Genomic DNA, 62,958 nt, shown 5'->3' with positions numbered 1-62,958 from the left:
TGCCATACATTGTCACCACTGTGCCATGCCATTAAACGCAGCCACTGTGCCATACATTGTCACCACTGTGCCATGCCATTAAACGCAGTCACTGTGCCATCCATTGTCACCACTGTGCCATGCCATTAAACGCAGCCACTGTGCCATACATTGTCACCACTGTGCCATGCCATTAAACGCAGCCCCTGTGCCATACATTGTCACCACTGTGCCATGCCATTAAACGCAGTCACTGTGCCATCCATTGTCACCACTGTGCCATGCCATTAAACGCAGCCACTGTGCCATACATTGTCACCACTGTGCCATGCCATTAAACGCAGCCCCTGTGCCATACATTGTCACCACTGTGCCATGCCATTAAACGCAGCCACTGTGCCATCCATTGTCACCACTGTGCCATCCATTGTCACCACTGTGCCATGCCATTAAATGCAGCCACTGTGCCATCCATTGTCACCACTGTGCCATGCCATTAAACGCAGCCACTGTGCCCTTTAATGGTCGCCGCTGTGCCAATTGTCCCCACTGTGCCGTGTGCCCTGAAAATTGCGTTCTTCCTCCCCCCCCCGCCCGGCACTTACCTTTACTGGAGTCAGGCATCCACGTCCCACGATGTCTTCTCCCGCCCTCGATGACTGACAGGCGTCTCAGCCAATCAGGTTACAGGTAGCCAGAACCGGCCAACCTGATTGGCTGAGGCGCCTGTCATCTTATTCAAGGGGCGTACAGTCTGTGCGCTCCGAGAATAAGATTCCGGGACCCGGGGGCTGTATTGGGAAAGCCTATCAGAGCCGCTGGCTTTGATAGACATTTCCCTACAGCCAACCAGCTGGCGTTATTCAGATGGCCGGACATTGAGCGCCGACCATCTGAATAACAGCGGCAGCGGCGAAAATAACATAGATTCGTGCAATGCATGAATCTATGTTATTTCACTCAGTGGCGGTGAGAGCCAGAGGGGGCGGCGCTCCAGCGCCCTCTATGGACGAACCGCCACTGTTTCTATAACTATTGTTACGTACAGTCCATCAAATCCAACCTGTTTGTGTGATTATATGTCAGTATTACATTGTATATCCCTATGTTGTGGTTGTTCATGTACTTATTTAATAGTGTTTTGAAACTATAGCTGCTCCCTGCTGAAACCACCGCCTGTGGAAGGGAATTTCACATCCTTGCCGCTCTTACAGTAAAGAACCCTCTATGAAGTTTAAGGTTAAACTCTTTTCTTCTAATTTTAGTGAGTGGCCATGTGTCGTATTAAACTCCATTCTGCTGAAAAGTTTTATCCCAATTGTGGGGTCACCAATATGATATTTGTACATTAAAATCGTATCCCCTCTCAAGCATCTCCTCTCCAGAGAGATTAAGTTCAGTGCTTGCAACCTTTCTTCATAATTAATATCCTCCATTCCTGTTATTAGCTTTGTTGCCCTTCTATGTACTCGACCCATTTCCAGTACATCCTTCCTGAGAACTGGTGCCCAGAACTGGACAGCATACTCCAGGTCAGGCCGGACCAGAGTCTTGTGGGAGAACTATTACTTTATCTCTTGAATTAATGCACTTTTTAATGCATGCCAATATTCAGTTTGCTTGGTTAGCAGCAGCTTGGCATTGCATGCCATTACTGAGCCTATCATCTACTAGGACCCCCAGATCCTTTTCCATCCTTGATTCCCCCCAGTGAGTAGATTCATATTTTTCATATTTTTGCCACCCAAATGCAATTTTTTTCCACATTAAACCTCATTTGCCATGTAGTTGCCCACCCCATTAATTTGTTCAGATCTTCTTGCAAGGTTTCCACATCCTGCGGAGAAGTTATTGCCCTGCTTAGCTTAGTATTAGCTTAGCTTAGTGTCAAGGTATAGGCCCACGGAGGGAATGTGGCTGATAACCACTGATGTCACGTCACTTTATACAGTTATAAAGGCTTGGGCCTTTTTGCTGTGGAGTATTACCTTAGACGTGACTCAGGCCTACTTGATGAACAGATCCTTTTCATCTCGGAGCTGTTGGAGTTCGCGGCCTCACATATTTCTGGTTTGAGAGATGATTTTTCCATCAGGACAGAAGGGATGCGATGGGGGCTAAATATGCCCTCAGTTTGGCCAGCCTTTTCATGGCTCTGTGGGAGGATGATGTTGTCTATGCTTGTGAGAGACACCAGCTTGCGCTGTAGGCGAGGTACATAGACGCCATCCTCCTCTTTTGGATGGTGGGCGTGAGGATATTGAGACATTTATGAATTATCTCAATGATAACACTACAGGCATTCACCTGAACTTTAAGGCCAGTCAGTCTAATATAATTTTTTTAGACCTTAACATCTCAATAACTCACAATCAATTTACCACCTTGACTTTTTTCAAAAGTATGGACAGGAACTCCAACATTCCTGTGGTCCCGTTTGTCCCCGTTTATGGCGAACTATGGTTTCCAACCTTCCATGTTGCTTGACTCGTTTGTTCCTCAGAGTATTCCTGCGTTAGAGGAACATCTTCGTGGTCTTCGTTCCACTTGGGTACTAGTCCAGGAGGCTTTGAGACAGACTAACGAGAGATACAGACTCCATGATGACCGCAGACGCCTGCCTGCGCCTCCCTACCAGGTCAGGGACAGGGTCTGGCTGTCATCTCGCAACCTCCGACTTTGTGTTCCTTCTCTAAAGTTTGCACCTTGGTTTATTGGGCCTTTCCATATCCTTTGCAGGATAAACCCGGTGGCTTACGTATTGGACCTTCCTTCCAGTATGCGTATCTCTAATGTGTTTCATGTCTCCTTATTGAAACCTTTGGTCTGCAACCGTTTTATGAGGTACAGTCCATTGTTGACTCCCGCAGGTTCCGTGGGCGCATACAGTAGCTGGTGCATTAGAAAGGGGGACGGTCTGGAGGAACACTCTTGGGTCCCATCCTCGAACGTACCCTGTCATCCGTGATTTCCATAGACATTTTCCCCTCAAGCCCGGTGGTCCTCCGAGGGGGAGGGGTTGTTGAAGAGGGGGTACTGTCAGGTCTGGGCTCGGCCCTTCCTTCTCTGTGCTGGCAGCTCAGCTGTCAGCTAATTGCCAGCTCCCATCTCTCCACAGTGATCCACACATTAATGATCCCGTTCTTCACCAGCTCTGCCTACTTAAAGCCTTCCAGTTCATTTGCTCTTTGCCTTCGCCTATGTTAACATCACTACAGACTTTCTGTTGAAGACCTGCTTGACTACGTTTCCTCTGGCTACAGATCCTGCTTGCTGTACTGCTACCTTTATCGCTGACTCTTGGACATTGGCTTGGCCGACTACCCGATCCGGTTACTGTACTCTGGCTATGTTTTGACTACGCTTACTCTGTTTACCTTTTTATTTTTATTATTAAACTAGTGTGATTTAACTGTACTTCTGTCTCAGTCTGATTTATGGTTCCTGACACATATACACCTACCCTTCACTTATGGACTTGTTTTTTTTTTAATATATTCACTTTCTTATGATTTTCACATATTTGTCTTATGCAGCTTTATTACTTTTAAGTTCTATACACAGCACAGATGCCCACTTTACAGACAGCCCCCCCAGGTACTATATTTAAAGGATTTTAAATTTTTATTGTTTAATTTTAAGCATTATTAAAATCACTGCTCCTTTAAAAACAATCTTTCAAAAAATTGCATTGATACATGTCCCCCAGGGCAGTACCCGGGCCCCCATACCCTTTTTATGGCCAGTAACTTGAATATAAGCCTTCAAGATGGGCACTTTTGATTTTCTGTGTTCTGGCACAAATCAAATCGGGTGGTCTTCGGCCAACCAATCCAGACATCGATTCAGAACCAACTATCCCCAAAGGGAAGGTGTTTGTTCCCATGGACTCAAACAGGGAGGGGCTGTTAAACAGATTTTGGGCTAAAATATCAAGCAACATGGTCAAATGGCGATATTTATCGACCCAGAATACAGATATAGGCAGTCTTAATCTCTAGGGACACCTGATGTAGAAAAGAAGTCAGTCTTCCTTTAAACAGCTGATCACAAAATTCCACTGTTGGGCGTGTTTTTTGAGTGGAAAAGATTGGGTGAGTCTGCAACCTGGCTGCTCTGGGAAGCTTCACAGGAAGACCCTGTCTTATGGATTTTGAAACTTTGTGGATAGGTGAACTGACAGGCTGTTTGAGAGATTGCGTGGTGGCTTTACCTATCAGACTGTGAGCTGTTTAGGCTGGGCAAAAGCCTGCTGTAGAGATGCTGATGTATTTGATAAAGTAAGCAGGACTTTTCCTCTTTATGTTAAAAGGGAAGCATATTTAATTTAATTTGGTACATAAAAATAAATGAATGACCAGCATACCTTAAAAAAAAATGTGTTGTATGGTGCCTTCCTGTCATAGAGCTACCATCTGCACACAGCCCTTGTCACAATTTGCATTAAAAGCCTGCATGAATAACTTTGATCTCGGATCACACACCGTTTATGCTGAAGATAAGGTTCAATGAGACAGACCATAGGAAGGGTATATGGAGGTTAAATGAAGATCTCATATAAGACACAGAAGTTAAAAAAAAATTTTTTTTACTATCAATGAGACATCAGAACTAATAAAGGCAACAATTTGGGAAGCCCACAAGGTATGCATCAGGGGAAAATTAATATGTCTATTGGGGCAGGAAGAAAGAAGGAAAGAGCAAACAATATAAAAAACATAATACAAGAATTATATGAATTAGAACAAAGGCATAAAATACAATTAGACTTGAAACTCATCAGGCATTAATAATAAAAAGAGACAAATTAAAGGACTTAATGGAACAGAAAACAAGACAAGTATTTAATAATGTGGCAAAGGAAAGTTTGGGCAAATAAGCCTGGTTAATATCTTGCAGAAATCTCAAGAAAAAAAAACTTTAAATTATATAGAAAAGATAAAAAATTAGAAAGGTGATATGATACATAAAACAAAAGAAATCGCAAAGGTTTTTCAAACATATTACAATACATTATATGCAGTTAGAAATAAAGAGACATGAAAGGAGTAAGAAATTAGAAAAGTATAAATCCAGGAATATTCGGCAGATGTCAATCTGCCAAAGAACATAGTAATTAACTCAGAGACCCTATAATGAACCTATCACACAGGAGGAAATCAGAAAAGCTCTAAAGGAAATACCATCTGGGAAAAGTCTAGGCCCAGATGGATTTACGATCAAATACTATAAAAAATTCAAAGAACAATTAGTGCCAAAAATCTGTTACTTTTTGGGTTGGCGCAATATATTATTTCCTTTTTTTTTAATCTGTGACTACCTGAACAAAATAGGGGAAAATGAAGAAATAAGAAGGGAATCTCTCCTGGCTCACATTACAATAATACCGAAGGAGGGAAAGGATAGAACTATCTGCTCCAACTATAGGCCCATAGCTCTGTTAAATGCAGACACAAAGCTATATGCAAAAATTCTAGCAACGAAAATAAAAACTCTGATGCCAGAATTGATAAATGTAGATCAAACAGGATTTATACTGGGAAGGGAACCAGAGATAATAGCATAATAACAATGTTAATATTACGAAAAGGAAAAGACAGGAGGCCTCCAGCGCTTTTCCTGTCAATTGATGCGGAAAAAGCTTTTGACAGGTTAGATTGGGGATTCATGATAGATACACTTCAATACCTGGGTATGGGTCCAACAATCATGCAGTGTATTAAAAACGTATATATAACCACCCCATGGCTATGGTAAAGGTAAATGGAAGCCTTTTGAAATGTTCAATGGAACAAGCCAGAGCTGTCCGCTCTTGCCACTCCTATATGTATTATTACTGAAACCACTACTGGCGATGTTACGGAATGGTGTGAATGTAGAAGGGGCAAGAGTGTGCGAAGAAGAACATAAGGTGGCGGCATATGCAAATGACATCTTATTATATATAACCAAACCTAACATTGCCCAACATAATGAGAGAATTAAAAAAAGATGGGGAACTCACGAATTTCAAAATGAATCCAATAAAAACAGAAATATTAAACATAGGAATAGATAAAAAAGAAGAACAAGCACTTACAAAGGGAATTCCCATTTACGTGGGCAAGAAAAGAACTAACATACCTAGTAATTAAATTGACACCTACACTAGAGAAGTTATATCAGGCGAACTACATCCCATTACTTAATGAAATCAAAACAGAGATCAAGAATATCTCGATAAGGCCCCTGTCCTGGTTAGGTGGGATAAATATGTTAAAAATGGTGATCCTACCAAAAATAATATACACGTTCCAAATGTTGCCGATAGCAATTCCACAAAGTTTTTGTTAGAGTAATAAAAACAATGATGGTAAAATATATATGGCAAAACAAAAATGTTGCACTTCTCAGTAGAAAAAAAACATTGAGGTTTAGCAGCACCAGGTGTAAAAAGATACTATAAAGCGGTTATAATAGCACGGTTGGTGGAATGGGCAACTGTACACAGTAAAAAGAGCTGGATGAAGATGGAAGATTCTTTAAGCGTGACACTGTTATACAAAATATTTGGCTACCATGGAAATTTAGAACACTGGGAACAGATACACATGATCTAACTAAGATTGTATTTAAAATATGGGATATAATACATTGTCAGGGAAATTGGAAATATAATTCACCCTTAATGTCAATAACAGGTACTATTTTTTTTATCCCTGGGAAAGGGACACTTTTAGTAAGTCAAATGGGAAACGCACAATTAAAAGACACCATTGCCCAGAGCAGGATAAGGACAAGACAGGAACTAAAATGTGTAAAGGGGTGGCAGAAGATCAGTGAGTGGGAATACAGTTAAAACACTTAGTGAGTATAATACCCCACCCAATCAGGGGCAGTAAGGAATTAAACCCATTAGAAAAACTTTTCAATATAAAAATACAGTTAAAACATGGGATATCCCAAGTATATGATATCCTAACAGAGGTAGAGGGACAAGGGCCATTACCCTGCATAGAAAAATGAGAACAAGAAATTGGTATAAAACTGGAGTAAACACAAATGATTGGAGCAGTACATCATTTTGCAACAGATATAAATACTATCGAAGCAAATTATAAGTGTTTGGTATGGTGGTACCTGACACCAGAAAAGATCCACAAATTAGATAAGATAAATCCCCACAGTGTTGGCGGTAGTGCAAACAAATCGGCACAATAATGCATATCTGGTGGGTCTGCCCAAAAATAAAAGAATATTGGCAGGAGATTTTAGAACACATAGAAGAGATAACAAGGGAGCGAATATTAAATAACCCTTGGACCTGTCTGTTCCATGGTACAAACGACACAAAAAAAACCAATATAAGAAATCATTAATTCCACCCTTACTGAAAGCCGCAAAGGGACTAATACCAAACAAATGGCTACATAAAGAAAAACTAAGTATAAAAGAGTCAGAGGCGCCTCTCTAATTAGGCAAATTAGGTGGCTGCCTTAGACCTTGCAAAGTCAGGGGCCCCGCAAAGTCAGGGGCCCCGTGCAACTGCCTAATTTGCCCATGCCTCACCATTTCCCAGCAAATCGGACAGATTGTGCGAGCTATTTTCGTTCCTGCTCGCGGCCGCGAGCTCCACTTTTTATGGCAGAGAGAGAGCCGAGTCAGCCGACATCTCTCCCTGCAGTCCCCGGCTGCCTGGCCCTGATACAAACATTGCAGAGTGCTGTGAACTGAGCCCGCCCCCTCCTCCTGCTGTGTGATTTTTCCTGTGTACACAGAGGAGGAGGGGGAGGAGAAGGAGGCTCACCACGCTGCTCGTCTGACAAAGCTGCTAGTCTGACAAAATATGACACCGGAACTAATGCAAAGTAAGTGAGCCTTCCAGAGGGGGAGGGGGCAAGCCAAGCTTACAGTTTTTACTTTGAATGATTTTGGGGGAGAGGATATGTTCTAGGGGGCACTTTATGACTTATGCTGCAAGGGGGCTTGGATATGAAATCCACCCCCTTAGAACATATCCCCCCCCAAATTAAAGATGCTGTCTACCACAGAGGGGGTGGACCTTGGCACCCCAAAAAGATGTGCAAAATTGCTCCAGGTGCCCATACTAATGCCCCCTTTCCAGGCAAGTTAGCAAAGTGTGGGTTCCAGGTCACAGGTCCAGGATCACACTGAAGAACACGCTGGGCAATTTCACCCCAATTATGTCTGCACACTCTCTGACCACCTCCTGTAGTATGTCTGCAGTCTCTGACTGTCTCCTGTAGTATGTCTGCAGTCTCTGACCGTCTCCTGTACCATGTCTGCAGTCTCTGACCGTCTCCTGTAGTATGTCTGCGGTCTCTGACCATCTCCTGTACTATGTCTGCAGTCTCTGACTAAGGATGAGCTCCAGCGTTTTCGCACAGCCCACATGCAGAGCCCGCCAGGAACTCAGCACTGCACTAATCACAGGCAGTGAGACATTGACCCGTTGCGCGACTGCAATGATCAGGAAATGTCTCACTACCTGTGATTAGCGCAGCACAGTGTCAACTTCCTGGCAGGCTCTGCATGTGGGCTGTGCGAACACGCCGGAGCTCATCCTTCTCTCTGACCATCTCCAGTAGTATGTCTGCAGTCTCTGACCATCTCCTGTATCATGTATGCAGTCTCTGACAATCTCTTGTATTATGTATGCAGTCTCTGACAATCTCTTGTATCATGTATGCAGTCTCTGACCATCTCCTGTATCATGTCTAAAGTCTCTGACAATCTCTTGTATCATGTATGCAGTCTGTGACTATCTTCTGTATCATGTCCGCACACTCTCTGACCATCTACTGTAGTATTTCTGCAGGCCCAGACCATCTATTGTATTATGGCCGCACAGTCTCTGACCATCTCTTATATCATGTCCTCACAGTCTCTGACCATCTCTTATATCATGTCCTCACAGTCTCTGACCATCTCTTATATCATGTCCTCACAGTCTCGTAGTGTAATATAGGATGAAACGAGAGCCATCAAGCTGGAGCCCAGAGGACCATTTGACTGAGCCCTGCACTGTGCACCTGATTGATGGTCAGTAACAGCGTAGCGAGGACAGTCTGAGGGGGATCACTGATGTAGGGGGCAGTGAATACAGTAAGGTAAGAAGGCACTGATATTAAGGTTCCCTGTTTATATCAGTAATCCCCCCTCCTCCCTTACTTTAGTGTGTTCACTCTGCGGAAGGTGCTCTATGGTGACCAGAGTCCTCCTCACATTAGAGTTTCCATTTTAAATGCGAGTTGGAACTCTGTGGACAATGACATAAAGGGAAACGCTGATGTAAAGGGGAATGCAGTGGACTCTGATATAAGGTGATCTCATCACCAGAGCCCCCCTTACATTAGAGTTCCCCCTTACATCAAATTTCCCCTTGCAGTGTAATGTAATGGGGAACTCTGTTGGGTTATATTAACCACTTAAGCCCCGGACCAATATGCTGGCTAAAGACCCAAGGTGTTTTTACAGTTCGGGTCTGCGTCGCTTTAACAGACAATTGCGCGGTCGTGCGACATGGCTCCCAAACAAAATTGGCGTCCTTTTTTCCCCACAAATAGAGCTTTCTTTTGGTGGTATTTGATCACATCTGCGGTTTTTAGTTTTTTTGCGCTATAAACAAAAATAGAGCGACAATTTTGAAAAAAATGCAATATTTTTTACTTTTTGCTATAATAAATATCCCCCAAAAACATATATAATTTTTTTTCCCTCAGTTTAGGCTGATACGTATTCTTCTACCTATTTTTGGTAAAAAAAAAATCGCAATAATCGTTTATCGGTTGGTTTGCGCAAAATTTATAGCGTTTACAAAATAGGGGATAGTTTTATTGCATTTTTATTTTTTTTATTTTTTTTACTACTAATGGCGGCGATCAGCGATTTTTTTCGTGACTGCGACATTATTGCGGACACTTCGGACAATTTTGACACATTTTTGGGACCATTGTCATTTTCACAGCAAAAAATGCATTTAAATTGCATTCTTTATTGTGAAAATGACAGTTGCAGTTTGGGAGTTAACCACAGGGGGCGCTGTAGTAGTTAGGGTTCACTGTGTGAGTGTTTACAACTGTAGGGGGGTGTGGCTGTAGGTGTGACATCATCGATCGTGTCTCCCCTATAAAGGGGATGACGCGATCGATACGCCGCCACAGTGAAGCACGGGGAAGCCATGTTTACACACGGCTCTCCCCGTTCTTCAGCTCCGGGGACCGATCGCTGCACTCGAGCGGCGATCGGGTCCGCGGGTCCCGCGGTCCCGGAGCTTCGGACCGGGTCGCGGGAGCGTGCCGCGGGCGCGCGCCCGCGACCCACGGCTGGGTATAAGTACAGGACGTATATATACGTGCTTGTGCCCAGCTATGCCATTCTGCCGACGTATATGTGCAGGAGGCGGTCCTTAAGTGGATAACCTGACCTTCATGTAAATGGAGAAATATGGTTTTGACTCTTGTTATACCTTAAACATATTGCTAGTAGCAGCTGCACAAATGTTATCTATTTTTGTGTGCGTGTAATATATATATATATATATATTTGATTAAAGAAGAATTGGTTAGAGAGAGTTCTAGAAACTGTAAATTCATAGTTCATAGGATTTAAGGCTCTTTATATATGCAATTTTTACCGTTAATTTTTATCGCTTGAATTATTTTTCCCATTATGGGAGTTAGTGGGGCCTCATATCTAAGGTTGACCAGGCAGGGGTGTCAAACTCAATTTCATCATGGGCCGTATCAGCATTATAATTGTTTTCAAAAGGGCCGGTTGTATCTGTAAGATTAGATGTCCAGCACATCCCCTTCCCTTACATTACATGTCAAGAGCCACCCCACCATCAGAAATTGAGTCCCTTCTCCATTACATCACAGTGCACCCCCCTTTTCTTATGCTGCCGCTGGGAAGAAGCTGGATGCATTGCTTGAAAGGGGGAGGAGGACCAGAAGAGGGCTGGAGCTCTCCTGCAGGAGAGGTGCGAGGGCCACATGAAATGGCCTGGAGGGCCAGATTCGGCCCGCGGGCCTTGTGTTTGACACCTATGGCCTAAGGCCTCACCAAGCCTAGAGCCGCCTCTGAAAAGAGTGGCAGGAAAGATTAGACTATACTTGTAAGATGGAATTTCTACAGTAAGTAGCAGAGAGGAGGGACAGGCTGAAAGATACAGAGGGGTTTGGGAAAGATGGTTGACCTTTAAATTGTCCGGGAAGTGTGTGGAGGAGATGAAGAAGGATGATAGCAGTGATTGAAATAAGAAAGACAGCAGAGAACAGATCAGGGGTGTGTGTACAATGGGTCGCCCCGGTGGATTTGTAAGATCCTTGTGGATTTTGGGTAAGCAATAAAAGGTTGGAATTTTGGGGTATTTGGTACGAATGAACTCCCACATGTCATGGTTCACTGCGCCCTGAGAGAACGCTCCATCTACCAGAGCATAGAATTCAGTTTCAAACTTTGTGATGGTAGAATTAGGAATGGGAATGTACCAGTCCTTATTGGAAAGGATTTTTACACACATAGCCTTATACTGATCGTTAGTTTGGATCACGATGTTGCCCCCCTTATCGGAGGGCTTGATGGTAAGTGAATGGCAATCTTTAAGTTTGTCTAGTGCCTCGTTTAATTGGTAAGTAACTTGTCTGGTGTTACGTGGTTTGCGTAGTTTCTTGATTTCTGCTGTCGTGAGTGCTACAAAGGCAGCCAAGTTTGGATTAGTTTGTAATGGAGGGAACTTATCGGATTTGTTTTTCAATGTGTTTAATGGTCGTTCGGATGCTGAAGTACAAATTGGTTCAGACATAAGGGCTTCTATGTCCGATATGTCATCAGAGTCAGAGAGGTCTACCTCCTCACAGAGTGATAAAAGTAGATCCATATCTTCCTTGTGCTGTTGAGCACTAGTATGGGAAAGTTCTGTTTTGGGTTTGGAGTAAAGACTCTTGAGTAACAACTTCCTCGCGAACAAGTGAATGTCCTTTATAATTTCAAAGGTATTTAGGGGTGCTACAGGACAGAACGAAAGGCCTTTAGTTAGTAGTGTCATTTCGTCAATGGAGAGTTCATAATTAGAAAGATTTATTATATCAAGACCAGCATTGGATCTAGATTTATCATCGATTACTTTGAGGGGGTCTAAGTATCTTGCCGTGTGTGGACGACTTGAGGAAAAAACCCCATGTCTGTGGTCTCTTTGATTGTAGGTCTTAGCCCTTCATGAGTAAGTTGGGTACTATGTTGTTGTGAAGTCGAAAACACAGAGAACAGCCCAGTTGTTTGGGCTGGGGAGTTGCTCTGTTGATTGGATCTATCAGAGTCAGCGAGGGTATTAGTGGATCCTGGCTGTTGAACTATGCGTTTCTTGATGGTATTGTCATTCTTATCCGACAGGGCTCGTTTGGGTTTTGCATTCCTGTTTCTAGAGGAGTTTTGTGTAGGGGCATTATTGGGGACATTGGATGAGGCCTTGTAGCCTTTTTTAGGAATAAAGGCAGTACCTCCTTTGGAGGAGTTTTGTTGGGTAGAATAGGCCGTTTGCCATTTGTAGTCTTTGCCTTCTTGAAAGGACCGTTTGTCCCTCCAAAATTTAGTTTCCTTTTTATGCAGGGTTTCTGCAATGAACAGATCAAGTCGTCCCTTGATTTTGGTCTCATGCTCTTTAAAGGCTGGAAGGGCCAAGAAAGGTAAGAGTTTGGTATAAATGTCGTCAATGTCCTTTTCAACTTGCCCTGATCTAATCTTGTATTCTTCTATGAGGAGCTTCATCATATTGGCAGTGCAAAGTTGGAGATTTAGCTCCCATTTTTTACGGAAATCGGAATTCACATTATCTAATAATGGAAAAATCTGAATCCGAAGACCATAGGGATTAATATCTTCTTTTAAATATTTTTCAAAACTGTCAACGTGCCAAAAAAGGGCTGCCTTTTTTTCCACCAGTCTGCCAAGTTGGCTACACAGGGAGGAGAGCTCAGGTTGTATGGCCTCCCCCTTGTGATGACTGGCAGAATAACCCTGCAAAAGTTCATCCCATTCCCTGCCTTGAAACATGATCGTGGCAAAAGTAAAAAACTGTACCGGATATGAGTGCCTACTGGCTCCACCCCTCTTCCGCATAGACCTATCAATTCAACTTGTCAGTAACTGATGCCTCCCATTGTTCTCCTATTTAAAGCCGTTCTGCCACCCCACAATGTCAGACACCTCATTTTGTTCACCTCATTTTGACTGGGAACTTTCCCATGTAAGTACTCTCTCCCTTGGATGCTTCCTACCAAGCCTCCTAGTCCCTTCTATCCTCTCCCCCATGATGTTTTCCCACACTCCTTATGTCCCTACAGTAGGTGTTTGTGATATTGTGTTTTTAGCACGACAGCATCGCGCTGATTATCGGCGACGTGGTGCCGAGATCTCGCACTCACTGGAATAGTGACAGCACATCCCAGCAAGCGCGTCATAGAAGCGACGGGAGATCCGACTTGGATTCCCGCCAATTCTACACGTGTGCGGCGTTTGTTATGAATCCTGAGGGGGAAGTCCCCGCCGGATTTTAAATACAAATCCGGCATGGGTTCCCCCCTCAGGAGCATACCGGGCCCTTAGGTCTGTTATGGGTTGTAAGGAGAGCCCCCCTACGCCGGAAAAAACGGCGTAGGGTGTCCCCCTACAATCCATACCAGACCCGTATCCAAAGCACGCTACCCGGCCGGCCAGGAAGGGAGTGGGGACGAGCGAGCGCCCCCCCCTCCTGAGCCGTACCAGGCTGCATGCCCTCAACATGGGGGGGTTGGGTGCTCTGGGGCAGGGGGGCGCACTGCGGCCCCCCCACCTCAGAGCACCCTGTCCCCATGTTGATGAGGACAGGGCCCCTTCCCGACAACCCTGGCCGTTGGTTGTCGGGGTATGTGGGCGGGAGGCTTATCGGAATCTGGGAGCCCCCTTTAATAAGGGGGCCCCCAGATACCGGCCCCCCACCCTAAGTGAATGGATATGGGGTACATCGTACCCCTACCCATTCACCTGGAGGAAAAATGTCAAAGTTAATAAACACACCACACAAGGGTTTTTAAAATAATTTATTTTTCAGCTCCGGAGGCTCCCCCTGTCTTCTTTATTAGCTCTGTTTACCAGGGGGGCTTCTTCTTTGACGTCTTCGGGTGGGTGGGGGCCGCCGTCTGGTTCTCTTCCACCGCCGGGGGGGGTCGCTTTTAAAAAAGCCCCCACCCCCCAGCGGGTTTCCTCCGTCGTCTTCGGCGGGGGGGGGGGCTTCTTCTTCCGCTATCCCGATGGGTCTTCTCCGCTATCCGGGGGGTCTTCTCAACTACCCACGTGGGTAGGTATCACATGGGTAGGAGCATGATGGGACTGTGAGGCTTATATAGGTCCGATGCAAGGCGCGCATCCGTCATTTCAGTGAGAAGAGCCGGCGTGTCAACATCTGGAGAAGTGAAGACGATGACGTCACAGCCCGGAAGAAGAAGAATACTTCACAGCACGGAAGAAGAAGATAGACGTTCAGCGCTGAAGGAGAAGGCACCGGACAGCTGGAGGAAGAACCGGGGTGCGCCGAGTCAACAGCGGCGAACATAGAAGGAGACCCCCGGAGAGTTGAGAAGACCCCCCGGATAGCGGAGAAGACCCGTCGGGATAGCGGAAGAAGAAGCCCCCCCGCTGGCGGTGGAAGAGAACCAGATGACGGCCCCCACCCACCCGAAGACGTCAAAGAAGAAGCCCCCCCTGGTAAACAGAGCTAATAAAGAAGACAGGGGGGGCCTCCGGAGCTGAAAAATAAATTATTTTAAAAACCCTTGTGTGGTGTGTTTATTAACTTTGACATTTTTCCTCCAGGTGAATGGGTAGGGGTACGATGTACCCCATATCCATTCACTTAGGGTGGGGGGCCCCCTTATTAAAGGGGGCTCCCAGATTCCGATAAGCCTCCCGCCCGCATTCCCCGACATCCAACGGCCAGGGTTGTCGGGAAGGGGCCCTGTCCTCATCAACATGGGGACAGGGTGCTCTGAGGTGGGGGGGCCGCAGTGTGCCCCCCTGCCCCAGAGCACCCAACCCCCCCATGTTGAGGGCATGCAGCCTGGTACGGCTCAGGAGGGGGGGGCGCTCGCTCGTCCCCACTCCCTTCCTGGCCGGCCGGGTAGCGTGCTTTGGATACGGGTCTGGTATGGATTGTAGGGGGACCCCCTACGCCGTTTTTTCTGGCGTAGGGGGGCTCTCCTTACAACCCATAACAGACCTAAGGGCCCGGTATGCTCCTGAGGGGGGAACCCATGCCGGATTTTTATTTAAAATCCGGCGGGGACTTCCCCCTCAGGATTCATAACAAACGCCGCACACGTGTAGAATTGGCGGGAATCCAAGTCGGATCTCCCGTCGCTTCTATGACGGCTCTGTCTCCATCGCGGCAAGCCAGCTCGGCGCTGGCTCCCGCGATGGGGCTCGTAGGTGCTCAATCTCGCCGAGAAAGGGAGCGAGATTGACACAATATCGAGTTCACCTACTGTAATTCCCATTATCATTTTTTCTCATACCTCTAGCTATTGAGCTCTCTACTGACCTCTCTGGCCATTATTCAATACTCACCTTCTATCACAGGTATGTTTTCCCTTTATGTATAGTTTTTTGGTTCAGCTTTTTTTAGCGATTTTTTGCTTTGTACCTATCATACTATCTTGTCCTTTTATTTTTGGGACAGGTAAAAAATAAAATAACAAAAACTTTTTACGCTGTGACACTTCTGGCCAAAGGTCTTGCTACACTGCGATTTAATATAGGATGCCAGTCTCCACTCCTCTCTTCACCATCTGAGGTTTTTGCTGCGTCCTGCCCGCGATGTCCCATCAAGGGGTGTGCAGAGCTGTATAAACGTCCTGGGTGGTATGATGTTTTTTAATCTGTGCCATTTAATATGTATATTGCTATTTCTCCATTGCATGTTACCATTTTCAACATATATGTTATTTTGTTTGTTTTTTTTCTAGAAAAATTGTTAAATAGACTTTTGACTTCACAAATACTTCGACCCCTGAAGAAGGAAACCCGAAACGCGTAGGGCCCTGTATTCATACTGTGGACTCTCTACTCTTTTCAATTGACACCCCCTTATGTGTTGTTTTTAAACTACCATGTCATATATGTATATATTCTTTGTTCATTATTAAACGATTATATTTTTGTATTAATCCTGACTACTCTAACTACTGTTGCCTCAAAAGCCCCACCTTGGGGGATTCTCCACTTTTTCCTGTTTACCAGGGGTGTTGGCAACTACCAGAGACCATACTATCAAAGATGTCCCATTCATACTCATGTGTAATTTGAAGTTCACTTTTTTTGATAAAATAAGAGATTTTATAATTATAACTATCTTTTATGGATTTGATTATTTTTGCTGCTAAAAACCTCCTTGGGGGAATTTTTCCATTTTGCATTCTTTCAGGGTGCGCAGCTATGCTGGCTCTCACATATGTGTTTTTTTCTATTCTCTGTAAGTATATATATATATATATATATATATATATATATATATATACACATTGGGGTAGAATCAGGTAGCTGTGCGCATCCTTATGCCTGCGTGGCGTATTTCATATGCGCTACGCCGGCGTAATCGTGTGAGGTTACCACATGATTCAGGATGCCTTTTCGCATAACTTTGCGCCAGCGTAAGGTAAAATTGAGGGCGCAAGCCTGCGCAAGTGAAAGTGGGTGTGCCCCTATGCAAATGATAGGCTGACCGTTCAGCAGTGGCTTACGCCCGGCGTATCCTCGACGGAGCATGAGCAGATCGGTCGCTTCCATGTGCGCATGCGCGCAACTACGCCCGTCCTACTTCCTGGGATACGCCAGCCCACCTTCTTACGCTGAGCACATAAATAGGGGCAGACATGCGCCCGTCCAGCGCAAAATTACATCCGGATTTTTTCACCCCCCCCCCCCCCCCCCCCGAGCAAGGTAATTTTGTCCTAAAATTGTCATGGCACCTCCTCAGAGGGTGAAAAAGAGGAAACACAATTTTAATGGAGCGGAGATGGAGGTCATGTTGGCGGCATTGACCAAATATGACGCCGCCCTGCATGGTGCCCAGCGAAAGAACACCAGCACGGCACAGAGGAGGGCAATATATGAGACCATCACCCTGGATATCAATGCCATTGGCAATGAAGAGAGAACTTGTGATGATATCCAAAAAAAAAAGTAATGACATGCGGCGTCGGGTCCGTGACAAATTGGTCATTATCCGCAAACATGCCAGGGGCACGGGAGGAGGACCAGCCTGCCCATTGCGCTTAACTCCGGAGGAGGAGATAATTGTGCAGTGTTTGGCGAAGGAGCAGGTGGAGGGAGTCCCAGGATACGACTCCACTGTTGGGGACAGGTAAGTGTGTTTTATCTCCTATTTGGTGTGTATCATGGGAGGGGGTATAAGGGAACATGTGACAAGTGTGTGGCTCCACCAACATGTGTTTTTTTGTGTCATCCACAGATGTTGAGGATGAAGCTGGGCTGTCGTCGGCTGCAGGGCGACCCACGCCATCCCCACAACATCATGTGGTCCAGTCGGCCCCCATGGAAAACCTGGGCATGTTGGTGGAGGAGAGCGCCCATAGGCCATCTATGGAGGTAGTTGTGGAGTAGTCGATTGACCTCCACCAGGAGGACTCCATCTATCTAGAGGAGGATACCACCATCCCTGAACTCCCCACCACCTCCCCGACCATCACGTCATCCCCCTCCAGGGCAAGCCCCTCCAGTGCTGCCCCCTCCAGGCCAGCCCCCTCCCCGTCTTCTCCATCAGTACGGGCCCCAGCCTCTCCTCCCAGGAAGGCTCTTTATAAGACCAGGGGTGTACCCGGAGGCCTCCAAGAAGGGCTGCAGGAGGAGCAGGGCTGGCAGACCCGCCATATCGGGGCTATGGTGGGAGAGTTGCGGTTGGTGGCGGACAGCCTGGCCTCCTCCTCCTCGTCAGTGCAGCAGGCCCTCACCCTGCATGCGGAGCTGGGCCCCAAAAATGCAGAGAGCCTGCAGGAAGAGAGCTGCAATACAGTGGCGATGGTCACCTGTATGGTGGAGCAGCAGGCGGCCACAGCAGTGCTCACAGCAGAGGTGAGCAGGTTGGCAGGGGCGGTAGAGGCCAACACTGCTGCTGTGCGTGAGGAGGGGAGACAAACCCGGTGGCACCAGCAGCATAACACCACCCGGCAGCTTCGGATGCTGGCGCAGACAAACTCTGTGCTCACCCGCCTGGCCAACGCCATGGAGGGCAGGCAGACACCACCTGCCAGGAGTGAGCAAGTAGGGGATGATGCTCCTCTCCCCCCCCACCCCAGGCTCCATCACGCCGACTGAAGAGCCAGAGCCGGGGCACCCGTGGCACCAGCCTGGGCAAAAGAAAAAGATGAATATTTTTTTTGGCTCAGAATATGTTTTCTTTTTTTCTATTTATGCTCTGAATATGAGCTTGTTTTTGGTATATTTATGCTCTGAATATGAGCAGGTTTTTTTTTTAAGTTCATGCTCAAAGTTTGAGCTTTGTGGTTTATTTTGTAGTGCCTACACACGGTGAGGAGTGTATACTACAGTGTGACTGGTGTGTGAATGGGGGGGGGGTGTCACTCCTGCTGGCAAAGGGGTGTCACCCTCTGCCGTGTGAAAGGTGTATGAATGTACAGCGAAATAATTGGAGCCTTGGCGTGGCGTTGCTGCTCCCTAGTACCGTGCGGTATCCTTGGGTCTAATCCAATTTTTGGTGGATGTGGGGTGTGTGTGCTAGGGACCACAGTGGTGTGCATGCGTGCATTCTCCTTGTGACATGATTAATGTGTGTGTTTAACGCGCAAAGAGGCATTCCACGAGACCACTCCTGACTGCTCTTCCCTCAGTAGACCGGGTAGAGTTGGTCAGGGAGGGATTGTGTGGCTCAGGGGTCAGGTCATCACGTATGTCAATCTCCAGGCCCTTTCTCATGGCGAAGTTGTGCAGAATGCAACATGCCCCGATGATCTGGCACACAAAGTTTGGGGAATACATCAGGGTACCCCCAGACTTATCCAGGCATCGGAAACGGGACTTCATGAGGCCAAAGATGCGTTCCACCACTCCACGGGTACGTGCGTGTGCTTTATTGTATCTTTCCTCTCCTGGGGTTTGGGGATTCCGGAATGGAGTCATGAGATGGGGTCCCAGTGCATATGCCGCGTCACCTGGAAGGGAAAAGACAGGAGGATGTCAGTCATGCATGTGCCCCTGGTGATGTCTGCATCATGGGGTCGGACAGTCATGCCAACCAGCCAGCTGTCCCCATACATGTTCTGTTCAAATTCTGTGGAGATGGGGCTTTGACGGTATATGAAGCTGTCGTGGCTGGACCCGGGGTGTTTGGCACGGACGTACAATATGAGGCCTTGGGCATCGACTATCACCTGTACATTGATTGAATGCCAATGCTTCCGATTGCAGTATATGTGCTCCATGTCACGGGGGGTCCGTAGTGCCACATGTGTGCAATCAATGGCCCCCACGGTGCGTGGGAATCTGGCAATTTGATAAAAATCTGTCACTGCCTTCTGCCGCAGGTCCTCCTGGGTGGGTTTGATAAAGTGGTGGGACATGCGTCTGAGGATTGCGGGGACAACCTGGTGCACACATCTGCTCATGGACGATTGTGACATCCCAGCCACTACTCCACTTGTACGCTGAAAAGATCCACTTGCCAGGAAATGCAGTTTTGCCACTACCTTGACCAGTGGCTCCACTGCATGTGCACGATGTGTCTTGCTGGTGATGTCATCATGCAGGATTGTGACTAAATCCAGGATGACTTCAGGACTGAATCTAAACATGCGAAAAACCTCCGAATCCCCCATGGCAAGGACGTTTCTGCACACTCGGTATATCCTCTCCCGTGCCCTCCTACGAGTCGGTTCACTCAGTAGTATTGCTAGAACCATGGCTGCCCCTGGCATGTTGGCACACAGATGTGATGTCCTGCAAGTGTGGGTGCTCTGCTTGCTCAGCTCGTCCGTATTGGTGCTGCTGTAGCTGCTCTCCAGCTGACCTGTGTCCGTCTGTTGCTAAGTTGCCCCTGCTTTTATGAGGAGCAAGTTTGCGCTGGCCGTACAACTTGCGCGCTTTGCGCGCAGACTGCGGCTGACACGCGCAGGTTTGTGAATCAGCGTATCTACCTCATTTGCATATTTGCTGAGGAAAACAGTGGGAGCGCAAGATGCGCACAGCGGAAAAGTGCGCATTTAATACGCCGGCGGAGAACAGGTCGTATCTCTTTTTCTGGGTCATCCGCATAGTTGTGTCGGCGCAAATTTGTACTTACGCGGCGCATATCGAGATACGTCGGCGCAAGTCCTACCTGAATCTACTCCATTGTATTTGTGGTATATCTTTTTTTTCTTCTATTGGTTGAACTAGATGGACTAGATGTGTCTTTTTTCAGCCAGATTAACTATGTAACTATGTAACCTGCTGATCGCTAAATATACTGCGTGTGGGCGGCAAGTACAGGCTCAGTCACGTACATGTACAGGCTCCCCCTGCCAACCAGTGCGGTGATTGGACACATTATGGCAGCAGATTTCAGCCAATGATTTACTTCTAAAAAGCAGGGAGAAAAAACAACCAGATCAGAAAGTAAATATAGCACAAATTATCCACAATACACCTTGTTAGGCACACCGTTAACCCCTTGATTGCCCCTAGATGTTAACCCCTTCTCAGCCAGTATCATTAGTACAGTGTTAGTGTACGGTATTATCACTGATCACTGTATTAACATCACTAGTAACATCAGTTAGTGACCCTCCCAGCCAGTGTCTGTTAGCACCAGATTGTCCGCCAGCCTATCACAGTCCCTGATCACCGCCATTACAGTATAGTGTCTATAGCTGCGTATATTCCAGTATATGTGGAAAAAAACAAAAACTGCGCTAATAGTAACACTAAAAAACACACTATAGGCAGCAGCTGGCGTGCGATACACAAATGGCATAAACAAAAAACAAAAAGCCGCGCCACAAATATTACAACATTTTTGATAAGAATCTCAGAGGATAAGGTATATTAAAGTCCATATACATGTATCTTGCACCATGAATCACTCTAAAATATATACAAGTCCGTGGGAAAGTATGGCATAACACTAGAATTGATTAGCATAGGACTCCTATTGATTGGATCATTGCAGATAATGTCCCAAATTCCACACCACCAAGTGACATGTATGGCAATATAAGTGAACCCTCCACCGGAATAAGAGGCCGCTTACCAGAGGGCAAGCAAATCGAGCATTTGGCTATAGCCCAGCTGCGGCCTTTAACTCCTCAGGAACCCAGGATGGAAAGGGTTAACAGCAGGCACTCGATGGCAAAACAGCTCCAATTCTCAGTAATTCAACCCTCAAGGAGTCACACAGCATGATAAGTAATCAGGAATCCAGATAAATGGCAACCAGCAGCTCATGGACAACTCCGGATGTCACTCATAGACTCAGCATGTGTGGACATAAAAAATAAAGGAGATCTAATGCACTCAGTAGCAACAAGTTTGTATTTATTAAAAGCAATAGAAAAACACTCACATGATTATGCACTCATAACCTGAGTGCAGGTACACAGGCAGATGATACAACAAGTGTGTGCAGCTCAGAAAGAAAGTCATTCCAGTATATGTTCCATAGTTTGTAGGTGCTATAAGACAAACCAAGCATACGCTTTTTGAGCTTTTTTTTACCAAAGACATGTAGTGGAATACATTTTGGCCTAAATTTATCAAGACGTTTTTTTTTGTGGATTTTACAGTAAGTAAAAACTTAGAAAATATATATTTTTTTCAAATCACTGGTGGGCTTTTAGTTTTTCCTAAACAAACAAAAAAGACCAAAAATTCGGGAAAAAAAACCCCACTTATTTTTAGTTTATGTTAGAAAATGTTGCACATAATTTTGCTAATGAGACTGCACTGATAGGCTGCACTGATGGGCACTGATAGGCTGCACTGATGAGGCAGCACTGATGAGGCTGCACTCATATGCAGCACTGATAGACACTGATAGACAACACTAATGGGCATTGATAGGCGGCACTGATGGGTGACATTGATGGGCACTTATATGCAGCACTGATGGGCACTGATAGGGCATAATTGGCACTGATGGGACTGTACTGATGATCAGGACACTCATGATCAGTGCCCTGATTATCTGTGTACACAGGGCCGATCTGCCCTATAGGCTCACTATGCAAGCCGCTTAGGGCCCGCAAAGCTGCGAAGGGCACCCCAAATTACTAGAGGCCCCGCCTGGTGAGAAGTCATTTCCCCCCCCCCTCACCGCGCTTCTTAACTCGCTAGCTGCATAGGAGAAGAGGTAAGAAGTCAGCACCCCCTGCTTCTCAATTTAATGTAAGATGTAATTTCCGACAGCAGAACACCCCCTCCCCCCGCTTCTCAACTTTCTTTAATGTGACATTTTTGATGTGCCATGTCATTTTGCTTAGGGCCCCAGGCAGGTCAGGATCGGCAGTGTGTGTACATGTTCCCTGTCAGGATTGCTGGTTACCGGTTCTCCTCTCCTCACATTGTGAAGGACACAGCGATCATGGAGCGTGCTAGGAGCCCTAGGAGCGTGTGAGAGGCGTGGTTCTAGGAGGACATCCATGAACACCCACCCAGAACGAAAGAGCCATGCAGTTATTATTTTTAGGCTATGGCGCGGTTAGGAAGTGGTTAAAGTAGCACAGTACGAAATAGCAATAAATGCCCAGGACTTGAAGGGGGCAAAACCTTTCTGGAAGTCAAGTGGTTAAAATAAAACTATGTATAAAGCAAACTATGTTATTTACAGTGTACTAACACATGGGACACATTTATGGTAAAATATTAATATTAGGCATGATATGGTACTAAAAAAAGTGTGACCTTATTTTCTGTGTTAATTTCGTGTTATGTTCTGCAGTAGAACAACAGCAGCGAAAGATTCTATTTTCTTTTTGATAGCTTTATTTTCCTTTTGATAGCTATGTTGTAGCTTGAAGCATAGTGTTTCCACTAGCAAAAATGTATCAGTCCATTAAATCACCTTTAATATTATATTAATCTGCTTTTTTATAACATTAGTTGAGATAATACATGCTTAGGACTTCCAAAATAAATACATTTATCCCAAACATTGGTGGAAGGTTAGATTACAGATTATATTCTTGCGTCAATGCAACAGCTCTATAAAATACCACAGCCACTATCTTACAGCACAGTCCCAGAAGACTGGTGTTGCCTAAGTTGAGAACCATGAAGTGGTTGATTCTTGCGCTGGTTTGTCTTCAGCTCTCAGAGGGTTTGGTCAGGTTTGTAAAAGCTAATATTTTTGATTAATAACACAATTATTCATCAATCTAGCTCTAGAGTGCCTTGAAACACTTAATGAAGTAAAGAAGTTCAAATGCTTTTGTACTACATTGCAATATGTTATAATAATATATTTGGCTAGTAGAAACAAGGGGAAGCCCAGATGGCTGCACTCAGATAAAAGAACCCCTTTATTGTAGTATCTAAGCAACATTAAAACATTGACCAAATCACAATGAAGGGTTAGGGGAAAGTCAACGCGTTTCATGCTGCTAGCACCTAATTTTGACCAGGTCTACTGATCAGCCTGTAGAGCTGGACTTTGAACCTAAGATAGGAGTTATGTGGGATCTGTTTTAGCATTGCCTGTGCAATATTTGGCTGGCTTTAAAACAAGAAGCCTTTCCTTTCTGACAAATATGATACTTTTAGTTAAGTAAATTTAACTGTTGAAATTGTAAATATTATTTAGACAAGCAATTTTTTTTATATTTTTTTTACTTTGTACAATCAGTTGTGTTCAATAGAAACTGTCTATATTTCCATGAAATTCTGTGATTGTGTGAGCAGTCCATAGATAACTTTAAATAAATGTAGACTGCCATCTCATAATTTCCTATTACAAACATTTATCTGAACAATATACAGCATGCTTTTCCCAACAACCCTAGAGTCCAGGAAGTTGCATACATAATTTTACAGTACAGTGTGATATTATAACATGACAGTAGAGGGCAGTGGATCCCTAAACTATCTTTTCCAGTAACTAGAGATTTGGGACTCAACCTATATACATATGGATCTGCTTCAATATTTACTTAAAAGTTCTAGTTAGTTCTAGTTACTCTTTATCAGTTAATACCCAATTCAGATGAAATCACTAAAGCATAAGAAGTGAACATCATAGTAGTAAAAATGATTTCATTTGGTTGAATTGATGACATTGTTGTTACAGAGTCCCTCTGAAGAAATTCAAATCCATACGGGAAACAATGAAGGAGAAAGGAGTACTGAAAGAGTTTATGAAAACACACAAGAGGGATCCTGCCATGAAATACAGCTTCAACCACAAGAATGATTTTGCAGTGGTCTATGAGCCTATGAACATGGATGTAAGTACCAAAAAAAAAACACAAGTCTAGTGTCCTTTTTACAATAGATTTGATGGGCAACTTGTCCAACTTGCTAATTTTATGGTCAAAATTCAATTTTGCACATTCACTTTATTAATCACAGTGCTTTACAACAATTTTTTGCTGGGTCAAAATAGAATTAAACAACATTTGAGAATGAGAAAAGTACTTTACCGTACTATGGATCTTATTTATCACTTCATGTAGATTCAGAATCCACCCTATATATGCCAATGTTTGCTTTATTCAATAATAAAAGTGTTCCTTAGTTTGGAGAGGGTGAAGGTGTGATTTAAATTGCTTCTTGCTTTGGAGCTGTGCCTACAAGTTGCCTAGATGTCGGATTAAAGTAGTACAGGAACCTTTTCTGAAGTCGGAGCGACTTCAGTAGTGTGTATTAAGACGGCTCCATTCACTTCCATTGATTTTCTCAACCACGCGACTCAAGTCGGATCCCAGGTCGCCCCAGTGTGAACCGGCTCTTAGGATTGGTACAATGCAATTCATAAAATGTTTGAATTTGGGCTTAGCTTTGCTTCATTATAAGCAGTGCGAGTTACAGAGAGAGATAAGAAGATACAATTTAGTTTTTCTTTTTTAATAACTTGTGTAATGTTTTTGAACTTTTCAGGCCTGCTATTATGGACAAATTAAAGCACCTTGTCCCCATGTTGATGGCCAGGGTTGTCGGGAAGAGGCCCTTGTCCTCATCAACATGGAGACAAGGTGCTTTGGGGTTGGGGAGGGCCTGGTATGCTCCTAGACGGGGAACCCATGCCGTTTTTTATTTTATTTGGTGTCGAGTTCTTCCTAAAGATTCATAATAGATGCAGTGCCCAATATTGTTGAGGATCAAAGTTGGATCCCTGGTCATTGAAGTCAGGCGCATGTCGGACTTCAAGTCGCAGGGGAAAGTCGGATCCAAAGTAGTACAACTGTCGTGTTGTGTGAACATGGCCCCAGTCGAGATGTTACCTAAATACTTGTGCATTAGTATCTGTTTAACTGGCCAGATCATCTAGTGAAAATAAAAGTAAACAAAACCAACAACAAGACATCTTAGAGCCGGTTCACACAGGAGCAACACGACTTCCAGCACGACTTTGGGGGCAACTTGGACACGACTTGAGTATTAATCATCAGGCAACTTACAAGGCAACTTCAAGTTGCCTCCAGGACAGTACAAGGCAACTTCAAGTTGCCTCCAGGACAGGAGGCTTTCCAGTGGCCAATCAAACAACAATCAGCTCTGTGGGAGGGAGGGGGGAGGGAGTGGTTTGCCTGAGAAATGTATGTTATCTTCCTGTATTGTTGCTTCAGTTAAGACAGTGATCAGACTTCTGAGGCAACTTCCATTGAAATCAATGGGTACAAGTTGCCTACAAGTTGCCTAGATGTCGGATTGAAGTAGTACAGGAACCTTTTCTGAAGTCGGAGCGACTTCAGTAGTGTGTATTAAGACGGCTCCATTCACTTCCATTGATTTTCTCAACCACGCGACTCAAGTCGGATCCCAGGTCGCCCCAGTGTGAACCGGCTCTTAGGATTGGTACAATGCAATTCATAAAATGTTTGAATTTGGGCTTAGCTTTGCTTCATTATAAGCAGTGCGAGTTACAGAGAGAGATAAGAAGATACAATTTAGTTTTTCTTTTTTAATAACTTGTGTAATGTTTTTGAACTTTTCAGGCCTGCTATTATGGACAAATTAGTGTTGGAACACCTCCCCAGAACTTCATGGTTCTTTTTGACACTGGATCCTCCAATCTTTGGGTTGCTTCAACTTACTGCCAGAGTCAAGCTTGTCGTACGTATGACAATTGGTTGTAAAATAGAATGTTAAACCCCCCCCAAAAAGAATGCAATCTAATTCTGGCCATAGACTGATTAAAACTGGACCTTACTAATCCTGTTGAATTTTGATCATTACGTGAAAGTCCCCACTTGGCAAGTGTTGATAGTTTTTCCTCATTCAAATGCTACAGTTAATCAGCTGCAGTTGCTGATCGGTGTGTTTTAACAGCTGCGAGTGCCAATATCATTATATGATGTTCCGGTGGGAGGGAATGCTACATCTGCCTCATTTGTGGAGATGGAGAAATCTGTTAGTTTCTAGACATGTGCATTCGTTTTCGTCCGAATTTCGGGTATTTTCGTTATCAGTTTAACAAATGAAAACGAACGCGCAGAATCCGAAATCTGAAAGATCCAACATAAAAAAAATGCTTTATTTTCGTTTTTGTTGCTACAACAGTTCGATATTGATAGGAGATTCGACATGATGCTGACAATAGCAATCTGTGTCTATCAAATCTGCGGTCGAATGTGCCTAACCTTACCTCTATTAGTCCAAGATTTTTCTACATAGAGAGGAAAAATTCAACATTATTGAGACAGTGTTGGGGTAGACCATTCGACATGAACGATGAAGATTCGACAAAGTAGCGAAAAACATACAAACGTTGAATCTGTCATTGAAGGCTTATGGTGTCTGTCTAAAGATCTAAGAAGATTTGACAAGCAGCTAAACTGTACGACGCCGCAATCTTACATTTCTGGTCAAATGCTTGGCCCATAGGCTATAGAAGAATGTGAATGTTGGTTGACTAGTAATATTAGTTTATAAATATAATTATTACTAGTGTCATACAACATTAGAATTCTTCTATAGCTTGCAGGCGGAACATTCGACCGGAAATGTACAATTGCAGCGTCGTACAGTTTAGCTGCTCTGTCGAATCTTCTTAGAACGTTCCGACAGACACCATAAGCCTTCAATGACAGATTCAACATGAATTAATTCGGATTTTCGGACAAATGCATTTTTTAACGAAACTAAATAAATAAAAACGAATTTCAGGAGTAACTAAATTAATTTATTTTCCGGACGAAAACTAAGTTCCGAAACAAAATATTTCAGTGTGCACACGTCTATTAGTTTCTTATGTTTTGTTCAGCCCACTGGCTGAGGAAAAAAAAAAACAACAGTGTATGGCCAGCTTTAATAAAAAAACTTGACGTATCTTATCTATAATCACTAAGAGATATAGAGAGCTGGGACAGACAGCAATAAATGTTCAAGGCCATAAAAACGAATTTCTCTGCCCCACTACAATGGCAAAACCATGCTTACACATATATTCAGCTTCAACAATTGAATTTGTAGTAAAATTAACAGACACATCTTTGTACAGTGTTGCTGAAGAAAACATATCCCCATGAGATATATATATATATATTTATTGTATATATACTGATCAACCATAACATTATGACCACTGACAGGTAAACTGAATAACATTAATTATCTTGTGATAATGGCAGTTAGTGAACTTTTTGTCCCTGAAGCTGATGTGTTGAAAGCAGAAAAAGTGTAATGCCTAGTACACACGATCGTTTTTTTCTGTCGGAAAAATTGCCGTGTTTTCCTTTGGCCTGGAAAACCGGACGTGTGTATGCTCCTTAGCAGTTTTCCTAACAGGAAAACTGCGGTTTAAAAAATGAGAACAAGTTCTCTTTTTTCTCGCCACGAATCACAGCGTTTTTTTCCCCCACAGTTTTCCTATGGGAAACACTGCGAGGGAGTATACACACAGCGGTTTTCCCGACCAAAGTTCTCATGTCAGTTTTCCTGTCGGGAAAACTGGCTGTGTGTACAGGAGAAAAGGGACCGAGGTGGTTCCTGATTTTCCCCTCGGTTTTCCCGGCGTTTTTTTGACCGTCGGGAAAACCGATTGTGTGTACTAGGCATAAGAATTTGAGAGACTTTACAAGTTCCAGATTACAATGGCTAGATAACTTGGACAGAACAACTTCAAAAGTGCAGCTCTTGCAGGATGTTCCTGGTCTGCAGGAGTAAGGAACTACCAAATGTTGTGCAAGGAAGGAAAACTGGGGGTCCGGAGACAGGGTCATAGGAAACCAAGGCTCATTGATGCAGGTGGAGAGCCCAGGCTGGCCCGTGTAGTCTGTGTCAATAGAGGAGTTACTGTAGGTCAAAATGCTGAAAAGTGTTGGTTCTGCTAAAAAAAGGTTTCAGAACACACGGTGCATCACAGTTTGTTGTGTATGGGGCAGCATAGACACAGACTGGTCAAGGTGCCCATGCTGACTTGTGTCCACAGGCAAAAGTGCCTACAATGTTCATATGAGTATCAGAACTGGACCAGGGAGCTATGGTAGTATGCGTCTACAAGGTGACGACTTGGCCTCCTAATTCTCCAGATACCAATCCAATTTAGCATCTGTGGGATGTGCTGGAAAAACAAGTCTGAGCTATGGATGTCCCACTTCGCAAGTTACATGACTTAAAGGATCTGTGTCTGATGGCTTGGTGCCAGACATCATAACATACCTTCAAACGTCTAGTGGAGTCCATGCCTTGATGGATCAGGGTTGTTTTGGTGGGTGGTCATAATGTAATGGCTGATCAATGTATATATCATATAAATACACAAAGCCTGGTAATTTTGTTGAAATGTCATGCATGCATTTGATAACTATTATTTAATTACAAAAAGAGTGACTTTGAGAGATTTTTGAATTGAAAAACATACAGTACTTAAAGTGGAGTTCCACCCAGAAATGTAACTTCCGCTTATCGTATTCTTCCCCCCACATTTGGCACCTTTGGGGGGGGGGGAGCAGATACAGGAATTTGTTCCCACTTCCGGGCATAGATCGCTGTACTTTCTGCAGTGAACTACGTCCGGCCCCTCCTCTCCCCCCTCTGTCTTCTGGGAGACACACAGCTCTCAGAAGACAGTAGGGACCATTCAGAACACGCAGCATGACTCGCACACGTGCAGTGGGGAATCTGGAGTGAACCCGAAAGTCTTCACTTCCTGGTTTCCTTACCAGGAATGGCGGTGGCAGTACATGCGAGTCGATCTAAAGATCAGCTTCGGGTGCTGACATTGTGGGCTCCCTGGACAGGTAAGTGTCCATATATTAAAAGTCAGCAGTTACAGTATTTGTAGCTGCTGACTTTTTTTTCCCCCACACTAAACTCCACTTTAAAACAGGGTAGAAGCAACTAATGTCTTACTTCTGCTGATGTTGTTTGTCTGCTTCACCCCTTAGAGAACCATCCATTGTTTGACCCAAGCCAGTCCTCCACATACACGTCCAACAATCAGCAGTTTTCTATGCAGTATGGCAGTGGAAGTCTCACTGGTGTCTTTGGCTATGACACTGTGACAGTAAGTGTAACTTTAAGGTGGCATAAACAAATCTAAGGTATCAGCTAAATAGCAGATCTATGACACTTAGATAAAAATGCTTTGTTTATTACAGCAATATCCTGAGACAATATTACTAGCCCTGATTCATATCACTGTCCTATTCAGAATAAGTAACAACTAACACAAAGTCAGAGGAGAGACCAATCTTATTTTTTTCAGTAAGTTTCATCAGAGGCTGTCAAAAACCCAGTGTGCTTTGCAAATACTGTACATTTAGTGTCAGGGAAGCACCACACAAACAAAATGTGTGCATAGACATGTTATATGTGCATAGACATGTCCGAAATTCTGACTAATTTTTCATTATTCGAAAATTCGCAATGCATCCGAATTACCGAATTACAATACTAACGAATTTAAATAAATCCGAAAAATTTGAATCGAAAAACCACGGACGAAATTCAAATCAAATTTGAAAACAAAATCTATTTGAATCGAATTCGAAAACAATTTTTTTTTTTAAAATCAGAAAGGTGTTTATTGAAACATTCACAATTTTACACAGATAAAACATCTCTCCACTGCACAGATATATGGTAAGACCTGAACGACATATCATACATGAAAAGAGAAAAAAAAAGAAAAAAGAAAAAAAAAAAAACAACAGCAATGTCTTATGTATACAGGCTTGTCCCTTACTCCACCCACCAGCACCAGTACTCCCCCAAAATCCACTGTACATGTCCTCCCTCCCAGCACCAATAATACAGTCAACATGCCTCAGCAATCCCACATATGTACATGTCTATAGGCACCTCAGAAGTCTGGTCATGACTAGCTCCGCAGGGCTCAGACCTGGCGTATCCAACCACAACCCCCATATCCGAATTCGAAAACAATTTAAATCGAAATCGAAAACAAATTCGAATCGAATTAGAAAAAATAAATAAATAGATTTCTAAAAAAAATACAATAAAATAGAATATAAAAAGTTAAACAATAGAATAAAAATAAAAGAATAGTAAAGAATAGAATAGAATTTAATAGAATGTAATAAAACACAATAGAATATGACCGTCTTCTGAAATTCGAATTTCGAATAGTATAAATTCGAATTTTCGAATAGTATAAATTCGAATTTAAGAATAGATTGGAAAATAACTCAAAACAATGGAAACTAAAATAATATATTTTATATTTTATTCTAGTCTATTGTTTTCTAGTCTATTATTTTCTATTATTTTCTATTCTATTCTAATATTTTCTATTCGAATTTGATACAAATTTTTATACTAAATTCGAATTTCAGAAGATGGTTTTATATATATATATATATATATATATATATATATATATATATATATATATATATATATATATATTTTATTATTATTATTATTATTATTTATTTTCTATTCTATTTTAATCTTTTCTATTTGAATTTGAATTCATTCTATAGAAATTTCGAATTTCAGAAGATGGATATATATATATATATATATATATATATATATATATATATATATATATATATATATATATATATATATATATATATAATTAAATCAAATTTGAATAGAAAATATTAGAATAGAATAGAAAATAATAGAAAAGAATATCATAGAAAAACAATAGAACAGATCAGAAAAAATATATATATAAAAAAACATGTTCTGGCATTCGAATTTCTATATATAATGAATTCGAATAGAAAAGATTAGAATAGAAATATAAAATAGACTAGAAAAACAATAGAACAGAATAGAATAAAATATGATATATTTTTATATATATATATATATATATATATATATATATATATATATATATACATACATATATACACACATTCGAATTTCGTATAGAATGAATTCAAATTTGAATAGAAAAGATTAGAATAAAATACAAAATAATAGAAAAGAATTGCATAGAAAAACAATAGAACAGAAAAATATATTTTTTAAATATATATATATATTTAAAAATATATTTTTCTGTTCTATTGTTTTTCTATGCAATTCTTTTCTATTATTTTGTATTTTATTCTAATCTTTTCTATTCAAATTTTATTTCATTCTTTATGAAATTCAAATTTCGAAAAAATGGTTATATATATATATAAAAAAACATCTTCTGAAATTCGAATTTCGTAGAGAAAGATTAGAATTTAATAGAAAATAATAGAAAATAATAGCATTGAAAAACAATAGATCAGAAAAAAACAATATATATAATATTTCTTCTGTTCTAAACTATTGTTTTTCTATGCAATTCTTTTCAATTTTAATCTAATCTCATAGAATAGAAAAGAACAGACTAGAAAAACAATAGAACAGAATAGAATAAAATATAATTTCATTCTATTCCAATCCCTGAGTGCTAGCCTCATTATTCAAGGGGAAACCCTAACCCCAACCCCAACCCTCACCCTAACCCTATAAAACATATAATATATATAGATATAGATATCTATAGATATAGATACATATATAAAATAACCACCTTACGAAATTTGATTTTGGTATAGAATGAATTTGAATAGAAAAGATTAGAATAAAATATAATATAAAAAGAATAGACTAGAAAAACAATAGAACAGAATAGAATAAAATATAATATATTTCTATTCTATTTGAATCTTTTCTATTCGAATCAAAATTGTTCTATACTAAATTCGAATTTTGGAAGATGTTTTTATATATATATATATACACAAGCAGGATTTCCTTTCTTTAGTTCAGATTTAAAAAATGAAGATTAGAGAATGCTACAGTGCTGCAAAATGTCCAGCTTTATTTACCCTGACAACTCTGGCTCAGAAAACAACTTTGGACTTCTAAGCCAGATATGTTTCATTAGCAAGTTTCTGCGCTACAACTGCTTTTTTTTATAAAAACAATGTATTCAAAACACTGCGTCAGGAGTCTGCAAAGGGAAGCAATCCCTAAGTGTCGGTTTCAACCAGCACGATGTGGGAATCAGGTGTTTGACACTTCAGATGTGTTAAATACATGTTACCCCTGCAACACAGAGTGGCTCCTCCCACTGGTTTGTACATCCTGTAGCTGGCAGGAGAAACCATTGCATACATTGGAGAAACAGGTATTCTACACGCTGTAAAGAGAGGAATACATTACAGGCTTGGAGTGTTTTCTACAAGGAACCCTGTGGTGACAGGGTCATTTTAACTCTGAAAATGTAAAAATCTCTGCCCAATTGTGTACACTTATACAGGTCATACATACATTGCAATTATGTGTCAGTTTCCATTACTTTTAACCATATTTTGACCACAAACATGAGGGAACTGATTAAGGTAACCTACCAACAAGAATTTCCATTGAAACTATGAAAGATCAGAACTGTTGGTTGATGTCTGACCTCCATTTGAATGTTTCTACAATTGAAATTAGGTTGAAACTGTGACAAAATTACACTTGCCAGTCAGTTGAAAGTGTTGCAAGCAAGATAAAAAAAAGTAAAGGTAAATCTCTCTAATGGAGCCCTGGGTAACAGTAAAAACCAGACAGTAGTTTCTATTTCTCTCTTAAGCCTGTACACATGACCGGGAATCCCGTCGGGAAAAAAAACATCGGTATTTCCGACGGGATTTCTGGCAAAGTCCCGCCAGTTCTTTTGAATGTCAAGAACGCAGTGACGTCATCGACTATGACAAGACGTGTCTCGTCACATTTAATGCCGTTCCCGCCATCTTGCTACACCCCACACTAACCTTGTATACGACCGTGCAAGTGTTATCGAGCATGCACGTTTTTTTCACCCATACAGACGAGCGGTTTTCTTGGCAGGAAAGACTCTGCCAGCAAGCAGGGTTCTCTATTTTACCGTCTGGATTCCCGTCTGTTTTCCTGACGGGAAAACTGCTAGGGAGCATAGTTACAAACGGCCGGGATTCCCAGCCAAAAGCTCTCCTGGCAGTTTTCCTGCCGGGAAAACCGGTCGTGTATACGAGGCTTGACTCTATCCAAAGCTAGAAAAAAGTTTCTAAAACCTCTGCTAAGTGATAACTAAAATGATCAAGGGGAATTTTGTCTTTTTAATAAATTGTTATATGTTTATTATGCTTTTATTAGCTTAAATGTTAGTACTAATGCTGATGCAGTGACAAAATCTCTGTTTCAAAGGTTCAAGGTCTCACCATCACAAACCAAGAGCTTGGCCTTAGTGTCAATGAACCTGGAACCAACTTTGTTTATTCTGCCTTTGAAGGTATTTTTGGAATGGCTTATCCTGCCCTTTCTGCAGGGGGTGCCACCACTGCAATGCAGGGAATGTTGCAACAAAATCTCCTCACAAACCCTATTTTCAGTGTCTACATGGATAGGTATGTCTTCACTGTAAGCTGTTTTGTATTTGCTACTAGTGGAGTTTGTTTATCCAAACAATTGTTTTTTTAACATACCATTTTGTGTTCAGTCAATCAGGAGCAGTCATTTTTGGTGGTGTAGACAACCAGCTGTATTCTGGACAGATATACTGGGCACCTGTCACTCAAGAGCTGTACTGGCAGATTGGGATTGATGCGTGAGTAGTTTTTAGCCCAGAAATGAGCTGTTCTAAAATGAACATAATCAGATTAATTTTGTACTGACTTTCAATCCAATGAGTCATGAGGAGCAATCGTCTACATTGATATATTTTAGGTTTTCCATCAATGGACAGGCAACCGGTTGGTGTAGCCAGGGATGTCAAGCCATGGTGGATACAGGAACCTCCCTCCTCACTATTCCCCAACAATTTTTAGGAACCTTCCTGCAAAATGTTGGAGCCCAAGAAAGCCAAAATGGAGAGGTGAGAGAAGAGAAATAGCCGTTTCCTGGATGACAACATTTTCAATGGTTTTTTAATGGTAGTTTAATAATGCATCTATTTCCTACAGGGCATGATTCTGGTTTAGAAAATATCTAGCAATTCTTAAAAGTAGGGCTGTTACTGATTACTGATTTTAAGTAGCGAAGTTTGGCGCCATTCCACGATCGTGTGCAATTTTGAAGGGTGACATGTTGGGTATCTATTTACTCGGCGTAACTTCATCTTTCACATTATGCAAAATAATGAAGAAAAAATACTAATTTGCTAAATTTTATAACAGAAACAAAGAAGAATTCATTTTTTTTACAGAATTTTCAGTCTTTTTTCTCTTATAGCGCAAAAAATAAATAACCCAACGGTGATTAAATACGACCAAAAGGAAGCTCTATTTGTGTGGAAAAAAAGGACGAAAATTTCATTTGGGTACAATGTTGTATGACTGAGTAATTGTCATTCAAATTGTGAGAGCACCGAAAGTTGAAAATTGGTCTGGTTATTAAGGGGGTTTAAGCGGCCGCGGCGGGACATTGCTGCGGCCGCTGATAGGCTGAGCGCACGGTGAGTCACCGACCCGCAGGAAGAGGAAGCTGACAGGAACCGGAGCACGGGCGGCGATAACGGAACAACGGGGGATCGTAGGCAGGTAAGTGAAAGTTTATTTTGTATAGTTTTACAGCCCGGGCACAGCGGGGGTTAAAAGTTTTAGCTTAGAGAACTCCTTTAATGATACCCAAAATGCTAAAATAGTGTTGTGCATAAGTTAGGGCTCATCCAACCTATGTGCAGTGACCTGCATTTTTTTGCACTGGATAAATGGCAGATTGGATGAGAAAAAAATTAGTTTTCGTTTCCTCAAAATTTCCAGAGATTTTAGTGAAATTTCACAATTTTGGAAAAATCCACTGAAGTCAAATGGGAAAGTGATATTACGTTTTTTGTGTTCTAAAGGTAGAAGGTTTTTACCTTATGCATTAATGTAAAAAACATTCTGCTTGCAGTTCTCCCCCCAGCCCCCTGCCCCTCTTTTATACTTATCTGAACCTGATCTCGATCTGGCGATGTGCACAAGAGCAGAGGCTCTGTCTGCTCTCTACCTCTTCATTGGCTCAGACACAGCAGTGGGAGCCATCAGATCCTGATGCTGTTAATCACAGACATTGATGAGGCTTAACATTTTTTTATAAAATAAAAAAGTGGTTTATACTTATCCATTGCACAGGGCGGCCCCTTACCTCTTCTTCTGGGGTCCCCCACCAGTTCTCTCTGCAGTTCCTCCTTTCCATGTGCCCCGTTAGCAAGCTGCTTGCTATGGGGGGCATACATAGACATCCATAGACACAGCGTAGCTCTGGCTCACCCCCTACCCCTTTCTCACAGGATTTGAATGAAGCAGCAGGAGGTAATGGCTCCCCCTGCTGCCCGTGAGAGCAAGAAGAGAAAGCAGCTGCTGCAGAAGGGCACAGCTCCGTATCAAGAGAGGACTAAGGTAAGTATTTAGTGATGAGGGTGGAGGAAATGGCGAGTGGAAGTTTTTTTTACCTTAATGCAGGTAATGCATTGAGGTAAAAAAAAAAACTTTTGGCTCTAGAACCACTTTAATTGTAAACTACTGTACTATATTGTATGCATTAAACTGTCAAATTAAACTTATATGTCCTTGTTTGTCTTGCAGTATATAGTGAGCTGTAACAGTGTACAGAGCCTTCCTACCATCAGCTTTACCATCAATGGAGTTCAGTTCCCATTGCCTCCATCTGCTTATATTCTGCAGGTAATACATGCTTAAAGCGGAGGTTCCGCGGATTCTCGATTTTTTCATTTCAGGTGCAATGCATAGTAACATACATGTAAATGTAACACTCACTTGCTAGCCGCATCCAATAGCAGTGCTTCGTTTTCCGTGATAAAGAACAAGTTATAAAATCTCATCCAGGCGTTTTACATCTTGGTTGTGGGCATTATGAAGCCCACAGGCAAGAACTTCCTGGAAGCGGTGATGCGATGCTCCCATCATGCACCGCAGAATCTCGCGCATGCACTGTGTTGATGCAAGCAGTGCGAGCTTTGCCGTCAACACTTCTTAATTACCATGACAACGGGTGACGTCAGTTCAGATATACGTCCCGTTGTCGAGTCACGTGACCCGCAAGAGCACGAGAACAGTGTTATTGCAAGTAAATCGGGAAACTAGACTAGCAGCGACGTAGCGAACGCGAAAAACCATTGTGGATCGCCGTAACTCCTAATTTGCATACCCGACGCTGGTTTATGACGCAAACTCCCCCCAGCGGCGTCCGCTGTATTGCATCCTAAGATCCGACAGTGTAAAACAATTACACCTGTCGGATCTAAGGGCTATCTATGCGTAACTGATTCTATGAATCAGTCGCATAGATACTCTGAGAGATACTCCGTCGTATCTCTTTTGTGAATCTAGGCCTAAGTTTCAGCCTAAAAGAAACATTAAATCCCACTTTCAGGAATTACAAAAAAAATTACTCTAATGCCCTGTACACACGATCGATTCATCCAATGAAAACGGTCTGATGGATTTTTTCATCAGATATCCGATGAAGCTGACTTTCATCAGTCTTGCCTACACACCATCAGAACCGTGTCAGAACACAGTGACGTAAAACACAACAACGTGCTGAGAAAAATGAAGTTCAATGCTTCTGAGCATGCATCGACTTGATTCTGAGCATGCGTTGATTTTTAATGGATTTCCCCACAGACGATCGTTTTTTTCTATCGTTTTTTTAACCATCAGATCATTTTAAAACAGGTTCAAAGTTTTTTCACCGATGGGGAAAAAACTGATGGGGCCTACACACGATCGGTTCGTCGGATGAAAATGGTCCATCAGACCGTTTTCATCAGACGAACCGATCGCGTGTACGCGGCATTACTGTGGGGACACTCTGCACTGCCAAGGGTTAAATTCTCGTCAGCTCTAGAGGATAAGGAATGAGGTGTAATACTTTCCTAAGAATTTGCTCTGGCAGGCCCCCTCCATTGAATTACAATGCAGGAAAAGTTTTTTGTAAACCCTGGAGTCTGGCTTTAATATTATTTTTAAAGTTAAAATCTTCATATTATAAGTGTACGATATATTTTTATTTGTGTTGCTGCTTATCTATTTCCCTGTTTGGAATATGTATGTCTTCTTTGCTTCTTAATGACATAGGGCCATATTCTTAAAGAATTTACGCCGGCGTATCAGCAGATACGCCGACGTAAGTCCGATTCTAAGGCCGTCCTATGTTTAAGTGTATTCTCAAACTGAGATACACTTAAACATGCCTAAGATACGACGGCCTGCGCCGTTGTATCTTAGGCTGCAATATCTACGCTGACCGCTAGGTGGCGTTTCCTTTGCGGTCAGCGTAGAATATGCAAATGACTAGTCACGCCGATTCTCTAACAAACGCTTGCCCGTCGTAGTGATTTTACGTCGTTTCCGTAAGCGATACGCGGCGTAAAGATAAAGATGCCCCCTAGGCGGCGTACTCAATGTTAAGTATGGCCGTCGTTCCCGCGTCAAAATTTGAAAATTTAACGTCGCTTGCGTAAGTCGTCCGTGAATGGCGATGGACGCCATTTACGTTACCGTCAAAACAAATGACGTCCGTGAGACGTCATTTAGCGCAATGCACGTCTGGTAATTTACCCGACGGAGCATGCGCATTACGATCGGCGCGGGAGCGCGCCTAATTTAAATGATCCACGCCCCCTACCAGGATCATTTGAATTAGGAGTGCTTGCGCGGGTGGACTTTACGCTACGCCGCCGCAAGTTTACAGGTAAGTGGTTTGGGAATCAGGCACTTGCCAGTTAAACTTGCGGCGGAGTAATGTAAAGGACATACGTTACGCCGCCGGAGATATCTAAGAATACGGCCCTTAATGTTGGTTTGTAAGTTAACTTTTCTTGCTTGTCATTCATTAGTAAGTCTTCCAAACTTTTCATGCATCTCGTTTTTATTTGCAGAACAATGGATATTGTACAGTTGGAGTTGAAGTGACTTACTTGCCATCCCAAAATGGTCAACCTTTCTGGATTCTGGGTGATGTCTTCCTGCGGCAATACTATTCAGTCTATGATATGGGCAACAATAGGATGGGTTTTGCTCAGTCAGCATAGACTAACAAGTTCCATCAGTAATGCAAAGCATAAATGAACACCAATAAAGTTACATTGTTTGTCAGGTTTAAAAAATGCACACGTCCATGTAGTTCAATACGAAAAATTAAACAATTAGAAAACCATCATGAACACAATACGATACGCACAGTTGATCCAGAGAAGAAAAAAAAAAACACTAGAAAGCAATTTGCTCCAGCGGGGGCAAATATCCTTCTTGATTTGATCCCCCAAGAGGCAATTGGATATTCTTTATCAGTCAAGTTATGGTAGCAAATACAAATACATACTTCCCCCATCCTGGCGAAAAGAGCAAAAACATCCAGTGATGTTAGGTACTAACCAAGATTCATACCAAACTGACAAGGTGGTTTTAGAGGATTTTCTAAATTATGTCTTTTAAAAAAACAAAATATTATTTGGCATACATAAGTCCTATTAAATCACTCAACAGCATGTTACTGAAACATAAATATAATATACATATCTTACATTATACATGTCATACCATAGCAATGTTGTGCATGAAAAGCTAGAAAGACAGAAGAAATGCTTTATGTGCCAAAATGGATTGTTGAAATAAACCTGCATAAAACTATTGTGTATGTTTGTTTTTTGTTTGCAGTACAAACAAATTATTTTTAAAATTTGTTCCTATTAAATGTGTATTGTCCGATGAGTGAGTGCTTCAAAATGTGCTCTACGAGTTTTGGCCTGTGTTTTGGCTCAAAACAGTGGCAAAACAGTGGCAAAACTTTGCTCCAAAAATTGCCTAAAAAGAAAAATAACTTATGGAGTTTTAAAGATTTTTTTTTTTGTGAGGCCATGCTGGCTAAGGTTTCCATTCATTTATTGACAGTCTGCAGCCGTTCTGTTTTAGGAAATGTGCAAAGAAAATGGTAGACAATTAGAATGATGAAACTAGGCAATTAAAATGGCATTGTGTTAGGGCACTGTGGTAGAAGCATGCAATGGCAACAGCTTGGTAACAGATTAGCCTTAGTACATATATTGGTTCTGCAGGTGTCAGTAGTGGCTATATAAAATGAAATCTCTACACAGGCCCACCAAGTCATAGTACAAGGTTAACTGTGTGCATTTCATATATAAATACAATTTTTACTGTCATGTACAGAACGGCTTACTAGATAATATCTCAGGGTACTGTATATAACTATGACAAAGGCACATTTAAAGTGGAACTTTTTTTTTTATACTTCATATCTTTATTAATCCATTTTCCATTATACATTTGTACATTCACATACCCCTTCCCACCCTACTCTGGAGCATACAAAAACAATAATTATGATATATCTTTAAAACCATTGTAGTTCTCCATTCCTTATAATTGGACTATTCCTTCCAGCATTCGTTCCCTTGTCTTCCCTCCAGCTATGCTTCCCTCCCCTGTCAAACACATTTTTCCCACACTCACACCCATCTACTTTCGTTCTTCTATCGACCCCACTTAACCTTTGTTTCCTTAAATCATCTATTCGCCTCTGCCCCAACTATTCATTATATTTGGATATTACTTTTTTCCCACCACTGTATCCAGACTTTATCAAATTTTTTTTTAATTTTTTTTACAAAAAGATTTTATTAGAATTTTTAAATAAACAGCATAAAGTAATTGGGATACAGGTTCCACATAACATAATCCAATCAGAGGCTTACATATAGCAGGCATCGAGATTTTCCAGAAGAAATAAAATAAAAATCAACTCCGTAGGACACATACACACAGTACTAGACACGTGTCACAAGCCCAGTTGGACTGCTAACACTCCTGATGCTTCTCGGAACCACCATAAGGGCCTATTTGTCCTAGCACTACATTTCCCAAATATCCCTCCATGAGAGGGCAACATAGAGATCAGGACCAACCCAACCAGTCAGCCCCAACCTCCATGTCCCCCACCCACAAGGACACAGAACACCCAGAAAAGAAGGAGCAGAAAAAGAAAGAGAGGAAGAAGGGGGAAGGAAAAAGAGGAAGGGTAAAGACAAAACAAAGAGGGACAGACAGAGGGGGGTGGGGTCTCACCTGCTACCCCCTCCATCCACTTTCTCCTATCTCCATCTACAGGGTCTTCCAAAGTTCTGGGGAAGACCATCCGAAGTCACCTTGTGTTAAGACCGTGGGGTTACACGGTCTACTGCAACAAGTTCTGATACGATTGAGATTTTTTATACGTATTCCACGCCTCCCAGATTTCTGAGAAGGATGACATTTTATCCTGTGCCGTGAATATCAGTCAACACGTGTCGCCCACTCCTTCATTGAGGGCGACCGTGCGGATCTTCAACGCACCGGTAAGCACATCCTAGCAGCATTTATTAAATGCATGGCAATTGATTTGAAATATATTTTTTTGGGGATCTTAGACAAATGCAAGAGATACTGTGCTGGTGAGAATTCCAATGGGAGCGAGGATATGGCAGTTGTCACCTCATGTACCTTACGCCAATATGGCTGGATCAGGGGGCAAGACCACCAGACATGTAGGAAGGTACCCACATCTTGTTTTCAACGCCAACAGTGTTCTGGCACCGTCGGAAAAATCTTATGAAGTAACTGTGGAGTCTTATACCATCTAGTTTTGATTTTGTACCCATTCTCCTGAACATTTACATTGAGAGACCCTTTTTGAATGAGCAAGTGGATATGATCCCAGCTGGCATCTCCTATCTCCCTGTCTAAGGCCGCTTCCCAGAATGCATGATCTGAGCGCAGAGAAGAATACGGCTCCCCAAACATGGAGGCATATAGGGCAGAAATTACATAACTCTGCGGTGAGGTGCTTGAGCATAACGATTCAAACACTGTGGAGTTTCTTGTGTATTTGACAATTTTCGCTGGGACGTTTAGAAAGTGCCTTAGTTGCATATAGGACCAGGAGGGATATCAAATTTTTTAAGAGCACCTTGTCTGATATATGTAACTCTTTCCTTCAGTATTGTTGTATTCATACTTTGTTTCCATTCTTCACTGGATGGTGGGAGAGCTGTTTGCCATCTATGTGCAATCAGCCTCCTTGCCTGAAATAGGCATCTCAAAATTGCAAGCTGGTTATTACAAATTTTTTCCTCTCCCTCTATCCAACCCAGAACACATTGCAATGGTTCCAATTCCATATTAACTTCAAAGATCTGCTCAATGATTCCCACTAACTCTCTCCAGTATTGAAATAATTTCAGGACATCTCCAAAACATGTGAATCATATCCCCTTCATTTCTTCCGCATCTGGGGAAGCTGGCATCTGGTCTGTGACCAAAACGGAAAAGCTTGTACGGGGTCTAGTAAGCTCTGTTTAATAAAAACAGGTGAGATATCTTCTAGGTGGGGGACAATGAGAACAATGGGGCAATTTCCAGGGTTCTTTCCCACTGTGTCTCAGTTATGTCACCAGCATCTCTTTCCCACTTCTTGTGTATCGTACCTTGTGTTCCTCTCAGGCTTCCCTTGTATGTACTAGGGTAAACTTTGTATATTAGCCCCGTTGATGTTCTTGTATTGATAATTTCCTGGAGCAGTGGGATCTTACTCCATTCCATTATGACTTCTTTATACTGTTCTGTAAGAGCATGCCTAATCTGCAGATATCTAAAAAAATATTTATTTGGTAATGCATATTGTTCCCTTAGTGCCTGGAAAGTTTTTAATATGCCATCTTGGCACAGCTGGATGACGTTCTTTATTCCTTGTCTCTCCCATTCCCTGATTGTCCCCGTTTTCTGTATCTCCCCCAAGTTGTTATTTTTCCCACAAGGGTTGTATACTCTGTTAGCCCATTATATCCCAGTGTTCCCTTTGCTACCTTCCATACTCTCATCATGCGGTCTAATGTGGGTAATTTCCCGAGGGAAGGATCCTGCCTCCATAGTTTCTACTAGGGAACTGTGTGTGGTGTTGTATAGGAGCAACCTCCTCTCTATTTCACCTCCTTCTGTGTTGCATGCCTTCATATGTTGGAGCTGTGCTCAGTGTGCTGCAAGAAAATAGCTAAACGGGTGTGGTAATGACACGAATCCCTCTTGCTTTGATCTTTGGAGAATGCTTAATCGAATTCTTGACACCCCTCTTTTCCAAATTAGTTCCCTGAAGGTAGTATCTATTTTTTGGAACCACTTTTTGTATATCCATACTGGGGAAACATTTAAAACATAAAGAAGCTGCGGCATCCACACCATTTTTATTAGATTACACCAACCCGCCACTGATAGTGGGAGCTGTTTCCATACTTTAATTTTCCTTTTATATTTATCCAATAAAATGTAACTTTAGTGAGAAAACTAAGTATTGATAAATCACTTCAGGCTTCCCCTTGTATTAAATTAAATTAAACTAATTAAATTAAGTTTTGACTGCTGCAAGAAAAAGGTGTATACTCCTTTAGGAATTAGTATGGGAAGTTCCTGCGCTGTCTGTGCTCAGTAAAATGTATAGAATCCTTAAAAACATTGGGACAGATCCACGTAGCGCGGCGCATTCTTCCGTCCGGCGTAGCGTATCTCTGATACACTACGCCGCCGTAACTTACAGCGTATCTTTGGTATCCTGAAAGAATTTGCACCATAAGTTACGGCGGCGTAGTGTAACTTTGGCAGTGTAAGGGCACGCAATTCAAATGGATGTGATGGGGGCGTGTTTTATGTAAATACGTCTTGATCCGACGTTATTCGACGTTTTTTTAGCGGCGCATGCGCTGTCCGTGGGGGTATCCCAGTGCGCATGCTCGAAATTAACCCGCAACAAGCCGTGACGTTACGACGTGAACGTCATTCTACGCAAAGCCCTATTCGCGAACGACTTACGCAAACAACGTAAAAAATTCAAAATTCGACGCGGGAACGACAGCCATACTTAACATTGAGTACGCCTCATATAGCAGGGGTAACTATACGAGGAAAAAAGCCTTACGGAAACAACGTAAAAAAAGCGCCGGTTGGACGTACGTTTGTGGATTCGTGTATCTAGCTAATTTGCACACTCGACACGGAATTCGACGGAAACGCCACCTAGCGGCCAGCGTAAATATGCACCTACGATCCGACGGCGTACTAAGACGTACGCCAGTCGGATCGAGCCCAGATTCAGTCTTATCTTGTTTTGTGGATACAAAACAAAGATACGACGGGGCATTTTAAAAATTACGCGGCGTATCCATAGATACGCCGGCGTAATTCGTTTGTGGATCTGGCCCATAGGCTACAACATCTACCATAGAATCAAAAATATCTTCTATACCAAATCACAAAGCATAACAATAACAAATCACAAAGCATAACAATAAAGCCGTGTACACACAATCGGTTTGTCCGATGAAAAAAGACTGATGGACTGTTTTCATCGGACAAACCAATCGTGTGTGGGCCCCATCTGTCTTTTTTCCATCGGAAATAGAACATGTTTTAAATTTTTCCTATGGATAAAAATACAATAGGAAATTCCGATCGTCTGAAATTATTCAAAAAGTGCAGTCCGTGCAGAAATATATGGCAAAGGTGGAAAGTGCTGTGCTCCCTTTCCTCCTGTGCCCTCACTCACCAACTATCCATGTAAAGATCACCTGTACTGGTGAAATATATCTATCATAGATGTTTCTTTTCCTCTTCCACACGTCCCGAATAGTTAAGAAATAGAGCATACATAGTGTGATATAGTTTAAAAAGGTTTTATTATAAAATAATATTCACCCACATGTTAGTCTTTCATGACAAGCATATAAAACATTCCTGCGGTTTGCGTTCCAAAATCCAAGAAATTACATCACCGGAAGTCTCTGTATCTAATGCATTCAACTCTACTTTCAGTGTAGCAAACCCCCAAAGGAGCTGCTTTTGTTTGTTCAGTCCGTTACTCTGCCTTCCAACCCCAATGAACTGTCCCAGCCCCTTTGGTACACCTAGCAATGTTATTCATGGAGTAACTCCACAGGAATACACAACACCGTTCCGTTTGTAGTTTACTTAAAGAAGTTGTAAATAAAATAAAAAATTATTCTGAAATGACTGTTTACAGGGTATAGAGACATAATAGTTAACTGATTCCTTTTAAAAACGATTAAAAATAGATAAAAAACAATCATAAAATGTACCTGTAGTTTCTAGTTTTGTTTTTGCATGTTGTTTCCTGCCTCTCTGCTGTACAGAGCCAATACAGGGCAGTGATGGTTTGGAAAACGAAACTGATTGGGGCTGAGGGGTTTTAGACACACAGTAATCACACCTCCTTGAAGTTAGTAAACACAGAGAGAAAGCTCCCAGTACTGTGGTTATCAGGAAACAAACAACCAGGACGTGTGGAGATCAGAGAAGAATTACAGCAACTTGAGAGCAAAAACAAACAATGAAGACATGAAAACAGCACTGCATTAAGGTAAAGGAAGCTATTAAGATAAAAAAAATTCATTTACAAACCCTTTAAATAAAATAAAAGTTCAGGTTAACATTTGTCAGCCAAAACCTGCATAGGTACCCAGGACTTGGCTGAAACAGTTTACAGAAACAATCAGGAACATTATGCAACCAATGAAAGCAATAAGTAACAATATGCACATATTAAACAGACTCCCCAACAACTTGTGGTGTTTGTGGGATTCTGTGGCTAAAGGGGAACCCCAGGCCGGCCTATAATACCTCTAGAACACACCCAGTGAAATAATCTCAATACCTGTGGTGTGTCCCCTTTAAGAGCAACCGCGGCAATGTCCTGGAAGCAAAGCTTTGCGTTTTATTATCTGTGGACAATATTTGGATGTGGTATTCTATGAAAAGCATTAAAGGTTCCTAAACAAAGCCCCCTCACCAAATCCTGGAAACAGTCAGCGGTCCTCCCCTGAGCAATCGGTCGATCTTAGATGCAGGTGTGTCGCAGTGGCATTCAGTCCTTGAGCTGTTGCAGGGTGTCCTTCTTTAGCATGGACAGTCTGTTCCTCTGGGCTGGAGCTGCATGAACAATCTGTTTCTCTGGGCTGGAGCTGCATGAACAATTTGTTCCTCTGGGCTGGAGTTGCAGGCTGTGTGCCCCTTGGTATCCCACAATACCACACACACACATAGAGTGCAGGAGATGCTCTCCTGATGGGGCGCAGGCAAAAAGAGGCTCTGTCCTAGTTCCTCCGGCTTTTTATCTCCTCCCCCACAGTCCTTTGCTGCTGCCTGATAATGGGCTCAGGCTCTTCCAATAGGGAGTTTACAGACAACTTCCAATAGGGAGTTTACAAACAGGCAATTCTGAGTGTCTGTGTGAAGAGAGAAGGGGGGTGAAAAAAAGCCCACACTGCTGCAGTAGACAGTTCTCCCATCATAGATTAGATCAGTCTGGGGAAGTACCTGCTACACTTGGTCCAAATTATAAAGACCAAACCGCAGGTGAATATCGCCCCACAATCCATATACTAGTGGCCACCATTCAGATAAGCGGAAGCTCACAATGGGTGTAGTAATCGTACAGAGAGAGCATTGGGAGGGGTTATTGATATATAAGTCACCAGCCACCAGAAGACTCCAGCCTCTGATGATGCTCCCGAGGTGTGAAATGCATTAGGTATGGAGACTTCCGGTGACACCATTTCTTGGATTTTGGAACGCAAACCACGGATTTCACAGCATTTTAACAGCTTGTCACGAAAGACTAACATGTGAGTGGATATTTTTTTATAATAAAACCTTTTTAAATGATATCACACCATGTATACTCTATTTCTTATCCTATGAGTACATCTAACTATTGGGGACGTGTGGAAGAGGATAAAGACACATCTATGAAAGATATATTTCACCAGTACAGGAGATCTTTACATGGATAGCAGGTGAGTAAGGGCATAGGAGAAAGGGGAGCACAGCACTTTCATCACCTTTGCCATATATTTCAGCACGGACTGCACTTTTTAAAAACTTTTTCTGCAGGGATGGCACTGTAAAGGAATCACTGCGATATTGATGAATCACAGCACTTTATAAACTCTTATTGTTATGCTTTGCCATTTGTTAAGGCAGATATTGTTGATTTTATTGTAGATATTGTAGACAATTTTTTTAATGATCCTCCTATATATTTTACTAAGCACAGACAGCGCAGGAACTTCCCATACCCATTAAAATAAGTGCCTATGCTGTTTGAAATCTAGAAATTTCTAGTAATTCCTGCTCTGCACATACCCAGCTGCTCTCTATTATCAGCATTGTGCCAAAAATCAGAACCACTAGAGGCTGATCAGCTGACAGCTTTAAGATTTATTGTTGCTGAAGGTGGAAGAAAACAACAGGAATGACACAGACTGTTTGATGGGAACACAGATTCAAAAGGGAGAAAAGAAAAGCAGGAGAGGTGGCAGGACAAACTCTGGTGCCAAGGAGACACAAAAGAGTTACACTTACAAGGATAGTGTCTTGTCTTGTCTCCCTGATAGTCTCTCCTGTCTCCCTCAACAGCAGCTTATGAACTTCAGCACTGTAAAGCTTCTGGCAGCTTTGCCCTCTAGCCGAGCCAAGACATACAGTCAAGGCTTTAAATGTACATATTTTATTTACAGAAAGTGACATACAGCAGTTTTTGGGACCAGGGAGAGAGTAATACACAGTCATTTTTTGTCTTGTAAAAGAACGTTGTTTTTTTCTTGTGAAATAAAACAACGTTTTTCAAACTTCATTTTAAAAAACGACGTTGCCTACACACCGTTTTTTCAAACTGCTCTAGCAAAGCGCGGATACGTACAACACGTACAACGGCACTCTGTTCCATTCAAGCTCGCGTCATAACTTGCTTCTGAGCATGCACGGGTTTAAAAACGTTGTTTTAAATGTCGTTTTAGCCCACGCACGATCATTTTTTATGACACAAAAAACAACATTTTGAAAAACGACATAAAAAATTGAAGCCTGTTCGAAATTTTTTTTGGTCGTTTTTTAGAAGACAAAAAAACAACGTAAAGCCCACACACGGTCATTTTAAATGACGTTTTTTAAAAAAAACGACCGTGTGTACGCGGCATTAGAATTCTTAATAAGGAAGTGCCTTTTCTAGGTTTCAACAAAATGGTGTCTTCCAGTAAGAAGATACAGGAGCAATCCTGGAGGCAATTTACAGCACATCCAAATTTTGGTAGCCTAATAATTTTTTTAGCAGATTTTATTTTCATTTTTTTTGTTTTCAAAGAATACATAAACATATACAAATAAAACAAGCAGGACATGTCTCAAAGAGCATGGCTTGCATCATTGCATAAAAAACATCAGGTTTCAAAAACAAAGCAAAAACATGAAAATAAACAAAAAAACACCCCACAGCAAACATTCAACATTTGCTTAGGTGGCCTACTTTTAATGAACTAAACACTGCTATCATTGCTAACACAGCCTGTGACCTGACTCAATGTTTGACTCATATGAGCTACCCACGGTGACCAAATTAAATCAAATTTCATAGATAGATTTGAAAGATGAGAAAAAAAGATATGTCTCTCATTGGAGATCAAAGATTAAGTTGGATATGGTTGGAGAATGTGGGGAGCTCCACTTTAGGGCAATTTGTCTTTGAGACACAAATAGCGCTCATATGACAGTAGTCCGCTTTGGTGGCTTATACAGTATAATGAAACGTCAACATAGCCTAATAAGCATACAACAGGATCTACTGGAAGATCCACATCTAAAATCCCATTAAGTGTACTTCACACAACCTCCGCTCAGTACCTCTCGAGCTTTGGGCAACGTCATAGTAATTGTATTAGGGATCTCAGATTACCACATCTAGGACAAGCCGAATCGGCTCTTAAGCCTATAGCACACAGAAATTCTGGGGTCCTATACGCCCTATGCAAAATAAAAAACAGAGTTAGCTTATGCGAAGGAGAAATAGACACAGAGGGAATTAACCAAAGAATTTCTTCCCAAGCATCATTCGAGATGGGCCCATTATACTGTTCCCATTTAGCTCTGGCGGGCAAATTTTATTTATTAAACATGCTCTCTAATAGACCCGAATAAGTATCGGAAATGAGACCCTTGCAAGAGGTTGCTTGAACTACTCTATTCAGTACTGACACCAATGAAAAACAGACAGGGGATGAGGAAAATTGAGCATGTAGAGAGTGGCGCAGCTGCAGAAATTGGTAATACAAATTAGGGTTTGAAGGAAATCCCTCCCCAATTGCTCAAAGGATTTAAGTGTAGCCTGTCATTTCACTGTGAAAGGATAAAAACTTCCTCCAGTTCCCACCGCTGAAAGTCCAACAGGGTCAATAACCCCCACGATCTTCTTAACGGAATCCCACACCTTGAACAACAGCACCAGGGTGGGCATGCTGGAAAAGAAAGAGCCTCCCGACAGCCCCTCCAGGGCAAGCAGCAGCGGGCATCCTTGAAATACAACAGAAACTAAGCAATATGAGGTAGTAGCTGAAGCCTCAGAGTCCCATCGTGCAATTTGCTGCAGTTGGGCTGCAAGAAAATAAATTCTCACCGCTAAACACCCAGCCTCCCTGGGATATGGTAGAACTTCCAATTTAATACGAGGGATCTTTTTCCTCCAAATCAAACCCCTAAATATGCCATTAACCTTAATACACAATACAATTCTTGAGGGTTATCCATACTGGGGAGTTGTCTAAGAAGTATAATAGCTGCGGCATTCAGATAATTTAAATGTAATTTATACGACCTATTACTGAAAGGGGAAGTCGACACCAAATACCGTATTTATCGGCGTATACCGCGCACTTTTTTCCCCTTAAAATAAGGGGAAAATTGTGGGTGCGCGATATACGCCGATACCAGCTTCCCGCGCTCAGTTTGAACGCCGCCGCCGACATATACCGAGCGCAGTACACTCGGGTACATTCGGCCAGGCTCGGCTTCGCTCGTGGTCATGCTCTGTGACGTTTATGCGTGAGAAGCCGAGCGTGGCCTAGCGTGCCCGAGTGTACTGCGCTCGGTATATGTCGGCGGCGGCGTTCAAACACAGCGCGGGAAGAAGGGATTCGACTCGGAGACAGCGCGGGAGAAGTGGGGAGGACACCACCGAGGCCGCAGACGGACGCCAGGACCGGACAAGGCCGCCGATGGACGCCGGGCAAGACACCAAAACTGTAAGTAATAAAATGTTTTTTTTACAGGAATTTCAGGTCAACATTAGGGGTGCGTGCTATACGCCGGAGCACGCTATACGCCGGAGCGCGCAATACCCCGATAAATACGGTACTTTGAATTTGAAATTTTGTTAACAAAAAGGCAACCTTATCCGCTATATATGACACTGTCATAGTTATACCCAAATATTTAATAGAGGAAACAACTTTTATATGTTACAGTAGATGGTAAATCAATAGTTAAAGAATCCATTGGTAATAGACTTATCCCAATGAATACCCAACCCTGAGAATATAGCAATCTAGCAAACTTATACATATAGTTCATGACTGCTGACAGAGAGGTCCAAAGATTGTATAAAAATAAAAATATTATTAGCATACAGCACTATTTTCTGTTCCATATTACCTCCGACCAGACCAGCTACATCTGAGGCAGCCTGTAGAAGACAAGCCAGTGGTTCAATAGCTATGGCAAAAGGCAGGGGCGACAGTGGGCACCCCTGTCTAGTGCCACGGGAAAGCTTAAAGAAGGAAGACTGTACGCCATTAACCCTAATAGAGGCCCTAATATAGAGTCCTTGTCCTTTTTTAGGATAACTATGATCGCAGCCTCCCTCATTGAATCTGGAAGCTGTCCCTCCGATAGAGCTGCATTGAAATTTTTAAGTAAGGCTGGCAGTAGTGCTTCGCCATATTTTTGGAATACCTGTCAGGACCTGGGCTTGAACCTGGGACCTCTTCTGTGTCCAGCGTTGACTCTTCCCACTGAGCTATCTGGGATGCTGGACAGCTCCCTGCCTGATCTATTGGACAATCCTATCTGATCCATTGGACAACTCTGTCTTGTGTCTTGATTGCTGTTGAACCTTGAACTCCTTGCTCCTCCCATGAACTTCCTATAAAAGCCTTGTCTCAGCGCTTCCTCTTTGTCAGGTTAATGTGCCTTCTCAGACAGTGCCTTGCTCTTGACTTCCCTGCTGCCATCTGTATTTTGCTACCACTCGTGATTGACCCTTGGCTTGTTCCTTGACTACTCTACTGCCTGATCCCAACCTGCAACTACTCGCTACCGACTTTTTGTCTTGTTTACTGATCACGTTAACCCTTATCTGCTCATCCACTCCTGGACCCTGGATTGCTCACATCCTGGTGGGGTAAACCTGAGGACTTAGACCTGGTACTAGCATGCAGCTAAATCCATCTCCATCATCAGGAGCTCTGGTGAACACCGGCTAGTACTTAGACTCTGCACCTCAGGTGAGCCTGTGTCATCTGCCAGAAGTGACTGCCTGTATACCTGTCCTGCAACTGCTAATGCTACTGGTTTTCAAGCCCGACGCCTGATCGTGATAATACCATCCAGCCCTGGCACTTTACCATTTGGAGATCCAGTCAATGCAGCTCCAGTTCCACCTGAGTAAGGTAATTGTTGATCTGTCTGCGATAGCACAGGAAGAGTAGTAGTATCAAGGTTAGGGATGAGCTTCGAACATCGTATGTTCGATCGTTCGTCGAGTTACGAACGCCATTCATGCCAAATTTAAGTTGTTTCACAGCCCATAATTCACTGCGGCATCGCAGTGCATTGCTGGCTGATGATTGGCCAATCATGCACTATGATCCGCATGCTTGGTCAATCACAGCTTGCAATAAACGGAGAGCCATAATTGGCCAAAGCCAAAGTGGCTTTGGCCAATTATGGCTCAGGGTTTAGTACACGCCCCACACTATAAAAGGCCGCCTGCAGGTCGGCCTTGTGTAGTGTGTTGCGGTGGTTAAAAGAGAGAAGACAGAGAGAGAGAGTGTAATTTTTAGTAGGTAGAGCAGGCAGGCAGGCTAGTCAGTTAAAGTTAAGCCTCGTACACACGGCCGAGGAACTCGACGTGCCAAACACATCGAGTTCCTCGGCCAGTTCAGCCCTGAAGCCGCCGAGGAGCTCGGCGGGACGAGAGCTCCCATAGAACAACGAGGAAATAGAGAACATGTTCTCTATTTCCTCGCCGAGCTCCTCGTCGGCTTCCTCGGCCGAAAGTGTACACACGACCAGTTTCCTCGGCAGAATTCAGCCAGAAACTCGGTCGGAAGCTGAATTCTGCCGAGGAAACTGGTCGTGTGTACGAGGCTTTACAGTGTGTAGAGGATATATATGCATCCCAGGTGTTGTATATACTTTTATACACTGTATAGTTTAGCTAGATCAGCTCTTTCTAATTTACTGGCAGGCAGGTGATTGTGCTAGCTGCAGTATTCTCACGTGGTGTATTGCCTGTGTCCTCTGCAGGGTGCACCATAAAGCTATGTGGTGTGTGTACTGCCTTTGTCCTCTGTAGTTTGCACCTAAAGCTACTTGGTGTGTGCTGCCTTTGTCCTCTGTAGTTTGCACCTAAAGCTACGTGGTGTGTACTGCCCGTGTCCTCTGCAGTTTGCACCTAAAGCTACGTAGTGTGTGTACTGCTTTTGTCCTCTGTAGTTTGCACCTAAAGCTACTTGGTGTGTACTGCCCGTGTCCTCTACAGATTGCACCTAAAGCTACGTAGTGTGTACTGCCCGTGTCCTCTGCAGTGTGCACCTAAAGCTACGTGGTGTGTGTACTGTCTGTGTCTGTGCTATTTTTCTCAATGATTTTCATCCATGCAGGGACCAGACATTTTAAATTACTTTTTTCTTATAGTAATCTCATTTTGTGCAGGCACAGTTCTAAACACGTGCCACTTCACAGGCATACTATAGACACCCAGCAGGTACAATATTTAAAGGATTTTTTCATTTATTTTTATTTTTTAATTTAAGCATCATTAAAATCACTGCTCCAGAAAAAACGACCGTTTTTTAAAAACTTTTTTTCCATTGATACATGTTCCCTGGGGCAAGACCCGGGTTCTCAAAGAAGTTTTACGACAATAACTTGCATAGTAGGCTTTAAAATGAGCACTTTTGAATTCAAACGTTCGAGTCCCATAGACGTCAATGGGGTTCTAAATGTTCGCGCGAATGGTCGGTCTGTTCGAAGGTTCTGGTGCGAACCGAACGGGGGGGTTCGGCTCATCCCTAATCAAGGTAGGTAGACAGCTCAGCCAAAGTATAATTAGCCCTGATGTATATAGTTCCTGATAAAAAGAATGAAAAAAAGAGAGAATATAAATGTTAATACACACCTGCCCCTTTTGATCTTTTAGAGCCACAATTCAAGTGGGAGTAGATTGTCCGAGCGTGAGACGTCCTCGGACACAGAGTGTCAATGCGCATGCGCAAAACGGCGATAAGGTACTGGCGCCTACGATTCCCAGAATCCCCTTCCTTTTGCAGGGGATTCTGGGAATCGTAGGCGCCAGTACCTTATCGCCGTTTGGCGCATGCGCATTGACACTCTGTGTCCGCGCACGTCCGATGACGTCACACGCTCGGACGTGTGGGAGGGCCAGGGGGGGTATTTAAGGAGGCAGCCTTCCTGTAGTCAACTGTGCTGCATGTTAGTGTGAGGATACTGATCTATGCTGAGCCCACTAAACCAGGTATTATAGTGTTCATTTATAATTGTTCTATTTTCGAAACAATGTTTTCTTTTGTTTTTGTTTTCTGCTCTAGGCTAATAGGTGTTTGGCTCATGGTGAATTTAGTATAACTCAGATGATCTAGTCTACCCAAACTGATTTAAATGTTGCCAATATGGACCTGGTGTGTCTTTCAGGTCCAGACTTAAATAATACCTAATTATTTGCTGCGCCTTATTTTTTCTTATTTCTTATCTGATTTTTTTTAACTGGCTTTGTTTAGGACCTGTGCTGAATTCAGCACTTGGGCTCTTCTTGCTCATCCTCACAGGTGCTTTCTGCGCTTTTCTGAGCCCTGTAAGTGAATTTTATATTCATTATTTATCTATATGCCTGTTACAAAAATATTTTATCTTGTAATATTATACTCCTAGGGCTTTTATATATTCCTTATAGCTGGTTCTCCTTCCCCTCTCCCCTCCTGTGGATGGGCTTTTGGCCTCTACACACGGCAGGGATTGGTCTAGGGCCCCGCACCACTCTCCATCGTGTGGTCACGGCTTCATGCTTTATAGCCAATTTTGGCAGGATCGGGGAATTTTTCTTTTGTCTCTCTTTTCATTGGTCCCCCCCTCCCCTCTGTCCTGGGACAGCAGGTTAGCACACTGGCAAAATGATACTATATTTATCTATTAATTTTGTTATTCTTGGTACAATGATGTATAATATGTATTTTTCTATCACTAATAGAACTGGCAGATTTCTGATCTCAACTATACCCCTGAAGAAGCCACAAACAGGTGAAATATATTGGATCTCATCATCTGAGTTGTGATTTTCTCCTATATAGTCTGCTGTTCATACTATTAACAGGACTTTGTAATCTTGTAAATGCATGTCTAACCATATGTGTTCTTATCAAACCATCTGGTTTCACAATGTATTATGTACTGTGATACATTTTTTAATAAATTATTAAACATACTTTTGCTATACTGTTTTATATATTGCACCGTTATAGTCCCACCGTTGTCCATATTTTCTTCTCCATATTTTTTGGAATGAGGTGCGTTCCTATGTATATGTTCTAATCTAGGCCAACCAGACCCTATCCACCATTTCTAGCAGGTATATGAATTTTCAGCGGGATGGAACCTACATCACATATCCTGTAGCCCTAGTTCTTTGCAAAGCCTCCCTAGAGAGTAGAGACCATCGAAGTGTAGAGAGCGAGGGAGTGTAAATCTATCCTTTCTGGATTAATTACATTATTAAAGTCCCCAGTCAGCAAAATTGGAAGTGAAGGAGAGGCCTTTGCAAATGACAGGGAGGATTTAGGAAAGAGGAAAAAAAAACGTATTGGACTATTAATTGTGTCCCATTATCAAATATTAAACTTGCGATCAAGCCAAACTTGAGCGCCATGACATTGCACTTGACCATTGTGAACCACCCAAAGATGAGCAAAATATAGCGTAAAGTAATGGAGGCTCATTTGCTGCATCTGTTTCTTGACTTAGTTACATAGTAGGTGAGGTTTAAAAAAGACACAAGTCCATCAAGCCCAACCTATGTGTGTGATTATATGTCAGTATTACATTGTATATCCTCTGTATGTTGTGGTCATTCAGGTGCTTATCTAATAGTTTTTTGAAACGATCGATGCTCCCCGCTGATACTACCACCTGTGGAAGGGAATTCCACAAATTTTGCTTCTTAAAAGGAATGCCAGAACTTCTGCACCACTGAGGAGAAGTCTGGAAAACACAAAATGAATGATGAATAAGAAAGGGATCCGATAGGCACGCTCCACAGCAAATAGTGCCAAAATATCCGGAATCCAATGCTCAGCAAATGCGCAGGGATCATTGCCTTCCCCTTTTCAGGCAGGCTCACTATGCGTACATTGTTTTGACGTAGGGGATTCTGAAGATCTTCTACTTTGGCAGTGTTCTAGGCAATGTGCAGGGGTGGAGCAGTGAATCATGTTAGGGTGTGGGCGTGTTTATGGCGCTCTGGTTGGCATATACTACCTGTGTCTTCTTTTTGGGATCTTTACTTATACAGCATTGTTAAAAGTCAATAACTTTACTTACTGGGCAAATGCAGGCAGTGCAGGAGGATGTCACATTGATCCATCATTATTTGCAAAAACTGCAGGAGTGCACTGCGACTCTTAAAACCAGGGTTAGCGATATTGAAGACACTCTTTCACCACTTAAAGCTGTAGTTAAAGTCTTCCGTGGCCTTCTTGATGCTGTTTGTTCACTAGGGTTCTCTAACAAATCTGTGAGGGCTTCACAGAACAGCTGTATTTATACTGAGATTAAATTACACACAGGTGGACTCTATTTACAAACTAGGTGACTTCTGAAGGCAATTGGTTCCATTAGATTTTAGTAAGGTGTATCAGAGTAAAGGGGGCTGAATACAAATGCACGCCACACTTTTCACATATTTATTTGTAAAAAAAATTGAAACTCATTTATCATTTTCCTTCCACTTCACCATTATGTGCCACTTTGTGTTGATGTTGTGGAAATTTTATGAAGATGTATTTAATATGTATTGTCATAGTGTCGCCCAGTGTTAGTACTCCCGTAGCCCACTCTAAATAGCTGACTGGGGCAGACTGACACTGGTTGAGTCCCGTCTGGTATTGGAAAACTTCCTGGGGTTGGAGAAAGGTGTTTGCAGAGTGGGGGTATGTCCGCCAGCAAAAGGGCCACTGTGCATGGTACAGATGATCATCTGAGGGGATATGTTCAATCTACAAGGACGTTATCAGTTATAGGCGGATATACGCTACTGTCTCTGCTGTGTGTCTGATCAGCACACGTCGGGATTTGTAGCGTGCACTTACAGATAACCTCCCATCCCCAGGAATGGTAGTATAATCCGGGTATGCGTTGTTCTCTGGAACAATGCAGAATAAGGATTCATAACCAACGGTAAATACGGGAGTCTTTGAGTTGTTATGGTCAGAGACAGAGTTCATGTTTGTTTAGCCATGCGACTTCCTTTGTTTAGATGAACAACAATGCTTCCAGGTAAGACATACACCCTGTCTCTGCTCAGACACACCCATATCCTTTAACCATTATTCATTGGTTGTTTGTATTAACTCATCCTGTTGGATTTCCTGTTAGGTCATTTCCTGTGTGAAGGTCATTTCCTGTGATGTCACTTCCAATGGAGAAAGCGGTTGGCTGTTGGAGTCATCACTTCCTATTTGTGATTTATTTTGTGGTCTCTGAATAAAAAGCCAAGCACGCTGATCGCTGGGGCAGTCATGTGATGAAACTGAGAATGTAAGCTGTGGTGACGTCTGTTTACTTGGGGATATACGGGAAATAGAGTGATGGGTAAGATGCATCATACCAAGAGACGGAATGTGTGCTTATTAGCACAGGAGATATGGTGTGCGCTCAGCGTACAGGTGTATTTCCATGACAGATGGTCTATCATATCGAATCCCAATAAAAATACATTTACGCTTTTGGTTGTAACATAACAAAATGTTCAAAATTACAAGGGGTATGAATACTTTTTCAAGGCACTGTATATGTCCTGGACGGGAAATGGTGATACTGGGTTAATGCCTGCAGCTGCAAAATCTTTCCTTTATTTTCATCTGGTGATCTGGGAACTGCTAAACTTCAAAGTCACACTCACCACTTTCTCTTGAGTGGGTATTGCTCACCCAGATAGGCCCCTCTCACCTGGCCTAGCAGCCGGGATGATGCACGGACAAGAATAATCTCAGTCTCTGCCACAGACTGGTTGCAAGTTTAGATGAGGGATTCTGGAATCCTCTGCCACAGGATTTTGGTACCCGGAGATCCAGCCTTACAATTCTAGAGCCTTTAAGCCAACCCGGGACACTGTAAGGTATTGTAGGCTACGGTGCATCCTTCAATAAGTTACCAGGCCCTCCCAAAGTACCAGCCCTCCGCTCAGTCCTTTCAGGGCAGGTCCTCCCCTGGTTTCCTCCAATTGAGTGGCTTCCTCCCGCAGGACGGACAGCACAGGATCACCTCCAAAGCGTAGGCCCCAGTCAGGACAATTGGGCCTACCAGGCAGAAATGCAGCCTCGGGCCAGCATGGTCCAGATTTTAAAAATCACACAACACATACCTCACGCCAGGAGTGCCACGAGGCGAAAGGGCCCCAGAAAATGGCGTCTGCCCCGTTAAGTATCCTTCCCCAGCATGCCCAGCGGGGAGACCACTACCACTGGGCTGTTCCTGAGGAAAGACACCCAATACACCATGGCTTACCTTAGTTCCAACATTGGCCTGCGGTGGTATCGCCACCTACAGGCAAACAAAGGGAAATCCCTCCTGCACAGCCATAGCCAGAACAGAGGCTGATTTAGCTGATTTAGCCTTGACAGAAGACCAGGTTTACCTAAAAGAAAACAGAAACACACAAATGAATGACATTATAATATCAGGACATTTCAAAAGAAGCAGAGCTGCACCTCCTCAGAGGGTGGAATTTTCCTTCTTATCTTAAAGATGTGACTAAACCTAAAACAAAAGGAAGTCCCTTATTAATCTTCTGACTACTGCCACCTGGTGGCAATAACCATCACACGGCACAAGTCCTTTAGTGCAAGCAAAGAATAGTGAAGCAGATGAAGAATCTTGTTTTAGACGTCTTCAGCAACCTTAACCCTAACTGTGTAATTTTCCCCAAAGTCCAGTTAGTACAAGCAAAGGAGAAGGAGAAAAAAAAACAACTCCTCTAAATTTGAAGCCTTCTTCTCAGTTGGGTGAGAGAAAAAAAAGAAAGTGAAGGCAATGATCATCTTGTAAGGTCACAGATAAAACCTGGGCTCCGGCAAAGTCAGTGAGTTTCCTTGCTTGTCCAGGGTGGTAATAAAATAAACAATGTCATCTTTCCCTGGTCTGCAAATGACCACCCGATCAGCATAAATGTTCCGGCCGTAACTCCAATGTAGCCATTGAGACTTCTTCACCAAGGACTTGGCGGGTTTAAACCAAGTCTCCCTTCATTAGGCAAAGTTCCCTTACTAATGCCAGGGGTTTCCACCCTGGGTGTTGTCTCTGAACAGCCATGTGTTGATGCAACACTTCCCTTGTTGCTCCACAATAACTCCTGAGACATGGTCTCAGACAGGTCATTATCTCCAATGTCCGACAGAGAGTCTAACTCTGATGCCGCGTACACACCATCACTTTATGTGATGAAAAAAAAACGATGTTTTAAATCATGAAATAAAACAAAGTTTTTGAAACTTAATTTTCAAAAACGACGTTGCCTACACACCATCGTTTTTTCAAAATGCTCTAGCAAAGCGGGGTTACGTTCAGCACTCTTTTCCATTGAAGCTAGCTTCATAACTTGCTTCTGAGCATGCGCGGGTTTAAAAACGTCGTTTTAAACGTCGTTTTGCCCACACACTATCATTTTAATTGACACAAAAAATTGAAGCATGCTTCAATTTTTTTTTGTCGTTTTTCACAAGACATAAAACGACGTTTTCCCCCACACACGGTCATTTTAATTGACGTTTTTCAAAACGTCGTTTTTTTTCATCACATAAAGTGATGGTGTGTACGCGGCATCAGTCCTCCCACTCTTCTGCCGGCAAATAGGTACGCACAGTCCCAGGTACTTTCTCCCCAAATGTCTCACTGGTTCCTGACATGGACTTCCCGGGACATCACCTCTCACAGGGTTCGGTTCCGGTTGATTTTGAGGTAGGCCTCGCCCGCAGCTGCGGGAAGCCTTCACGTATCCCACCTTCCATTGAGTGGGTGGGATTGGGCCGAGTGCTGTAGACATGGTGTCCGAAGCGATGTCCGCTGATGGCTGTTAGCAGTGACATCTCTCCCGGAATTATTCACTGTTTCAGACGTAGTGAGGGCAGGCTGAACCACAGGGGCGAAGGCAACATCTTGTAATGTGGCAATGCCTGTGCTTCAGTCCACCCGATATGCGAGGGGCGGCACAGTGGGTTGTTCCACCTCAAACAAATACTCCCCGCAGGATAAACACCAGGCAAATGGACGTAACTGCACAGGCAGTCCCTCACACTTAGGGCACAGCATGCCCAGCGCCTTTACACCTTTACTCGTCTACAAAATAAAACATCCGCGTGGCTTCAGTCGGATCCCCGTGTCTGTCAGCGGGGCTCCGGATGGCGTGGCCCCCACAGCAGTGGCGCCCACGAGTGTAGCCACATGGTTGCTATTCGATCCTCTCGCTTGATCTAGCAGCTCCTGGTCTTTGGCGCCAGACACACTCACGCGTCTCAAGCCGCAGGCGAGGACTCCTCCCCCTTGGTCTCTTTTTGGCGCGCAGCTCGGGTTTTTTTTTTCTGGCTCTGCCCACGGCCTACGCAGATACCAACGTGATCTGCACACTTAACCCCTTTTCTTTCAAAAGCACAGTTCAGCACCCTCTTAATTGCAGACTCTTCTTAAATAACACAAAAACTGTCAGTCCAGTTGCGAGAGGTAACGGCAAAATCCCGATCGAGCCCCCACGTGTAGCACTACCCCCGTAGGAGCTGCTGGTTCATTTTGGGCCTTGCACGTTACCTCGTTCCTCGTCGTCTAGGGGTTTTGTAAATAAGTACGTTTTCTTCTTCACTGATGGGCACTGATAAGGCGGCACCAATGACAGGCACTGATGATGGGCACTGATATGCAGCACTGATGGGCATTGGTAGGCCGCACTGTTGGGTGGCATTGATATGCAGCACTGATGGGTATTGATAGGCGGCACTGATGGGCACTCAATGGTGGGTACTTATGGGTGGCATTGATAGGTGGCACTGCTGGGCACTGATAGGCGGTACTGCTGGGCACTGATGGGCATTGATACATAGCACTGATAGGCGGAACTGCTGGGCACTGATGGGCATTGATACATGGCACTGATGGGCACTAATGGGCAGCACTGATGGGTATCCCTGGTGGCACTGGCAGGGATTTTGGGTGGGCACTGGCAGGGATTTTGAGTGGGCACTGGTTGGCAACTGCCTGGGCATTGATTGGCAGCTGCCTTGGCACAGATTGGCATTTCCTGGTGGTCTAGGGGGCTTACTTGGTGGTCCAGTGTGTATGCCCATCCCTGGTGGTCCTGGGCGGCATGCTGGTGGTCCTGTGCGGTGATCCGAAGGGGGGGCTGCGCTGATAAACTATCAGCACATACTCCCCCTGTCAGGATAGCAGCCGATCGGCTCTCCTCTACTCGCGTCTGTCAGACGTGAGGAAAAGCCGATCAGCGGCTCTTCCTGTTTACATTGTGATCAGCCATGATTAGACACGGCTAATCATGTGGTAAAGAGCCCCCTAGAGGCTATTTACCGAGATCGGTGTAGCTGTGTGTCAGACTGACACATCGCACCACCAATCGCCGCGATGGCGGCTGTAGACGTCCAGTCAGGATAATGAAACCACTTCCCGGACGTCAATTTACTATTGATTGGGCAGGAAGTGGTTAATAACGCTTTAAGCTTCAATAGACTGTCAGGTTCTCAATCAAGCAAATGAAAATTAATAAAAAGAGTGAGAGTTTATAGGGTGGACAACGGCAGCTCCAAGTACCATTGTGACTTTATTCAGAGATACTGAACTTAGAATATCACTCAACAGGCAGCATCAAAGACCCTATTTCCAGACCCTATTTACAAATAAATTAAAGGGTCACTAAAGGAATTTTTTTTTTCAGCTAAATAGCTTCCTTTACCTTGCTGCAGTCCTGGCTTCATGTCCTCATTGTTCGTTTTTGCTTTGATGTTGCTGTAAATCCCTCTCTGTTTTGGACACTTCCTGGTTGCCTGTTTCCTGATGACCACAGTACTGGGAGATTTCTCACGGTGGTCACTAATCAAGGAGGTGTGAGTAAAACAAAACTGGATTGGTGCTGAGGAGTTTTAGATAAAGTATCACTGCTCTCTATTGGCTGACTGCCCTCTAGTGGCTCTCTGTACATCAGAGAACCAGCAAACAACAGCAAAAACGAAACTACACTGCAGGCACATTATATGATTGTTTTTTTATCTATTTTTAATCATTTTTAAAAGGAATCAGTTAACTATTATGTCTCTATGCCCTGTAAACAGTCATTTCAGCTAAAATTTTTTTTTCCTTTAGTGACCCTTTAAAATAGACTAACACCTTGAAAGGATGAAGAAGAAAATGTGTTGCACATGGCACATTACACATGGCACACTGCCCATTGAATACCTGGAGGTGATTAAAGTGAGTGTTTCTTTATGGCATTGTATATGGCCTGTGGTTTGGGAGTAAAATAAGCTCCATCCTTGGTATCAGTGGCAATAATAGTAAAAAAGAGCATAGGTGTAAGTGGTCGCAGTAATCCCCCCTTGACTGGTGGTCAGTGTTAGTAATATTAAACCCCTCAGCATTGGTAGTCAGTACAAATAACCCTCCCCAGCTATGATGGTTAGTGGTAGGCTCAAACTGTAATAGTGGCTGCACTGGGTCACCCTCCTGGATGTGATGACCAGTGCAGACTGCCCTCGCAAGAATGCCACTGTCTGAGCCAAGCTGTGGGTGCTGCACTGGGACCATCCACAGGCAGTCTCTGCAAGGCCATCGCCCCTGCTTATCTGGTACCCCCCCTTTCAGCAGTCCTGGGGCAGTGACAGGCTGTAATAGTACCACCGCAAAGTATTAATGATCAGTGGTAAGTTTGAGTTGTAAAAAAAACTCCACATTACTGGTCAGTAGCGGGCTTAGGGTGTAATAATATCCCCCCCCCCCAAAGCATGGTGTTCAGTGTATTTACTTACTTGAGCATATGCTCCCATGCTGCTGCCTCACTCCTAGTCAGCCAAGACTATCCGCCAGGTAATAACTCCACCTGACAGTTCTGACATGTACACCTCTGCCACTCCCCTATTGGAGGTCCCGTGTGCAGGAGAGGAATGTGTAGTGTATGACTGTTTGTGTTCTATGAGTGTGAAGTCTTTGTGGCTTGTGTGTTGTGTACTACTCTATTTCCTGTGTCATTACTCTACTGACAGCAAAGGATGAAAAAAATGTACAATAGGAGAGCGTGCAATACTGGGGAGCATATCTGTGCCCCTTTCTGATGATCATGTGCTGGTCGGAGCGGAGGGAATATTTCTTCAGTTTCGGGCGCATGCCCATTCAGATTCGCTCACATGTTCTTCTGCCTTGGCTCAAATCCCGGCCAGCCGCCTGCCTATCTCCTTGCCTTCCCTGGCGGAGTGATCTTCCTCCGCTCCCCATCCTGTAGTAGCCGTGGCCCTAAGAGTGAGACTTGAGAGGCTGTGAGATGGGCGATGGGCAGATAGAGAGAGAAAAAATATGTCCCCGGATTTAATTTTAAAAATCTGGTCACCTTACTCTATAGAGCCGAGTCAGCTGCCATCCACCCACTTGGCTCATTGTGGCCTGCGACCGGGTACCAAGTCGCGTAAGTGGCCCTTGCTCTTCAAAAGGTTGGTCACCCCTGCAGTACACAGATCAGATGTTCTCACTTCACTTTGACTTTACATGCTGTATGCTTGTTAGTACCTCAGAACTGAGGTAACTACTGTGCCCCCACGTTTCTATCAGCACATGTTTCCTTTTGGTTATGATGCCCATACAAAATAGACTTCAAATGAAAAATAAAATTTTACTTTTATATTTCTGTCCTGCCTGACCAATCTAAAGGCCTATACACACGATCAGACTTTTTGACAACAAACTTCAA

General features: G+C 43.1%; 1 protein-coding gene across 1 annotated transcript; it reads left to right on the top strand.

Annotated features, from left to right (window-relative positions):
* The first annotated feature begins 23,239 nt into the window (after positions 1–23,239).
* LOC120927179 (gastricsin-like) lies at positions 23,240–39,239 on the top strand. The gene is made up of 9 exons (XM_040337677.1): positions 23,240–23,348; positions 24,305–24,461; positions 26,172–26,289; positions 29,565–29,683; positions 33,811–34,010; positions 34,103–34,210; positions 34,330–34,477; positions 36,171–36,269; positions 38,489–39,239. The coding sequence occupies exons 1-9, from the start codon at positions 23,293–23,295 to the stop codon at positions 38,639–38,641; spliced, it is 1,158 nt and encodes a 385-aa protein (XP_040193611.1). The 5' UTR covers positions 23,240–23,292; the 3' UTR covers positions 38,642–39,239.
* The last annotated feature ends 23,719 nt before the right edge of the window (positions 39,240–62,958 follow it).

This window comes from Rana temporaria, chromosome 2, assembly GCF_905171775.1.
Source record: "Rana temporaria chromosome 2, aRanTem1.1, whole genome shotgun sequence".
NCBI classification, from domain to species: domain Eukaryota; kingdom Metazoa; phylum Chordata; class Amphibia; order Anura; family Ranidae; genus Rana; species Rana temporaria.
Note: the sequence above shows the minus strand (reverse complement) of the source record. Positions and strands in the feature narration are given on the sequence as shown.

Bases quoted from the DNA above. Each gene is read 5' to 3' on its own strand.
- LOC120927179 (XM_040337677.1), top strand. From the start codon at position 23,293: ATGAAGTGGTTGATTCTTGCGCTGGTTTGTCTTCAGCTCTCAGAGGGT. The intron at 29,684-33,810 runs GTAAGTGTAACT...TCTGTTTCAAAG, and splicing joins TTGGCTATGACACTGTGACA to GTTCAAGGTCTCACCATCAC. The intron at 34,011-34,102 runs GTATGTCTTCAC...TTTTGTGTTCAG, and splicing joins TTCAGTGTCTACATGGATAG to TCAATCAGGAGCAGTCATTT.